The 72089-nt window shown below is 38.2% G+C and overlaps 5 long non-coding RNA genes across 5 annotated transcripts; all 5 read left to right on the forward strand.

Moving 5' to 3' along the window:
- Positions 1 to 7717: 7717 nt before the first annotated feature.
- LOC127151405 (uncharacterized) lies at positions 7718 to 12437 on the forward strand. The gene is made up of 2 exons (XR_007824340.1): positions 7718 to 7948; positions 12183 to 12437. It is a non-coding gene; the product is annotated as an uncharacterized LOC127151405 (long non-coding RNA).
- A 17841-nt stretch (positions 12438 to 30278) lies between these two features.
- LOC127151398 (uncharacterized) lies at positions 30279 to 31465 on the forward strand. The gene is made up of 2 exons (XR_007824329.1): positions 30279 to 30507; positions 31137 to 31465. It is a non-coding gene; the product is annotated as an uncharacterized LOC127151398 (long non-coding RNA).
- A 12352-nt stretch (positions 31466 to 43817) lies between these two features.
- Positions 43818 to 45030, forward strand: LOC127151396 (uncharacterized). The gene is made up of 2 exons (XR_007824326.1): positions 43818 to 44093; positions 44719 to 45030. It is a non-coding gene; the product is annotated as an uncharacterized LOC127151396 (long non-coding RNA).
- A 13362-nt stretch (positions 45031 to 58392) lies between these two features.
- LOC127151400 (uncharacterized) lies at positions 58393 to 59565 on the forward strand. Its single transcript, XR_007824336.1, has 2 exons — positions 58393 to 58614; positions 59240 to 59565. It is a non-coding gene; the product is annotated as an uncharacterized LOC127151400 (long non-coding RNA).
- Positions 59566 to 65732: 6167 nt separating this feature from the next.
- Positions 65733 to 66843, forward strand: LOC127151403 (uncharacterized). Its single transcript, XR_007824338.1, has 2 exons — positions 65733 to 65955; positions 66585 to 66843. It is a non-coding gene; the product is annotated as an uncharacterized LOC127151403 (long non-coding RNA).
- The last annotated feature ends 5246 nt before the right edge of the window (positions 66844 to 72089 follow it).

Below are 72089 nucleotides of genomic sequence, written 5' to 3' on the forward strand. Positions count from 1 at the left end.
AACGAGAAAATTTTACCTCGAATTTTCGGGGCGTTACATTCTTCCCTCCTTAGGGAACTTTCGTCCTCGAAAGTTTTATTCCTCGAACAGTTCGGGATAACGGGACCTCATGTCATCTTCACGCTCCCACGTAGCCTCTTCTACCCGGTGATTCCGCCATAAGACTTTAACCAGAGGGATTTCTTTATTCCTCAACGTTTTCACCTCTCTAGCAAGCACCTCAACAGGTTGTTCAGTATAGCTCAAGTTTTCATCAATCTCTAGTGGCTCGTAATCCACTACATTGGATGCATCTGGCACGTACTTCCTCAACATAGAGACATGAAACACATCGTGAACTGTCGAGAGTGATGGTGGCAACGCCAAGCGATAAGCCACAGGGCCAATCCGCTCCAGAATCTCAAACGGCCCAACAAAACGGGGACTCAGTTTTCTCCTCCTTTCAAATCGTAAGACACCTCTCATAGGTGCTACCTTTAAGAACACCTTGTCCCCTACCTCAAATTCGAGATCCTTCCGCCTCACATCTGCATAACTCTTCTGTCTACTCTGAGCGGTATGCATGCGTGATCTAATCTTCTATATCGCTTCGTTGGTAGACTGAACTAACTCAGGGCCCATCAATCTCTGCTCACCCACCTCACCCTAGCAAACCGGGGATCTACAACATTTGTCGTACAAGGCCTCAAATGGTGCCATGCCAATAGTAGCCTGATAACTGTTATTATAACCAAATTCCATCAAATGTAAGTGGGAGTCCCAGCTACCTGAAAATTCCAATGCACACGCTCCCAACATATCCTCTAAAACTTGGTTCAGACGCTCAGTCTGACCGTCAGTCTGTGGATGGAAAGTTGTACTAAAGTCTAACCTCGTGCCCATAGCAGTCTGCAAACCCTTCCAGAATTTGGAAGTGAAACGGGCATCTCTATCAGAAACAATCGACACTGGCACTCCATGTAATCTCACTATCTCAGACATGTACAGCTGTGCCCACTTACTAGCAGTATAGGTGGATTTATCCGGAACGAAGTGCGCTGATTTGGTAAGTCTGTCCACCACAACCCAAATCACTGTAAAACCCCTCAGAGTTCTCGGCAGCCCTGTAATGAAATCCATGGACACGTTTTCCCACTTCCATTCCGGTATGCTCAAGGGTTGTAATAAACCCGCTGGTTTCTGCCTTGGTGCCTTAACCTGCTGACACACCAAGCATCTACTAACAAATTCTGCTACTTCCCTCTTCATGTTACGCCACCAATAAACCCGCTTCAGGTCCTGATACATCTTCGTACTACCTGGGTGCAAGGAAAATGGGGAACTGTGAGCCTCAGATAATAATTCTGTCTTAACCGCACTATCCGACGGCACACAGAGGCGTCTCTCGAACAAAAGTCCACCATCAGAGGATAATGAGAACTCAACCGCTTGCCCTGCCTCTGCTAGGCCACGTTTCTCAACCAGATAAGGATCGTTACTCTGAGCATCAATGATCCTTTGCCTCAAAGTCGGCTGTACCGTCAACTGGGCTAACTGCATAGTGACTGCCCCCACTGACACTGCAATCTCAGCCCGCTCGAGATCCCGATGCAATGGGGCCTGTCGGGTAATAAGTGCTGCCGAATGTGATACCTTTCTACTAAGAGCATCAGCTACCACATTTGCCTTGCCTGGATGATACAGTATCTCACAATCGTAATCCTTCACTAACTCAAGCCACCTTCGCTGTCTCATATTCAATTCTTTCTGAGTAAAGAAGTATTTCAAGCTCTTATGATCCGTGAATATCTGTATCTTTTCACCATATAAGTAATGCCTCCATATTTTCAAAGCAAAGACCACTGCTGCCAACTCTAAATCATGTGTAGGGTAGTTCTGCTCATGACTCTTCAACTGGCGAGACGCATAAGCGACCACCTTACCCTGCTGCATCAAAACACAACCCAAACCCTTCTTGGAAGCATCACTATAAATCACAAAACTGCCAGAACCATCAGGTACAGTAAGAACTGGTGCGGTAACTAGCTTCTGTTTAAGGTTCTGGAAACTGTCCTCACATGCCTTGCTCCAAACAAAAGGAGCTCCTTTCCTGGTCAACTGAGTGAGAGGAGTAGCTATACGAGAAAAGTTCTCCACAAACCGTCGATAATAACCCACTAAACCCAGAAAGCTACGAACCTCACTAACTGTGGAAGGTCGGGTCCAACCGGTGACTGCCTCTATCTTAGCTGGATCCACAGAGACTCCAGCCTTAGAAACCACGTGGCCCAGAAAAGACACCTGCTTCAGCCAAAACTCGCATTTCGAGAACTTTGCATACAACTTATTATCCCGAAGTGTTTCCAGAACTATACGTAAATGCTCCTCATGTTCGGCCTCCGTCTTGGAGTATATCAAGATATCGTCGATAAACACGATCACAAAAGTATCTAGGAACTCCCTAAACACTCTGTTCATCAAGTCCATAAACACTGCCGGAGCATTCGTCAAACCAAAAGACATCACAATAAACTCGTAGTGTCCATATCCGAAACGAAATGCTGTCTTCGGTACATCCCCATCCTTAATCCTCAGCTGATGGTATCCCGACCAAAGATCAATCTTAGAGAACACTGTGGCTCCCTGTAACTGGTCAAATAGATCGTCGATCCTGGGCAAGGGATATCTGTTCTTTACGGTTACCTTGTTCAACTCCCTATAGTCAATGCATAGATGCATCGATCCATCCTTCTTCTTAACAAATAAAACTGGCGCACCCCAAGGTGACACGCTCGGTCGAATGAATCCCTTATCAAGCAATTCCTGTAACTGTACCTTCAGTTCTTTCAGTTCTGCGGGGGCCATTCTGTAAGGGGCTCTGGATATAGGAACCGTGCCCGGCTCCAACTCTGTGGCAAACTCAACCTCTCTGTGCGGAGGTAACCCCGGAAGTTCTTCAGGAAAGACATCCGGATAGTCCCTCACCACCGGTTCTGACGACAGGGATACATCGACCTCTCTAGTATCCACCACGCTCGCTAAGATACCCCAAGTACCCTGATTGAGCAGTTTACTGGCCCTGATGGCTGAGATTACCTGAGGCAACGACCTTGACTCTCCTCCCTTAAATTTAAAACTGGCCATCGAGGGAGGGCTAAACGTTACCTCCTTACGTGAACAATCTATGCTGGCGTGGTTAGCGGCCAACCAATCCATACCCAGGATTACATCAAAGTCGAGCATATCCAGGACTAACAGCGTTACTTCAACCACATGGCCTGCTATCTCAATCTGGCATGCTTTCACCTTTTCCTTCGACAACATACACTCCCCGGAAGGAGTAGATACTGATAGAACATGGTGTAAGGGCTCTACCTCTAAGCGGGCATGCAACACAAAAGCGGAAGAGATAAAAGAATGTGACGATCCCGAATCAAACAAAACTAAGGCGTAATGCCCCAATACTGGAAGCGTACCTGTCACCACCGTGCCTGCCCTCTCAGCCTCAGTCTTGTTGGTAGGAAATACCCTACCCTGATGTGGAGCACCTGCTCCCTGATTCTGCGCGTTCCCCGTAAGTCTCAACGGGCATCTATCAGCTGTATGACCCTCTTGCCTACACTTAAAGCAAGTCCTGGTCCCGAATAAGCAACGGCCCAGATGGTGCTTTCCACAAGTGGTACACAACGGCTTCCCTCTAGCAGCTTCCCCTACCTCAAAAGGTTTCTGCTGGAAGCGGCGAAACTCGCCACCTGACTTGAAGTTCCGCTGTGGCACTGGAACAGGCTGCTGCTCAGCCTTCCTCTTCTGTCCCGATGTTGAACCTCTACCAGCGGTCTTAGACGAGTTAGCCCTCTCCTGTAAACTAAGATCCACTGCCAGGCGCAGTGCATCGGCATGAGTAGCGGGTCGGAAAGCTCGGACCAAACCCTGAATGTCCAGTCGGAGGCCTCTAACAAACTTATCAGCTCTGGCCGCCTCGGTCGCTATCATCTCGGAAGCGAAGCGGGATAACATGTCAAACTCCGCATCATACTGCTCCATTGTCATGTCACCCTGCTCTAAGTTCAGGAACTCCTGCCGCTTGGCATCTCTCAAACTAGCAGAGAAGAATTTCGCATAGAAACTCTCCTTAAATTGTTGCCACGTGATCTGACTCACATCACCACCTAGCATTCTCTCTGTAGTCTCCCACCATGCAGTACCTCTGTCAGTCAACATAAAAACAGCACACTGAACTTTCTGATCCTCAGGGCATTTCATGTAACGGAATATGGTCTCCAAGGACGATAACCACAGCTGAGCCCTGGTGGGGTCCTCCAAAGACCCATCGAACGTCGTGGGATTATACTTCCTGAAATCCCTCAGGTGCTTAGCCTCTGCTGACAACTGATCCGGCACAAACTGGGGCGCAACTGGTACTGGAGCCGGAACTGGAGCAGGAGCTGGTGCTGGAGCTGGCGCTGGAGCTGGCGAGGCAGGCTTCTGCTGCTCCCGCATCTGCATAATCAAATCTCTAAACCTCTGCTCCATGGCGGCTAGGTCCGCATGAGTAACTGGCGCAGCCGGGTCAGGGGCTTGGGCTACAGGCTGCACCTCAGGCTGAACGCGTTCTGCTCCCCTTCCTCGGCCTCCTCGGCCACCCCTACGTGCACCTCTCCTTGGCGGCATTTCCCTAACAACCACCAACGATCCCTTTAGTCATAAATGGTAATTGAATTTGCAGTTTAACTTAGGTAAGGTAATGCATGTAGAGTTATACGTATACTTTCATGGGAGCGTACCTGACGAGCGGCAAGGATCGTTTCAGCCATAAGGACACAAAACACAGACTCACATTATAAGCCAGTCTACAGAACCTAAAACTTAGGCTCTGATACCAACTGTAACGACCCAACTTTCCGGACTAAGCTGAGGTCACTACCAAATACCAAAACTCGACCATTCAACATAAAATTTAAAACGGACCAGTTACGATTCATTAAAAGCATTAGAAACATTACAAAAAGACAGTTTCGGGCCCTATTTTAAATCAATCATAAAAAGTCTCAAATAAAAACTCAAGTCATCAGTTCAAAATCACAAGTCAAATATTCTGACAAAATACATAGCGGAAGCGATAAGAAAACCAGATGCGTCCATATGGCCTTCACGCGTCCTTCCTGCCTCTCGTCGGTCTGCCCCTCGCTGTGCCCTTACCTGAAAAGTTAAAGAAGAGAAATGGGTGAGTATAAACATACCCAGTAAGGGACCCACTACTGGGCCCGTTAGGGGACAACAGTTAACTTCCTATTCGGGGGTACCCTACATAACAGTCTAGTGGTTCCGTAGAACGCACATATCAGTCTAGTGCTCCCGAAGGATGCACACATCAGTCTAGTGCTCCTGAAGGATGCACAGATCAGTCTAGTGCTCCCGAAGGATGCACGCATCAGTCTAGTGCTCCCGAAGGATGCACGCATCAGTCTAGTGCTCCCGAAGGATGCACATATCAGTCTAGTGCTCCCGAAGGATGCACACATCAGTCTAGTGCTCCCGAAGGATGCACCGATCCGTCTAGTGCTCCCGAAGGATGCACGCATCAGTCTAGTGCTCTCGAAGGATGCACATATCAGTCTAGTGCTCCCGAAGGATGCACATATCAGTCTAGTGCTCCCGAAGGATGCACACATCAGTCTAGTGCTCCCGAAGGATGCACATATCCGTAAGGCACACTACCCCATAGATGAAGCTAACCGTTACCCCTCAGTCCATACTAAACCGTCTACAACAGTCACACCCCAACGGCATTCATATTGCAATTCCGCCATAGGCTTTGTCAGTCAGATAGTATAGGTTTAAACAACTACACCCTCAGTTGCTAAACGCATCACCAATTCGCACACCATTAGGGAAGACCCTAGACCCAATCAACTAACCAACCAAAACCGGACTCACTGTCCTTCCCCGTCCAAACTCCATGATCAACATCCAGACAATGATTACTACATACTGAACCGTGACTTCAAGGTCCATCGCATAAAATCCCAATCTACAATTAGCAGTCACAGTACCTTTACATCAGACAAAATATAATAACAGTGCTTAACAGTCAACACACATACATTTATTCAGTACAGTCACTAACGTGTAATCCCCTGTGGATTTCCACGTTTTCAGCCTCGATCCGAGGTCCAGTAGTAGGAAAACCCTTACCTGAAACTCGGTTATGCCCCTCGATCGAATCCACGCTCAACGGATCAACCTAAACGAAAACACAAAGGTTTTAGTTGATGACTCTAGTAGAAGTCGTTTTAAAAGGTCCGAAACGACACCCGTTGACTTACCCAAGGAAAGGAAAGCTATCTCCAAACAAGCCTGCCGCGGGACCCGAGAACTTAAGCGTCAACTCCTTACTACCTTCAAGGGAGAAAAGTAGGGCCATATCTTATTCCAATATTCAAACTCGAATCGGATGTAGCAACATTAGGGAATTCATCGAAAACAATCCTTACCGAAAACTCACCGTGACCCGGAGTGGAGGAAGGAACGCTTAGGTGGCTCGGTGAACAGGGAGCTCGGCTCGGCTCGGATCACCCTCGGCTCGGCTCGGCTCGGCTCACCCTCGGCTCGGCTCGGCCTGGCCTCGGCTCGACTCACTCTCGGCTCGGTTCGGCTTGGCCTCGGCTCGGCTCAACTCGGCTCGCGGCTCGACTCAACTCAACTCGGCTCGGCTTGGTCTTCGGCTTAATTCGGCTCGTGGCTCAACTCGTGGCGCGGCTTGTGGCGTGGCTCGTGGCGCAGCTTAGCTCGGTCTCCGGTTCGGGTCGGCTTGGATTCGCGATTCGGGTCGGGTTCGATTGAAACCGGAGCAACCACGAGCGACGGATTTCGGCGTTCGACGACCGGGATGATCCGCAGCTTGTCCGACGACTGGCCCTACTTCCACGCGGCGGAGGGCGACGGCGGATATGGTCGGACGAAGGACGCACGGCGACGTTCGGTTGTTTGAACCCGAGAGGAGACCCGAAATGGTAGGAAGCCGCGGCGGTGAGATTCCGACGACGGAGACGAAGGCGGACGACTACCACACGGACGGAGACGGAGAGGAAGAGAGATGGTGGCGGAAACGGTCGGAAGGAGAAGAGAATGAAGAGGAAGAGATGGCGGCGGCGCTTCGTGAAGGCGGTGGAGAAGAAAACGGAAATGAAGGGGAGGGGTCTGTGTCGCGCGCGCCCTCTTAGGGTTTTTTTAAAAAAAAAATTATTATATATATATATATATATATATATATATATATATATATATATATACTTTTAATAAATATAAAATAATAATAATAATATAAGGTAACAATAATAATATATAGTAATATTAATATTAAATAATAAAAATAAATTTAACATTAGATAATAATATTGTTATTGTTTTAAAATAATAATATTACTATAATATTAAATAATAATAATAATTATAATATTAATATTATAATAAATAAAATAAATAATAATAATAATAATAATATAATAAATATTATATTATTATTATATCAATTTACACCAACATTTTAGATTTCCGAAAAAAATTTACATAAAACGAGAAAATTTTACCTCGAATTTTCGGGGCGTTACATTCGTTTTCCGATAGTATCGTCATTAATACCGTTTCTTCCTCAATCCGATTTGTAGGCTCGTGGTTTAAACCAAGAGTTTTTTTTTCTATATATATATAGAGGGTTTTTCAATCTTATTTTCTATAGAACCAAGTGCTCAACGATACATAATTTTGAACAACAAGAAAATTGAAATTAAGAAAAAAATGAAATCAGTTGTAATTTTTTTGATTATTCTTAGCATACTTGGTGCAGAATCCACATCTACATTTAAGGATTCCCCTACGGATACCAACCATGCGGTTGATCTTCATAAATTTTGTAAACTTGGTTGTGTCTTTTCTCTTTGCAGCAATGTTTCCACCCCAGAAAACCTAAGTGAGCTAATTTCTAGTACTCTTGTATTACCTATTTTATTCTTGTACATTTTTGGATGAAGCTAATATATATTTTAATCGTTTAAGTTTTTGGACTTTTGACGCCTCAATCTAAATGCTATTACATATAAGTAACCTCTTGTTTGGTTCTTTTCTTCTTCCGGCTTCTATAATATTGTTCCTTTCACATGGCTCTTTTGATTATACATATCTATGAATGTCACATTCTAGTTGTGATATTCTGGTCCACCTACAGCTAATTCACATCATCTTCTCTTTTGTTCCACAAAAAAAAAAAGAGTTTTACGTTAATGTGTTTTTTGATATTTCTTTTAAATTTTATGCAGTAGTACTCCTGGCAAACATGTTGTAATGAAAATAATTCATAGAGGAAGACAATGTTTGCTATTGAGCATGAAATGTCATTAGAGATGATCCTTGTCATGACTAACATTCAATTAGAGTAGTATTCATATACAAAATTTGTATCTCGAACTCACAATCAACGAGAGATTAGTAGTAGTATTCATACTAAAATTTGGTCCGTTTCTTTAATAAATTTCCCTAGTTTCGATGGACTATTATGTTTTCTTTAATTGTTTCTTTTTCTTTCTAAACCTGACAGATGTGGACAAAGTAGAAAGTTGTGTGAATGGGTGTGATCAAACGTGTAAGAAGAACTCATGCTAAAGAAAAGAAGATGAAGTATACTGAGAGGAGAAGGGAACAAGGATTGGCTTTCCAAGATATACTATATATGAATAAACAAAAATCAAGTGGTGAAAATTAAAACCATTGGTTTAAAAAGATTATTATTTCATATTTAAGCATATGTTTTGTTTTAATATAAATAAAGTTTCAAGTTTTTGCATATCGTTAAAAAAGAGCCCTCTCTCTCTTTTAATGCTATACGAGAATTTAGTGTGTTTTGCCAAAATTTTTGCTTTACTATAGATTGTGTGTGTGTGTGTGCGCGTTTGTGGTTGAATTGGTGAATAAAGGTTAATAATCTCACAAACAAATTTTATTTCGTTGATTTGAAAATATTTCTAAGGCACCAATTATCTGTTTGAAGGTGGACGATCTAATCTTCGTCCACGTTATAATTGTTAAACTAAAAATTAATCTTAATTTGAAATAAGTATTTTGGTTTTAAAAGATAGGATGGGTCAGTTGGATGCATCGAGCATTTTCACTAGGTTGGACACCCCATAACACCCTCTCATTACTCCTAGCTCACTAATTTCCCTTAAAAAATAATCCTAAAAAGTTCTCGAAACCTACACAGCTATATAACAATCAAAATGATACCTCTAAAGTTTGTTTTATTTCTATTTTCAATTTAAAAAGTTGAGTTTCAGTTCCCCCTCCATTTATTGTTAAAAAAGAATGAACTATTTTAATTTCATTTTTTTTGAAGAAAATATTATAGATGAACAGGGAAAGTGTGAAAATAATTAATTTGAATGATTAGAGAATAAGGTAAGGATAGAAATAATTCATTTTAATCCAAAAAAATTCACAGGTTATTTCGATAAGATAACTTTATGTTTCTTCTTTGGTCTCGAGGTGTCATGAACGATTTGTCTTCCAAAACAAAAAAAAAGTTATTTAACATCTCTTGAATGCATTGTGTTTCAACAAGATTACATAACAGAATACTGTAGCGTGTGAGTAATTGTATATAAATGAGAAAAAAATGAAGAGGAAAGAATTAAGGGAGCTATAATTTTTATTTTTTTTTATTGATAAGGAAAAACCATATATTTTTAAATCATCTGTATCCATTCAAATCTTCACATATTTCAAAGAAAAACATATCCTTCAAGTAATTATAGGTTTTAGGGTGTCCTTCACCCTAAGAGAAAAAGAAATTAATAATAATAATAATAATACTCACGAAGGATTATGCATGGCTTTTGATTCCTAGTTTTTTTTTTTTTAAAATAACTTTATTCCTTGTTCCAATTATTTTAACTCTGAATTTTTAAATTCTTTTCTTTAAAAAAGCTATGAGATATTCTTTCTAAAATGAAATATTAAAATGGATGGAAAAATGACGTGAAAAACAATAAATTATTAAAGAACTAAAATATTTGTTTTATTGTTTATGACCCAACATATTTCATATAAAAGAGTGAATATTATTAATTATAGTAAAATGAAAAATGTATTACAAAAATCAAACGTTGAAAGGCTTAAGTACTTGATTTCTAACTTAATCATAATATTAGATCATAAGTACAAGAACTGACTTTTCATTTCGTACATCAATTGAATAATGAAAGAAAGGTAATTGTAACAAATAAAAATGGTTGAAATGCCTTGAATTTAATTTGTTATGTGGTGCTACAAACAACAAAGAACATTTGCACCGTTTGTATTAAGAAAACATTCTCTCTAATAATAGATTTTCTCTCTATCTCGTAAATGTAGCTAACACTTCGTTCGTAAACTACGTATATCAAATGTGTCGATTTCTCCATACGTTTTTTGTAATTCTATAGTTCGTCGTCATTTCTTCAAAAAAGTTGTGACATCTCTCTTTATCTTTTCAATGTGGGTGATTCTCAACTTACTCCAAACTATGTAGTCTATTTGAGTTCACGAGTCCTTGTCCGAATATAATATCTTTTTATACTAATTGTGACATCAACTTTCTATTTTTATACTAATTGATTTAATATTAAATTAGTAATTGGAGAGAAATATGATGCGGATATAGTGATTCAAATCGTAAGCCTCATGATCGCTAACACATATCACATGTCAGTTGACCTATATGTTTTATACTAATAAAATTCTTTATGTCGATTGATAACTCAGCTAATTAGGTGAAGAAATATGTTATGATCCTGAAAAATAAATAAATAAACAATTGGAATAGAGATCACTTCTAGGTTTAATAACTGAAGCGTGTTGTAATATTTTGAAGAAAAATAATTTTAAATGTAACAAATGATACTATGATCTTATTAATTGATATGGTCTAGGTCTATCATTAATGTAGCACTATATATATGTGTGTGTCTATTTGTTATATTTAGAACTAAAAAATCCGTTGGGAGTGTCAAACATAATTTAAGGGCATGTTGAAGTAAATTTTCAAAATAGCAAATTGGTAAACTACAAATGGATCGTCCACATTTGTAGGGTTTTAACGTGTAAGGTGCATTTAGCCACAAGCGGAAATTACATTTGTCCAATAACTTGAGGTGAAGGGAAGCGTGGCAGCGTGTCATCGTAATACGTTCGTTTTCCGATAGTATCGTCATTAATACCGTTTCTTCCTCAATCCGATTTGTAGGCTCGTGGTTTAAACCAAGAGTTTTTTTTTCTATATATATATAGAGGGTTTTTCAATCTTATTTTCTATAGAACCAAGTGCTCAACGATACATAATTTTGAACCACAAGAAAATTGAAATTAAGAAAAAAATGAAATCAGTTGTAATTTTTTTGATTATTCTTAGCATACTTGGTGCAGAATCCACATCTACATTTAAGGATTCCCCTACGGATACCAACCATGCGGTTGATCTTCATAAATTTTGTAAACTTGGTTGTGTCTTTTCTCTTTGCAGCAATGTTTCCACCCCAGAAAACCTGAGTGAGCTAATTTCTAGTACTCTTGTATTACCTATTTTATTCTTGTACATTTTTGGATGAAGCTAATATATATTTTAATCGTTTAAGTTTTTGGACTTTTGACGTCTCAATCTAAATGCTATTACATATAAGTAACCTCTTGTTTGGTTCTTTTCTTCTTCCGGCTTCTATAATATTGTTCCTTTCACATGGCTCTTTTGATTATACATATCTATGAATGTCACATTCTAGTTGTGATATTCTGGTCCACCTACAGCTAATTCACATCATCTTCTCTTTTGTTCCAAAAAAAAAAAAAAAGAGTTTTAGGTTAATGTGTTTTTTGATATTTCTTTTAAATTTTATGCAGTAGTACTCCTGGCAAACATGTTGTAATGAAAATAATTCATAGAGGAAGACAATGTTTGCTATTGAGCATGAAATGTCATTAGAGATGATCCTTGTCATGACTAACATTCAATTAAAGTAGTATTCATATACAAAATTTGTATCTCGAACTCACAATCAACGAGAGATTAGTAGTAGTATTCATACTAAAATTTGGTCCGTTTCTTTAATAACTTTCTCTAGTTTCGATGGACTATTATGTTTTCTTTAATTGTTTCTTTTCCTTTCTAAACCTGACAGATGTGGACAAAGTAGAAAGTTGTGTGAATGGGTGTGATCAAACGTGTAAGAAGAACTGATGCTAAAGAAAAGAAGATGAAGTATACTGAGAGGAGAAGGGAACAGGGATTGGCTTTCCAAGATATACTATATATGAATAAACAAAAATCAAGTGTTGAAAATTAAAACCGTTGGTTTAAAAAGATTATTATTTCATATTTAAGCATATGTTTTGTTTTGATATAAATAAAGTTTCAAGTTTTTGCATGTCGTTAATTATGAGCAATGGGTAAAAAAGAGCCCTTTCTCTCTTTTAATGCTATACGAGAATTAAGTGTGTTTTGCCAGAATTTTTTCTTTACTATAGATTGTGTGTGTGTTTGTGTTTGTGGTTGAATTGGTGAATAAAGGTTAATAATCTCACAAACAAATTTTATTTCGTTGATTTGAAAATATTTCTAAGGCACCAATTATCCGTTTGAAGGTTGACGATCTAATCTCGGTCCACCTTATAATTGTTAAACTAAAAATTAATCTTAATTTGAAATAAGTGTTTTGGTTTTAAAAGATAGGATGGGTCAGTTGGATGCATCGAGCATTTTCACCAGGTGGACACCCCATAACACCCTCTCATTACTCCTAGCTCACTAATTTCTCTTAAAAAATAATCCTAAAAAGTTCTCGAAACCTACACAGCTATATAACAATCAAAATGATACCTCTAAAGTTTGTTTTATTTCTATTTTCAATTTAAAAAGTTGAGTTTCAATTCCCCCTCCATTTATTGTTAAAAAAAATGAACTATTTTAATTTCATTTTTTTTAGGAGATATTATAGATTAACCGGGAAAGTGTGAAAATAATTAATTTGAATGATTAGAGAATAAGGGAACGATAGAAATAATTCATTTTAATCAAAAAAAATTCACAGGTTATTTCGATAAGATAACTTTATGTTTCTTCTTTGGTCTCGATGGGTCATGAACGATTTGTCTTTCAAAACAAAAAAAGTTATTTAGCATCTCTTGAATGCAACGTGTTTCAACAAGATTACTTAATAGAATACTGTAGCGTGTGAGTAATTGTATATAAATGAGAAAAAAATGAAGAGGAAAGAATTAGGGAGCTATAATTTTTTATGTTTTTTTATTGATAAGGAAAAACCATATATTTTTAAATCATCTGTATCCATTCAAATCTTCACATATTTCAAAGAAAAACATATCCTTCAAGTAATTATAGGTTTTAGGGTGTCCTTCACCCAAAGAGAAAAGGAAATAATAATAATAATAATAATAGTAATAATACTCACGAAGGATTATGCATGGCTTTTGATTCTTAGTTTTTTTTTTTTTTTAAATAACTTTATTCCTTGTTCCAATTATTTTAACTCTGAATTTTTAAATTTTTTTCTTTAAAAAAGCTATGAGATACTCTTTCTAAAATAAAATATTAAAATGGATGGAACAATGAAGTGCAAAAACAATAAATTATTAAAGTACTAAAATATTTGTTTTGTTGTTTATGACCCAACATATTTCATATAAAAGAGTGAAAATTATTAATTATAGTAAAATGAAAAATGTATTACAAAAATCAAACGTTGAAAGGCTTAAGTACTTGATTTCTAACTTAATCATAATATTAAATCATAAGTACAAGAACTGACTTTTCATTTCGTACATCAATTGAATAATGAAAGAAAGGTAATTGTAACTAATAAAAATGGTTGAAATGCCTTGAATTTAATTTGTTATGTGGTGCTACAAACAACAAAGAACATTTGCACCGTTTGTATTAAGAAAACATTCTCTCTAATAATAGATTTTCTCTCTATCTCGTAAATGTAGCTAACACTTCGTTCGTAAACTACATATATCAAATGTGTCGATTTCTCCATATGTTTTTGGTAATTCTATAGTTCGTCGTCGATTTCTTCAACAAAAGTTGTGACATCTTTCTTTATCTTTTCAATGTGGGTGATTCTCAACTTACTCCAAACTATGTAGTCTATTTGAGTTCACGAGTCCTTGTCCGAATATAATATCTTTTTATACTAATTGTGACATCAACTTTCTATTTTTATACTAATTGATTTAATATTAAATTAGTAATTGGAGAGAAATATGATGCGGATATAGTGATTCAAATCGTAAGCCTCATGATCGCTAACACATATCACATGTCAGTTGACCTATATGTTTTATACTAATAAAATTCTTTATGTCGATTGATAACTCAGCTAATTAGGTGAAGAAATATGTTATGATCCTGAAAAATAAATAAATAAACAATTGGAATAGAGATCACTTCTAGGTTTAATAACTGAAGCGTGTTGTAATATTTTGAAGAAAAATAATTATAAATGTAACAAATGATACTATGATCTTATTAATTGATATGGTCTAGGTCTATCATTGATGTAGCACTATATATATGTGTGTGTCTATTTGTTATATTTAGAACTAAAAAATCCGTTGGGAGTGTCAAACATAATTTAAGGGCATGTTGAAGTAAATTTTCAAAATAGCAAATTGGTAAACTACTAATGGATCGTCCACATTTGTAGGGTTTTACCGTGTAAGGTGCATTTAGCCACAAGCGGAAATTACATTTGTCCAAAAACTTGAGGTGAAGGGAAGCGTGGCAGCGTGTCATCGTAATACGTTCGTTTTCCGATAGTATCGTCATGAATACCGTTTCTTCCTCAATCCGATTTGTAGGGTCGTGGTTTAAACCAAGAGTTTTTTTTTCTATATATATATAGAGGGTTTTTCAATCTTATTTTCTATAGAACCAAGTGCTCAACGATACATAATTTTGAACCACAAGAAAATTGAAATTAAGAAAAAAATGAAATCAGTTGTAATTTTTTTGATTATTCTTAGCATACTTGGTGCAGAATCCACATCTACATTTAAGGATTCCCCTACGGATACCAACCATGCGGTTGATCTTCATAAATTTTGTAAACTTGGTTGTGTCTTTTCTCTTTGCAGCAATGTTTCCACCCCAGAAAACCTGAGTGAGCTAATTTCTAGTACTCTTGTATTACCTATTTTATTCTTGTACATTTTTGGATGAAGCTAATATATATTTTAATCGTTTAAGTTTTTGGACTTTTGACGTCTCAATCTAAATGCTATTACATATAAGTAACCTTTTGTTTGGTTCTTTTCTTCTTCCTGCTTCTATAATATTGTTCCTTTCACATGGCTCTTTTGATTATACATATCTATGAATGTCACATTCTAGTTGTGATATTCTGGTCCACCTACAGCTAATTCACATCATCTTCTCTTTTGTTCCAAAAAAAAAAAAAAAAAAGAGTTTTAGGTTAATGTGTTTTTTGATATTTCTTTTAAATTTTATGCAGTAGTACTCCTGGCAAACATGTTGTAATGAAAATAATTCATAGAGGAAGACAATGTTTGCTATTGAGCATGAAATGTCATTAGAGATGATCCTTGTCATGACTAACATTCAATTAAAGTAGTATTCATATACAAAATTTGTATCTCGAACTCACAATCAACGAGAGATTAGTAGTAGTATTCATACTAAAATTTGGTCCGTTTCTTTAATAACTTTCTCTAGTTTCGATGGACTATTATGTTTTCTTTAATTGTTTCTTTTTCTTTCTAAACCTGACAGATGTGGACAAAGTAGAAAGTTGTGTGAATGGGTGTGATCAAACGTGTAAGAAGAACTGAAGCTAAAGAAAAGAAGATGAAGTATACTGAGAGGAGAAGGGAACAAGGATTGGCTTTCCAAGATATACTATATATGAATAAACAAAAATCAAGTGGTGAAAATTAAAACCATTGGTTTAAAAAGATTATTATTTCATATTTAAGCATATGTTTTGTTTTGATATAAATAAAGTTTCAAGTTTTTGCATGTAACGCCCCAAAAATTAAGATAATTTATTGGGCGTTATTTTGAATCCATTTAATGAGAATTATTTGATTTATGTGGGAATTGAAATTAATTAAATATTTGTTGGATGAATATTTAATTAATTAGAGGTTTTGGCATGTGTTGTTTGTTGAGATTTTGATTAGATGGTAAGTTAAGAGAATTAAGTAAAGTTGTGGACTTTTAGTGTTGTTGATGTTGAATTTAATTAAATAATTATGGATGTTATTTAATTAAATTGTGGGGTGGAAAGTTTGTTGGAGATTTAATAATTATATGTATATGTGGAAATATATATATAATTATTATGTTAAAGGAAAAGATAATTATTTTTGGAGAAAGATAAATAATAATTAATTATTGTGGAAGATAATTAATTATTTTTGGAGAAAGATAAATAATAATTAATTATTGTGGAAGATAATTAATTATTTTTGGAGAAAGATAAATAATAATTAATTATTGTGGAAGATAATTAATTATTTTTGGAGAAAGATAAATAATAATTAATTATTGTGGAAGATAATTAATTATTTTGGAAGAAAGGTAAATAATAATTAATTATTGTGGAAGATAATTAATTATTCTGCAGAAAGATAAATATTGATTCTGGAGTGAAGTTGTTATGGTTGGGTTAAGATAATTCATGTTGGAAGTTATAAGTGATTTATTGGAAAAAAAATTTGATTGATTAAAAGAATTGAGGATTTAAGTTAATTTGAGATTTTGGAGGGAAAAGTTGGTTTTGGTGGAATTGGATTTAATTGAGTATATATATATGGATATATATATATATATATATAATTATTAATTTGGAAAAGTGAATTAATTATATGATGGAATATAATTATATTTGTTTGGAAAAGAAGATAATCCATGAGGAGAGAGATGGTTGATTTGATTGGACGAAAAAGATATATATTTATAAGAGAGAATAATGGTTTAAATAAATATATATTTATTGTAGATTTTGGTGAGAGAAAAATAATAATAATAAAGAAGTATTATTATTATTATTAATGGTTATAAATGCCTAAGATTAAGGCATTTATTTAGGAAAGATAATGGGAATAAAGATATATGTATATTTGGTATTATATATATATATATATATATCCTAAAAGGAAAAGGAAAAGGAAATAATAATAATAAATATTATTGTTATTATTTGGGTCTATAAATAGCATTAAAATGTTTAAGATGGAAATAAAGGAAAAAGAAAAAGGTTCTTTATCTTCTTCTCTAAGATAACCCTCTGCTGTCGCCGCCTCAGTTGAAGTTAAGAATGGTCTCTTTGGAAGCTTGAGGATTTAAAGTGATGAATTTTTCATCAAGGATAAGAGGATTTTTCAACCTTCATTTGAGTAACCTTGGTAAGCCAAAGAAATTAAATTAATATTTTATTAATTTAATTTTGGATCTATTTGGGGTTTCTGTAAAGGTTCAATTGGCTAAACTTTTTTAAGATCTAAATCTTAGATTTTTTCCAATCAAGGTTGAATTGGTTTCAACCCAATTTTTAGAAAGTTAATTAATTTGGGAGAATTTTTTGGTGTTAGCCAATTGCTAATTTCATTGATTAAAATACTAAGTTTTCCTTTTATGATTAAGATCAAGTTAATTGGAGAATTTTTACTGTCAACTAGGGAGTATCTTGTTTGGCTAAAATCTCAAGGTAAGAGATTCTCCTACTAGACTTTCGAACTGAATTTAAGAGACCGCATGTAATTATGATTATGCATTGATGGTAGCTAAAATGCATAACTTGATGCTACTGATAATGACTGTCATTTTATGGATGATTGATGATGATGACTGAGATTATTATGTTGATGATTGATGATGATGACTGATGTTATGTTAATGACCGGTAGTATGTTGTTGATGACTGTTGATGATTGTTAATGCATGATATATTAATCACATGATTAAGAACGTTAAGATTAATACTCATGCCATGTTATGATGTTATGTTATGCTACATGCTATGGATAGGGTGTTCTGTTAACTTTGTCTATTAGAGTCGTACCTGCATGGGTGTCCTTCGGGATCACCACCTATTTAGAACTGTGTGGTTCGACGGGACGCCAGTCTAGCATGGATATAGATATGATTCGAGTGATTCGACGGGGTCCTCGCATCCCGATTGTCTTAGTGTTACCCCCGGGTTCACTACAGACCAGCATGTCCTAGGTGCTCCCTCGAGACACCGAAGACCAGATTTTCGTTCCTACGGGAGCGCATGTTGCACGTGTTCGGGAACGTGCCAGAGATTGGGTACCATTTTCAGGACTCTAATGGGAAGTTAATAGACACCTAGCGGGACTAGTAGTAGGTCCCTTACTGAGTATATGTTTATACTCACTCTTTCTATGTTTAACATTTCAGGCGAAGGTAAAGGTAGAGGAAAGCTGGCGAGCGACAGAGAAGGATCCGTGACATGCCATATGAGGACTCAGTTTTGCTTCCGCGTTTATGTTTCAGTGTTTTAATATTCCGTTTTTAATGAAAATTTATTCTTCCCTCATTTCAAAAAGGTGTCTCTTGTCATTGTTTCTTTTTAGTAATGACCTCAGCTTAGTATAAAGAGTTGGGTCGTTACATTGCATGTCGTTAAAAAAGAGCCCTTTCTCTCTTTTAATGCTATACGAGAATTAAGTGTGTTTTGCAAAAATTTTTGCTTTACTATAGATTATGTGTGTGTGTGTTTGTGGTTGAATTGGTGAATAAAGGTTAATAATCTCACAAACAAATTTTATTTCGTTGATTTGAAAATATTTCTAAGGCACCAATTATCTGTTTGAAGGTGGACGATCTAATCTCGGTCCACCTTATAATTGTTAAACTAAAAATTAATCTTAATTTGAAATAAGTGTTTTGGTTTTATAGATGAACAGGGAAAGTGTGAAAATAATTAATTTGAATGATTAGAGAATAAGGTAACGATAGAAATAATTCATTTTAATCCAAAAAAATTCACAGGTTATTTCGATAAGATAACTTTATGTTTCTTCTTTGGTCTCGAGGTGTCATGAACGATTTGTCTTCCAAAACAAAAAAAGTTATTTAACATCTCTTGAATGCATTGTGTTTCAACAAGATTACATAACAGAATACTGTAGCGTGTGAGTAATTGTATATAGATGAGAAAAAAATGAAGAGGAAAGAATTAAGGGAGCTATAATTTTTATGTTTTTTTATTGATAAGGAAAAACCATATATTTTTAAATCATCTGTGTAACGCCCAACAAATTCGATTTTTTTTGTTCATTGTCATTAATATTTAAATGTGGTCATGGGAATTTTAAATTTATTGGAAGAACCTTACCATTTTGATTTCTCGAGTAATTAAGGTTGGGAATCCTTATTTTGTTTAAGATAATAAGTATTTTTTTTATTTATTGGAAATAATTGGGGAAGTCTTTATTAAACTAAAGTTGGTTGTTTTGGTGAGATTTGGGGAGAGAGAGGAGGTGGTTGTTTTGGGTTTTTTTTTAAAGGAAAAGAAAAGAGTTATTTTCTTATAAAGCTGCGTTGGGACCCGTGCATAAGAAAAAACAAAAAAAGAGAGAGAAGCAATTAAGTTCTCCTTGAAACCCTAGCCGCCGAAACCCTAGCCGCCGCCTTCGCCGCCAGCGTTCAAGCGCAAGCGCTCGGGAGCCAGCCGCAGTAGAAGCCGAACCACCCTCCCAGCCGCGCCGGACGAGTCAAGCCGTCGTACGCCTAGGAGGAGCTACGCCGCGCCGTGTCTGCAGCCGTCTCTCGCACGCCCGAAGCCGAGTCGCGCGTCCGCAGCCAACCCGTCAGCCAGCCGAGTCGCGCCGCTTCGATCCGACGCAGCGCAGCCGAAACGCTCCTTTGCAGCCGTCGCCGAGCGAAGCCGTGGGTAGCCGACCACCAGCAGCCGTCGCGCCACCCGAAATCCGGAAGTCAGCGCCTCGCGCGCAAGGATCCAACCGAAAACCCGCCCCGCGACCCGAACCGACGCGCGCCATCTTTCAGAACCCGACCCGCGCCCGCGTGCGTCCACGTGTGAGCCGCGTGTGAGCCGCGTCCGCGTGTGAGCCGCGCCGCGCGCTTCTGTGTAGCCGAGTCGCGCCCGCGTGCAAGCCGCGCCGCCTGCACCACAACCTGGGCCGCGTCTCCCTTCTGTCGCAAGCCGAGCCGCACGCGTAAAGTTCCTGTACCGAGCCGAGTCGAGTCGCGCCTGCGCCAAGCCGAGCTGGTCCCTGTCCTTTTCCAGCCGAGCCGCGAAGACTAATTTGGCTCCATCCACCTAAATTTTGGTAATTAAATTAATTATTGTGGCATTACCCTGTAAGACTCAATGTTTCGAACGCTAATTAATTTAATTTGGGACTAAATTAAATTATTTTCCTTAAGGGACGTCTTGGACCAAGTAATTGCTGCAGCGCGGGATTTCTTCGGTAGGGGCTCGAGCACTGCAACCTCTTTCTAGGGTAAGTCATTTCAAATGAGTCTTGAACCGTTAGTCGTTGGTGACCTAATTACGAATTTTGGTATATTAAACAGTTAGGACCTCGTCGCTTGGAAAGCATACTGCCTCGCGGTTAGGACTCATCAAGTAAATCTCCAGATAAGAGATTCTACTACTAGCTCCATGTATAGAATTATGAGATTTTGTATACTTCAATTGTGCGTGTTGGGGGCTAGACCGTACGATGCATGAAAACAATGATAGTATGATGCAAATGATGATATGGTTATATTATAGCATGTTGTGTGATGACGAGAGCTGTTATGTCTGTAAGACGGATGTCGAGATGGAGAGTGTAATGATGATTTATCTGTTATGTTATATGCCGATGCCATGTGTATGTATACTGCGATTAGGGTACCTGTTAGCTTGACCTGTTAGAGTCGTACCTGCATAGGTGTCCTTCGGGATCACCACCTATTGAGGACTGTGTGGTCTGACGGGACACCAGTCTAGCATGGATATAGATATGACTCGAGTGACTCGACGAGGTCCTCGCATCCCGATTGTCCTAGGTGTCCCCCGGGGCACCGAAGACCAGAGTTACGTTCCTACGGGAGCGCATGTTGCACGTGTTCGGGAACGTGTCAGAGATTGGGTACCAGTTACAGGACTCTGACAGGAAGTTAACAGGCACCTAGTGGGACTAGTAGTGGGTCCCTTACTGAGTATTTTATACTCACTCTCTTCATTTCATGTTTTCAGGTAGAGGACGAGGCAAGGGCAAAGACAAGCTGGCGAGCGACCCGAAGTGACCGTGGCGGGCCATAGGGACTACTGCTTCCGCTTATCTTTATTTTAGACTTTCGTACCTGAGTTTGAGTATTCTTCAGTACTTATCATCTTATTATGTAGATAGGGCCCGAGTAGGACTTTAGAACGCATTACATCTTTTTGCATAACTACCTTGTTTGAATTTTCATAAATAAAATTCCCAAACCTTATGCGTTTTTAATAAATTTTATGACTTAAACCACTTGTTCTATATTTAGTAATGACTTCGATTCAGTATAAGGAGTTGGGTCGTTACAGTTGGTGTCAGAGCACAGTGTTTTAGGTTCTGTAGACTGACCTACGATGTAAGTCATTGTTTTGTTTTGGTTTTACCTCACCCTATGGCTATACGGTCCTTCGGCACTCGCCAGGTATGTCTAAAGCCTTGCTAATGTTAAGATTACAATTTTGCCTGAATAGTCTAGACCTAGAGATAGGGTGTTAAGCTCTTGTGGTGAAAAGTTTTGTTGGTGAATTTTAGGGAGAATGCCGCCACGTAGAGGTGCACGCCGAGGAGGTGGTAGGGGAGGCAAAGGAGCCGGTCGTGGCCAGCCGGAGGCGCAACCTGCTGCACCGGCGGTCGACCCTAACGCACCGGTCACCCAGGCGGATCTCTCCGCGATGGAGCAGCGTTATCAGGACATGCTGCAAGCTGCTTTGGCGCCTTTCCTCGCCGCCCAGCAGAACCAGGCCGCCCCTGTTCAGGCCCAGGCCGTCGCTCTTCCAGCTCCTGAGGAAGCTCAACCCGTACCAGTTCAACTGTCCGCCGAGGCTAAACACTTACGGGACTTTAGGAAGTATAATCCTAAGACCTTTGACGGATCCATGGACAACCCCACAAAGGCCCAAATGTGGTTGACATCCATAGAGACTATCTTCCGGTACATGAAGTGCCCAGAAGACCAGAAGGTGCAGTGTGCAGTCTTCTTCTTGGAGGATAGGGGTACTGCCTGGTGGGAGACCGCTGAGAGAATGCTGGGGGGCGACGTCAGCAAGATAACTTGGGAGCAGTTCAAGGAGAACTTCTATGCTAAGTTCTTCTCTGCCAATGTGAAGCACGCCAAGCTGCAAGAGTTCCTAAACTTGGAGCAAGGCGACATGACGGTGGAGCAGTACGACGCCGAGTTCGATATGCTGTCCCGCTTTGCTCCCGATATGGTAAGGGATGAGGCTGCCAGGACGGAGAAATTCGTTAGAGGACTCAGGCTAGATCTTCAGGGCATTGTCCGAGCTCTCCGGCCAGCCACGCATGCTGATGCACTACGTATAGCACTGGATTTGAGCCTGCCTGAGAGAGCCGATTCGTCTAAGGCTGCCGGCAGAGGGTCAGCCTTGGGGCAGAAGAGAAAGGTGGAGACGCAGCCTGACGTAGTACCGCAGCGAACTCTGAGGTCAGGAGGTGTCTTTCAGAGACACCGACGGGAGCTTGCAGCAGCCGGGAGGACTCTGAGAGAGCTACCCGCTTGTACTACCTGTGGGAGAGTCCACGGAGGTCGTTGCTTGGCTGGAAGTGGAGTCTGCTTCAGGTGCAGACAGCCGGGGCACACTGCTGATGTGTGTCCTCGGAAACCCTTTGAGACGATACCGCCCCAGCCTTCTACGTCCCAGCAGGGGAGAGTTTTCGCCACTACCCGGCAGGAGGCCGAGCGAGCTGGTACAGTGGTGACAGGTACGCTCCCAATTTTGGGGCATTATGCTTTTGTGCTATTTGACTCTGGGTCATCCCACTCGTTTATATCCTCTGTTTTCGTTCAGCATGTGGGTTTGGAGGTAGAACCTTTGGGTAGTGTTTTGTCGGTTTCTACTCCATCTGGGGAGGTCCTGTTGTCGAAAGAACAAAGAAAGGCATGTCGGTTAGAGATAGCGAATCGTATGTTAGACGTGACCTTGCTAGTGTTAGACATGCAGGATTTTGACGTGATACTAGGCATGGATTGGCTGTCAGCCAACCATGCAAATATAGACTGTTTTGGCAAGGAAGTTGTCTTTAACCCTCCCTCCGGGGCTAGTTTCAAATTCAGGGGGGTAGGCATGGTATGTATACCCAAGGTCATCTCAGCCATGAAGGCTAGTAAACTACTCAGCCAGGGTACTTGGGGCATCTTGGCAAGCGTAGTGGATATTAGAGAGCCAGAAGTTTCCCTATCTTCCGAACCAGTGGTAAGGGAGTACCCTGACGTTTTCCCAGACGAACTCCCAGGACTTCTGCCTCCCAGAGAGGTAGACTTCGCCATCGAGTTAGAGCCGGGCACTGCCCCTATCTCGAGGGCCCCTTACAGAATGGCTCCAGCCGAGCTAAAAGAGTTGAAGGTCCAGTTACAGGAGTTGCTGGACAAAGGCTTCATCCGGCCCAGTGTGTCGCCTTGGGGAGCCCCAGTATTGTTCGTGAAGAAGAAGGATGGGTCGATGCGCCTTTGTATTGACTACCGAGAGCTGAACAAGGTGACAGTTAAAAACCGCTACCCCTTTCCCAGGATTGATGACCTGTTCGATCAGTTGCAGGGAGCCACTGTCTTTTCCAAGATCGACCTGCGATCAGGTTATCACCAGTTGAGGATTAGGGACGGTGACATTCCCAAGACGGCCTTTCGTTCGAGGTACGGACATTACGAGTTCGTTGTGATGTCTTTCGGCTTGACTAACGCTCCTGCAGTGTTCATGGATTTGATGAACAGGGTGTTTAAGGACTTTCTAGACTCGTTCATCATAGTCTTCATTGATGACATCTTGATTTACTCAAAAACTGAGGCTGAGCACGAGGAGCACTTGCACCAGGTTTTGGAGACTCTTCGACCCAACAAGTTGTATGCCAAGTTCTCCAAGTGTGAATTCTGGTTAAGGAAGGTGACGTTCCTTGGCCACGTGGTTTCCAGTGAGGGAGTTTCAGTGGATCCCGCAAAGATTGAAGCGGTGACCAACTGGCCTCGACCGTCCACGGTTAGTGAAATTCGAAGTTTTTTGGGCTTGGCAGGTTACTACAGGAGGTTCGTGGAAGACTTCTCACGTATAGCCAGCCCGTTGACCCAGTTGACCAGGAAGGGAACCCCTTTTATCTGGAGCCCAGCATGCGAGAGTAGCTTTCAGGACCTCAAACAGAAGCTAGTGACTGCACCAGTCCTGACAGTGCCCGATGGTTCGGGAAACTTTGTGATCTATAGTGATGCCTCCAAGAAGGGACTGGGCTGCGTCCTGATGCAGCAAGGTAAGGTAGTTGCTTATGCCTCCCGCCAGTTGAAGATTCATGAGCAGAACTACCCTACCCACGACTTGGAGTTGGCAGCTGTAGTCTTTGCACTGAAGATATGGAGGCACTATCTGTACGGTGAGAAGATCCAGATTTACACCGACCATAAGAGCCTAAAGTACTTTTTCACTCAGAAGGAGTTGAACATGAGGCAGAGGAGGTGGCTCGAGTTGGTGAAAGACTACGACTGTGAGATCCTGTACCACCCAGGTAAAGCAAATGTAGTGGCTGACGCGCTGAGTAGGAAGGTTGCACATTTAGCAGCGCTAATCACCAAGCAGACCCCCTTACTCAGGGATTTTGAGAGAGCCGAGATTGCAGTCTCAGTAGGTGAGGTTACCGCACAGTTCGCTCAGTTGTCAGTTCAGCCAACCTTGAGGCAAAAGATCATCGCTGCTCAGCTGAATGATCCTTACTTGGCCGAGAAGCGTCGTATGGTAGAGACAGGGCAAGGTGAGGGCTTCTCCATATCCTCTGACGATGGCCTTATGTTTGAGGGACGCCTGTGTGTGCCGGAAGACAGCGCAGTTAAGACGGAGCTTTTGACTGAGGCTCACAGTTCCCCGTTTACCATGCACCCTGGGAGTACGAAGATGTACCAGGACTTAAGGAGTGTCTATTGGTGGAGGGGCATGAAGAGGGAAGTGGCAGACTTTGTCAGCAGGTGCTTGGTGTGCCAGCAGGTGAAGGCACCTAGACAGTGTCCAGCCGGGTTGTTGCAACCCTTGAGTGTGCCAGGGTGGAAATGGGAGAGTGTGTCGATGGATTTTATTACGGGACTGCCCAAGACCCTAAAGGGCTACACGGTGATCTGGGTTGTGGTCGACAGACTCACGAAGTCGGCCCATTTCGTGCCAGGGAAATCCACTTACACTGCCAGTAAGTGGGGGCAGTTATATATGACAGAGATTGTGAGACTACATGGAGTACCCGTATCCATCATTTCAGACAGAGACGCTCGTTTCACATCGAAGTTCTGGAAAGGACTCCAACTTGCATTAGGTACGAGGTTGGACTTCAGCACAGCATTCCACCCTCAGACTGATGGTCAGACAGAGAGATTGAACCAGATTTTGGAAGATATGCTGCGGGCCTGCGTGCTAGAGTTTTCAGGAAGTTGGGACTCTCATCTGCATCTGATGGAGTTTGCCTATAATAACAGCTACCAGGCTACTATCGGTATGGCACCGTTCGAGGCTCTGTATGGCAAGTGCTGTAGATCCCCGGTCTGCTGGGGCGAGGTTGGAGAGCAGAGGATGCTAGGCCCCGAGTTAGTGCAGACTACCAACGTAGCCATACAGAAGATCCGAGCTCGTATGTTGACAGCACAGAGCAGACAGAAGAGTTATGCTGATGTACGACATAAGGACCTCGAGTTTGAAGTGGGAGACATGGTCTTTCTGAAGGTAGCACCTATGAAGGGTGTTCTGAGGTTCGTGAAGAAGGGGAAGCTGAGTCCACGCTTCGTAGGGCCGTTTGAGATACTGGAGCGGATTGGCCCCGTGGCTTATCGCTTGGCGCTACCCCCATCTTTTGCTGCAGTGCACGACGTATTCCATATCTCCATGCTGAGGAAATATGTCGCAGACCCAACACATGTGGTGGACTTCGAGCCACTACAGATTAGCGAGAACTTGAGCTACGAGGAGCAGCCTGTCGAGGTCCTGGCAAGGGAGTTCAAGAAGCTTCGCAGTCGAGAAATTCCACTGGTCAAAATCCTTTGGCAGAACCATGGAGTGGAAGAGGCCACGTGGGAGAAAGAAGAGGACATGAGAGCCCAGTACCCCGAGCTGTTCGAGGATTAAAACTTTCGAGGACGAAAGTTTTCTAAGGAGGGAAGATTGTAACGCCCAACAAATTCGATTTTTTTTGTTCATTGTCATTAATATTTAAGTGTGGTCATGTGAATTTTAAATTTATTGGAAGAACCTTACCATTTTGATTTCTCGAGTAATTAAGGTTGGGAATCCTTATTTTGTTTAAGATAATAAGTATTTTTTTTATTTATTGGAAATAATTGGGGAAGTCTTTATTAAACTAAAGTTGGTTGTTTTGGTGAGATTTGGGGAGAGAGAGGAGGTGGTTGTTTTGGGTTTTTTTTTAAAGGAAAAGAAAAGAGTTATTTTCTTATAAAGCTGCGTTGGGACCCGTGCATAAGAAAAAACAAAAAAAGAGAGAGAAGCAATTAAGTTCTCCTTGAAACCCTAGCCGCCGCCTTCGCCGCCAGCGTTCAAGCGCAAGCGCTCGGGAGCCAGCCGCAGTAGAAGCCGAACCACCCTCCCAGCCGCGCCGGACGAGTCAAGCCGTCGTACGCCTAGGAAGAGCTACGCCGCGCCGTGTCTGCAGCCGTCTCTCGCACGCCCGAAGCTGAGTCGAAGTCACCTTCGCGCGTCCGCAGCCAACCCGTCAGCCAGCCGAGTCGCGCCGCTTCGATCCGACGCAGTGCAGCCGAAACGCTCCTTTGCAGCCGTCGCCGAACGAAGCCGTGGGTAGCCGGACCACCAGCAGCCGCCGCGCCACCCGAAATCCGGAAGCCAGCGCCTCGCGCACAAGGATCCGACCGAAAACCCGCCCCGCGAACCGAACCGACGCGCGCCATCTTCCGGAACCCGACCCGCGCCCGCGTGCGTCCTCGTGTGAGCCGCGCCGCGCGCTTCTGCGTAGCCGAGTCGCGCCCGCGTGCAAGCCGCGCCGCCTGCACCACAACCTGAGCCGCGTCTCCCTTCTGTCGCAAGCCGAGCCGCACGCGTAAAGTTCCTGTACCAAGCCGAGTCGAGCCGCACCTACGCCAAGCCGAGCCGGTCCCTGTCCTTTTCTAGCCGAGCTGCCAAGACTAATTTGGCTTCATCCACCTAAATTTTGGTAATTAAATTAATTATTGTGGCATTGCCCGGTAAGACTCAATGTTTCGGACGCTAATTAATTTAATTTGGGACTAAATTAAATTATTTTCCTTAAGGGACGTCTTGGACCAAGTAATTGCTGCAGCGCGGGATTTCTTCGGTAGGGGCTCGAGCACTGCAACCTCTTTCTAGGGTAAGTCATTTCAAATGAGTCTTGAACCGTTAGTCGTTGGTGACCTAATTACGAATTTTGGTATATTAAACAGTTAGGACCTTGTCGCTTGGAAAGCATACTGCCTCGCGGTTAGAACTCGTCAAGTAAATCTCCAGGTAAGATATTCTACTACTAGCTCCATGTATAGAATTATGAGATTTTGTATACTTCAATTGTGCGTGTTGGGGGCTAGACCGTACGATGCATGAAAACAATGATAGTATGATGCAAATGACGATATGGTTATATTATAGCATGTTGTGTGATAACGAGAGCTGTTATGTCTGTAAGACGGATGTCGAGATGGAGAGTGTAATGATGATTTATCTGTTATGTTATATGCTGATGCCATGTGTATGTATACTGCGATTAGGGTACCTGTTAGCTTGACCTGTTAGAGTCGTACCTGCATGGGTGTCCTTCGGGATCACCACCTATTGAGGACTGTGTGGTCTGACGGGACACCAGTCTAGCATGGATATAGATATGACTCGAGTGACTCGACGGGGTCCTCGCATCCCGATTGTCCTAGGTGTCCCCCGGGGCACCGAAGACCAGAGTTACGTTCCTACGGGAGCGCATGTTGCACGTGTTCGGGAACGTGCCAGAGATTGGGTACCAGTTACAGGACTCTGACAGGAAGTTAACAGACACCTAGTGGGACTAGTAGTGGGTCCCTTACTGTGTATTTTATACTCACTCTCTTCATTTCATGTTTTCAGGTAGAGGACGAGGCAAGGGCAAAGGCAAGCTGGCGAGCGACCCGAAGTGACCGTGGCGGGCCATAGGGACTACTGCTTCCGCTTATCTTTATTTTAGACTTTCGTACCTGAGTTTGAGTATTCTTCAGTACTTATCATCTTATTATGTAGATAGGGCCCGAGTAGGACTTAAGAACGCATTACATCTTTTTGCATAATTACCTTGTTTGAATTTTCATAAATAAAATTCCTCAAACCTTATGCGTTTTTAATAAATTTTATGACTTAAACCACTTGTTCTATATTTAGTAATGACTTCGATTAAGTATAAGGAGTTGGGTCGTTACAATCTGTATCCATTCAAATCTTCACATATTTCAAAGAAAAACATATCCTTCAAGTAATTATAGGTTTTAGGGTATCCTTCACCCAAAGAGAAAAGGAAATTAATAATAATAATAATAATAATAATACTCACGAAGGATTATGCATGGCTTTTGATTCCTAGTTTTTTTTTTTTTTAAATAACTTTATTCCTTGTTCCAATTATTTTAACTCTGAATTTTTAAATTGTTTTCTTTAAAAAAGCTATCAGATATTCTTTCTAAAATGACATATTAAAATGGATGGAAAAATGACGTGAAAAGCAATAAATTATTAAAGAACTAAAATATTTGTTTTATTGTTTATGACCCAACATATTTCATATAAAAGAGTGAATATTATTAATTATAGTAAAATGAAAAATGTATTTCAAAAATCAAACGTTGAAAGGGTTAAGTACTTGATTTCTAACTTAATCATAATTTTAGATCTTAAGTACAGAACTGACTTTTCATTTCGTACATCAATTGAATAATGAAAGAAAGGTAATTGTAACTAATAAAAATGGTTGAAATGCCTTGAATTTAATTTGTTATGTGGTGCTACAAACAACAAAGAACATTTGCACCGTTTGTATTAAGAAAACATTCTCTCTAATAATTGATTTTCTCTCTATCTCGTAAATGTAGCTAACACTTCGTTCGTAAACTACGTATATCAAATGTGTCGATTTCTCCATACGTTTTTGGCAATTCTATAGTTCGTCGTCATTTCTTCAACAAAAGTTGTGACATCTCTCTTTATCTTTTCAATGTGGGTGATTCTCAACTTACTCCAAACTATGTAGTCTATTTGAGTTCACGAGTCCTTGTCCGAATATAATATCTTTTTATACTAATTGTGACATCAACTTTCTATTTTTATACTAATTGATTTAATATTAAATTAGTAATTGGAGAGAAATATGATGCGGATATAGTGATTCAAATCGTAAGCCTCATGATCGCTAACACATATCACATGTCAGTTGACCTATATGATTTATACTAATAAAATTCTTTATGTCGATTGACAACTCAGCTAATTAGGTGAAGAAATATGTTATGATCCTGAAAAATAAATAAATAAACAATTGGAATAGAGATCACTTCTAGGGAGTGTCAAACATGTCAGTTAACAAATGATACTATGATCTTATTAATTGATATGGTCTAGGTCTATCATTGATGTAGCACTATATATATGTGTGTGTCTATTTGTTATATTTAGAACTAAAAAATCCGTTGGGAGTGTCAAACATAATTTAAGGGCATGTTGAAGTAAATTTTCAAAATAGCAAATTGGTAAACTACAAATGGATCGTCCACATTTGTAGGGTTTTAACGTGTAAGGTGCATTTAGCCACAAGCGGAAATTACATTTGTCCAAAAACTTGAGGTGAAGGGAAGCGTGGCAGCGTGTCATCGTAATACGTTCGTTTTCCGATAGTATCGTCATGAATACCATTTCTTCCTCAATCCGATTTGTAGGGTCGTGGTTTAAACCAAGAGTTTTTTTTTCTATATATATATAGAGGGTTTTTCAATCTTATTTTCTATAGAACCAAGTGCTTAACGATACATAATTTTAAACCACAAGAAAATTGAAATTAAGAAAAAAATGAAATCAGTTGTAATTTTTTTTATTATTCTTAGCATACTTGGTGCAGAATCCACATCTACATTTAAGGATTCCCCTACGGATACCAACCATGCGGTTGATCTTCATAAATTTTGTAAACTTGGTTGTGTCTTTTCTCTTTGCAGCAATGTTTCCACCCCAGAAAACCTGAGTAAGCTAATTTCTAGTACTCTTGTATTACCTATTTTATTCTTGTACATTTTTGGATGAAGCTAATATATATTTTAATCGTTTAAGTTTTTGGACTTTTGACGCCTCAATCTAAATGCTATTACATATAAGTAACCTCTTGTTTGGTTCTTTTCTTCTTCCGGCTTCTATAATATTGTTCCTTTCACATGGCTCTTTTGATTATACATATCTATGCATGTCACATTCTAGTTGTGATATTCTGGTCCACCTACAGCTAATTCACATCATCTTCCCTTTTGTTCCACAAAAAAAAAAAAAAAAGAGTTTTAGTTTAATGTGTTTTTTGATATTTCTTTTAAATTTTATGCAGTAGTACTGCTGGCAAACATGTTGTAATGAAAATAATTCATAGAGGAAGACAATGTTTGCTATTGAGCATGAAATGTCATTAGAGATGATCCTTGTCATGACTAACATTCAATTAGAGTAGTATTCATATACAAAATTTGTATCTCGAACTCACAATCAACGAGAGATTAGTAGTAGTATTCATACTAAAATTTGGTCCGTTTCTTTAATAACTTTCCCTAGTTTCGATGGACTATTATGTTTTCTTTAATTGTTTCTTTTTCTTTCTAAACCTGACAGATGTGGACAAAGTAGAAAGTTGTGTGAATGAGTGTGATCAAACGTGTAAGAAGAACTGATGCTAAAGAAAAGAAGATGAAGTATACTGAGAGGAGAAGGGAACAGGGATTGGCTTTCCAAGATATACTATATATGAATAAACAAAAATCAAGTGGTGAAAATTAAAACCATTGGTTTAAAAAGATTATTATTTCATATTTAAGCATATGTTTTGTTTTGATATAAATAAAGTTTCAAGTTTTTGCATGTCGTTAATTATGAGCAATGGGTAAAAAAGAGCCCTTTCTCTCTTTTAATGCTATACGAGAATTAAGTGTGTTTTGCCAGAATTTTTGCTTTACTATAGATTGTGTGTGTGTTTGTGTTTGTGGTTGAATTGGTGAATAAAGGTTAATAATCTCACAAACAAATTTTATTTCGTTGATTTGAAAATATTTCTAAGGCACCAATTATCCGTTTGAAGGTTGACGATCAAATCTCGGTCCACCTTATAATTGTTAAACTAAAAATTAATCTTAATTTGAAATAAGTGTTTTGGTTTTAAAAGATAGGATGGGTCAGTTGGATGCATCGAGCATTTTCACTAGGTGGACACCCCATAACACCCTCTCATTACTCCTAGCTCACTAATTTCTCTTAAAAAATAATCCTAAAAAGTTCTCGAAACCTACACAGCTATATAACAATCAAAATGATACCTCTAAAGTTTGTTTTATTTCTATTTTCAATTTAAAAAGTTTAGTTTTACTTCCCCTTCCATTTATTGTTAAAAAAAATGAACTATTTTAATTTCAATTTTTTTAGGAGATATTATAGATGAACCGGGAAAGTGTGAAAATAATTAATTTGAATGATTAGAGAATAAGGGAACGATAGAAATAATTCATTTTAATCAAAAAAAATTCACAGGTTATTTCGATAAGATAACTTTATGTTTCTTCTTTGGTCTCGATGGGTCATGAACGATTTGTCTTTCAAAACAAAAAAAGTTATTTAGCATCTCTTGAATGCAACGTGTTTCAACAAGATTACTTAATAGAATACTGTAGCGTGTGAGTAATTGTATATAAATGAGAAAAAAATGAAGAGGAAAGAATTAAGGGAGCTATAATTTTTATGTTTCTTTATTGATAAGGAAAAACCATATATTTTTAAATCATCTGTATCCATTCAAATCTTCACACATATTTCAAAGAAAAACATATCCTTCAAGTAATTATAGGTTTTAGGGTGTCCTTCACCCAAAGAGAAAAGGAAATTAATAATAATAATAATAATAATAATACTCACGAAGGATTATGCATGGCTTTTGATTCCTAGTTTTTTTTTTTTTTTAAATAACTTTATTCCTTGTTCCAATTATTTTAACTCTGAATTTTTAAATTGTTTTCTTTAAAAAAGCTACGAGATATTCTTTCTAAAATGAAATATTAAAATGGATGGAAAAATGACGTGAAAAACAATAAATTATTAAAGTACTAAAATATTTGTTTTATTGTTTATGACCCAACATATTTCATATAAAAGAGTGAATATTATTAATTATAGTAAAATGAAAAATGTATTACAAATATCAAACGTTGGAAGGCTTAAGTACTTGATTTCTAACTTAATCATAATATTAGATCATAAGTACAAGAACTGGCTTTTCATTTCGTACATCAATTGAATAATGAAAGAAAGGTAATTGTAACAAATAAAAATGGTTGAAGTGCCTTGAATTTAATTTGTTATGTGGTGCTACAAACAACAAAGAACATTTGCACCGTTTGTATTAAGAAAACATTCTCTCTAATAATAGATTTTCTCTCTATCTAGTAAATGTAGCTAACACTTCGTTCGTAAACTACGTATATCAAATGTGTCGATTTCTCCATACGTTTTTGGTAATTCTATAGTTCGTCGTCATTTCTTCAACAAAAGTTGTGACATCTCTCTTTATCTTTTCAATGTGGGTGATTCTCCACTTACTCCAAACTATGTAGTCTATTTGAGTTCACGTGTAACGACCCAACTTTTCCGGACTAAGCTGAGGTCACTACTAAAAACCAAAACTCGACAATTCAACATAAAATTTAAAACGGACCAGATACGATTCATTAAAACAGTATAATCCTTACAAAAGACAGTTTCGGGCCCTATTTTAAATAATTCAAAAAAAATCACAAAATAAAATGTCAAGTCACCAGTCCAAAAATCACAATCAAAATATTCTGACAAAATACATAGCGGAAGCGAAAGAAAAACAGACGCGTCCATATGGCCTTCACGCACCCTTCCTGCCTCTCGTCGGTCTGCCCCTCGCTGTACCCCTACCTGAAAAGTTAAAGAAAAGAAAGGGTGAGTATAAACATACCCAGTAAGGGACCCACTACTGGGCCCGTTAGGGAACAACAGTTAACTTCCTATTCGGGGGTACCCTACATAACAGTCTAGTGGTTCCGTAGAACACACATATCAGTCTAGTGCTCCCGAAGGATGCACGTATCAGTCTAGTGCTCCCGAAGGATGCACATATCAGTCTAGTGCTCCCGAAGGATGCACATATCAGTCTAGTGCTCCCGAAGGATGCACACATCAGTCTAGTGCTCCCGAAGGATGCACATATCAGTCTAGTGCTCCCGAAGGATGCACATATCAGTCTAGTGCTCCCGAAGGATGCACATATCCGTAAGGCACACTACCCCATAGATGAAGCTAACCGTTACCCCTCAGCCCTTACCAAACTGTCTACATCAGTCACATCTCAACGGCATTCATATTACAGTCCCGCCATAGGCTTTGTCAGTCAGATAGTATAGGTTTAAACATCTACACCCTCAGTTGCTATATGCATTACCGATTCGTACACCAATAGGGAAACCCTAGGTCCAATCGACCAACCAACCAAAACCGGACTCACTGTCCATCCCCGTCCAAACTCCATGAGCTACATTCAGACCAGTGTTTAATACATACTAAACCGTAACTTTAAGGTCCATCAACATATAATTTCAATCCACAGATAGCAGTCACAGTATATTTTCATCCGACAAAATATAATATCAGTACTTAACAGTTAACACGCATACAGATATTCAGTACAGTCACTAACGTGTAATCCCCTGTGGATTACTACGGTTTTAGCCTGGACTCGGGGTCCAGTAGTAGGAAAACCCTTACCTGATAGTCGGTTATGCCCCTCGATCGAAATCTACGCTCGACAGATCCACCTAACGAAACATGAAAGTTTTAGTTGATGACTTTAGTAGAAGTCGTTTAAAAAAGGTCGGAAGCGACATCCGTTGACTTACCCAAGGAATGGAAGTTATCTCCAACCAGGCCTACCGCGAGACCCGAGAACCCAAGTGTCAAATCTGAACAACCGTGAACCGAAGTGGAGGAAGGAAGGCTTAGGTGGCTTGGCTCGGCTCGGCTTGGACTCGGCTCGGCTCGGCTCGGCTCGGCTCGGCTCGGCTCGGCTCGACTCGGCTCGGCTCGGCTCGGCTCGGCTCGGCTTGGCTCGGCTCGGCTCGGCTCGGCTTGGCTCGGCTCGGCTCGGCTCGGCTTGGACTCGGCTCGGCTCGGCTCGGCTTACTCGGCTCGCGGCTCGGCTCGCGGCTCGCTCGGCTTGGGGCTCGGCTCGGACAAGGATGGCGGCTCGGGTACGGCTCGCGGCTCGGCTTGGTCAACTCGGCTCACCCGGATCTGTGTGGCTCGGACTGGAAACGGGTTCGGGTCGGGTCAGCTTGGAACCGGGTCGGGTTGATGAAAACGGCAGCCACGGTGATCGATTTTTCCCGGCGAGCGACGGCGGCGGCGATTCGCGGACGACACACGAGGGATACGGGTGGCTGCTTCGTGGAGCGGCGACGAGCGGCGGTGGCGTTGGCTGGGATTCGACGGACGACGACGAAGAAACGGGTTGCGGCTTGCGGATGGTGGCTGCGGCGAACGTCCGGCGAGGCTACGGCCGACGACGAAGATGGAGATAGGGCAGAGGACGGAGACGGAGATGAAGAGACAGACGGAGACGGAAGAGAAAGAGAAGAACGGAGGTGGACGAGAAGGGAAAACGGAGGCGGCGTCGGGTTGGAAGAAACGGAAGAGAAAGACGAAAATTTTCGAGGGGGGTGGCGGCGCGTTTTAGGGTTTTTGGTTTTTAAAAAAATTTTATTATATATATATATATATATAAATCTTAAATAATATATAATATTAATAATTTAATTTAAATAATAATATATATATAAAAATATAAATAATAATAATAATAAATAAAATATTATTATATATATATATATTAATCTTTAACAATTATAATTAATAATACTAATATATAAAATTTTATTATATACATATATATATGTATTAAGTTTTAAAAACAATTAATAATAATAATACTAATAATAATAATAATAAAAGAAATATTAATATTAAATTTTATATAAAGATAATAATAATTAACAATAATAATAATAATATAATTACTATCATATTATTATTTCATAGATTTACAAGTATTAATTTAGAATTTTCAGAGATTAATCCAAAATTTAACATTTCTCGAAAAATTATATAAAACGAAAAATTTTTACCTCGAAATTTTGGGGCGTTACATTCTTTCCTCCTTAGGGAACTTTCGTCCTCGAAAGTTTCACTCCTCGAACAGATCGGGATAACGGGACCTCATGTCATCTTCACGCTCCCATGTAGCCTCTTCTACCCGGTGATTCCGCCATAAGACTTTAACTAGGGGAATTTGTTTATTTCTCAACGTCTTCACCTCTCTAGCAAGCACCTCAACAGGTTGTTCAACATAGCTCAAGTTTTCATCAATCTCGAGTGGCTCGTAATCCACTACATGGGATGGATCTGACACGTACTTCCTCAACATAGAAACGTGAAACACATCATGAACTGTCGAGAGTGATGGAGGCAACGCCAAGCGATAAGCTACAGGGCCAATCCGCTCCAGAATCTCAAATGGCCCAACAAAACGGGGACTCAACTTTCCCCTCCTTTCAAAACGCACGACACCTCTTATAGGCGCTACCTTTAAGAATACTTTATCCCCTACCTCAAACTCAAGGTCCTTCCGCCTCACATCTGCATAACTCTTCTGCCTACTCTGAGCGGTATGCATGCGTGATCTAATCTTCTGTACCGCTTCGTTAGTAGACTGAACTAACTCAGGACCCATCAATCTCTGTTCACCTACCTCATCCCAGCAAACCGGGGACCTACAACATTTGCCGTACAGGGCCTCAAACGGTGCCATACCAATAGTAGCCTGATAACTGTTATTATAAGCAAATTCCATCAAATGTAAGTGGGAGTCCCAGCTACCTGGAAATTCCAATGCACACGCTCGCAACATATCCTCTAACACCTGGTTCAGACGCTCAGTCTGACCGTCAGTCTGTGGATGGAAAGCCGTACTAAAGTCCAACCTCGTGCCCATAGCAGTCTGCAAACCCTTCCAAAATTTGGAAGTGAAACGGGCATCTCTATCAGAAACAATCGACACTGGCACTCCATGTAATCTCACTATCTCAGACATGTACAACTGCGCCCACTTACTAGCAGTATAGGTGGATTTACCCGGAACGAAGTGCGCTGATTTAGTAAGTCTGTCCACCACAACCCAGATCACTGTAAAACCCCTCAGAGTTCTCGGTAGCCCTGTAATGAAATCCATGGACACGTTCTCCCACTTCCATTCCGGTATGCACAAGGGTTGTAATAAACCCGCTGGTTTCTGCCTTGGTGCCTTAACCTGCTGACACACCAAGCATTTACTAACAAATTCTGCTACTTCCCTCTTCATGTTACGCCACCAATAAACTCGCTTCAGGTCCTGATACATCTTCGTACTACCTGGGTGCATGGAAAATGGGGAACTGTGCGCCTCAGATAATAATTCTGTCTTAATCACACCATCTGACGGAACACAGAGGCGTCCCTCAAACAACAGTCCACCATCGGAGGATAACGAGAACTCAGCCGTTTGCCCTGCCTCTGCTAGGCCACGTTTCTCAACCAGATAAGGATCGTTACTCTGAGCATCAATGATCCTCTGCCTCAAAGTCGGCTGTACCGTCAACTGGGCTAACTGCATAGTAACTGTCCCCACTGACACTGCAATCTCAGCCTGCTCGAGATCCCGATGCAATGGGGCCTACCGGGTAATAAGTGCTGCTGAATGTGACACTTTCCTACTAAGAGCATCGGCTACCACATTTGCCTTGCCTGGATGATACAGTATCTCACAATCGTAATCCTTCACTAACTCAAGCCACCTTCGCTGTCTCATATTCAATTCTTTCTGAGTAAAGAAGTATTTCAAGCTCTTATGATCTGTGAATATCTGTATCTTTTCACCATATAAATAATGCCTCCATATTTTCAAAGCAAAAACCACTACTGCCAACTCTAGATCATGTGTAGGGTAGTTCTGCTCATGACTCTTCAACTGACGAGACGCATAAGCGACCACCTTACCCTGCTGCATCAAAACACAACCCAGACCCTTCTTGGAAGCATCACTATAAATCACGAAACTGCCAGAACCATCGGGTACCGTGAGAACTGGTGCGGTAACTAGCTTCTGTTTAAGGGTCTGGAAACTGTCCTCACATGCCTTGCTCCAAACAAAAGGAACTCCCTTTCTGGTCAACTGAGTAAGAGGAGTAGCTATACGAGAAAAGTTCTCCACAAACCGTCGATAATACCCTGCTATACCCAGAAAGCTACGAACCTCACTGACTGTGGAAGGTCGGGTCCAACCAGTGACTGCCTCTATCTTAGCTGGATCTACAGAGACTCCAGCCTTAGAAACCACGTGGCCCAGAAAGGACACCTGCTTCAGCCAAAACTCGCACTTCGAGAACTTTGCGTATAATTTATTATCCCGAAGTGTCTGCAAAACCATGCGTAAATGCTCCTCATGTTCGGCCTCCGTCTTGGAGTATATCAAGATATCGTCGATAAACACGATCACAAAAGTATCTAGGAACTCCCTAAACACTCTGTTCATCAAGTCCATAAACACTGCCGGAGCATTCGTCAAACCAAAAGACATCACAATAAACTCGTAGTGTCCATATTTGGATCGAAATGCTGTCTTCGGTATATCCTCATCCTTAATCCTCAGCTGATGGTATCCTGACCGAAGATCAATCTTAGAGAACACGGTGGCTCCCTGTAACTGGTCAAATAGATCGTCAATCCTGGGCAAGGGATATCTGTTCTTCACGGTTACCTTATTCAACTCCCTATAGTCAATGCATAGACGCATCGATCCATCCTTCTTCTTAACAAATAAAACTGGCGCACCCCAAGGTGACACGCTCGGTCGAATGAATCCCTTATCAAGCAATTCCTGTAACTGTATCTTCAGTTCCTTCAGTTCTGCGGGGGCCATCCTGTAAGGGGCTCTGGATATAGGAACCGTGCCCGGCTCCAACTCTATGGCAAATTCAACCTCTCTGTGCGGAGGTAACCCTGGAAGTTCCTCAGGAAAAACGTCCGGATAGTCCCTCACTACTGGTTCTGATGACAGGGATACATCCGCCTCTCTAGTATCCACCACACTCGCTAAGATACCCCAAGTACCCTGACTGAGCAGCTTACTGGCCCTGATGGCTGAGATTACCTGAGGCAACGACTTTGATCCTCCTCCCTTAAATTTAAAACTGGCCAACGAGGGAGGGTTAAACGTTACCTCCTTACGTGAACAATCTATGCTGGCGTGGTTAGCGGCCAGCCAATCCATACCCAGGATTACATCAAAGTCCAGCATATCCAGGACTATCAGCGTTACCTCAATCACATGGCCTGCTATCTCAATCTGACATGCCTTCACCTTTTCCTTCGACAACATACATTCCCCGGAAGGAGTAGATACTGACAGAACATGGTGTAAGGGCTCTACCTCTAAGCGGGCATGCGACACAAATGCGGAAGAGATAAAAGAATGTGACGAACCCGAATCAAACAAAACTAAGGCGTAATGCCCCAACACTGGGAGCGTACCTGTCACTACTGTGCCTGCCTTCTCAGCCTCAGTTCTGTTGGTAGCAAAGACTCTACCCTGATGTGGAGCACCTGCTCCCTGATTCTGCGCGATCCCTGTGACTCTCAACGGGCATCTATCAGCTGTATGACCCTCTTGCCTGCACTTAAAGCAGGTCCTGGTCCCGAATAAGCAACGGCCCAGATGGTGCTTCCCACAAGTGGTACACAACGGCTTTCCTCTGGCAGCCTCCCCTGACTCAAAAGGTTTCTGCTGGAAGCTGCGAAACTCACCACCTGGTCTGAAATTCCGCTGTGGTACTGGAACAGGCTGCTGCTCAGCCTTCCTCTTCTGTCCCGACGTCGAACCTCTACCAGCGGTCTTAGACGAGTTGGCCCTCTCCTGTAAACTGAGATCCACTGCCAGGCGCAGTGCATCGGCATGAGTAGCGGGTCTGAAAGCTCGGACCAAACCCTGAATGTCCAGTCTGAGGCCTCTAACAAACTTGTCAGCTCTGGCCGCCTCGGTCGCTATCATCTCGGGAGCGAAGCGGGATAACATGTCAAATTCCGCATCATACTGCTCCACTGTCATGTCACCCTGATCTAGGTTCAGAAACTCCTGCCGCTTGGCATCTCTCAAACTGGCAGAGAAGAATTTCGCATAGAAACTCTCCTTGAACTGCTGCCACGTGATCTGACTCACATCACCACCTAGCATCCTCTCTGTGGTCTCCCACCAGGCAGTACCTCTGTCAGTCAACATAAAAACAGCACACTGCACTTTCTGATCCTCAGGGCATTTCATGTAACGGAATATGGTTTCCAAGGATGATAACCACATCTGAGCTCTGGTGGGGTCCTCCAAAGACCCATCAAACGTCGTGGGATTATACTTCCTGAAATCCCTCAGGTGCTTAGCCTCTGCCGACAACTGATCCGGCACAAACTGGGGTGCAACTGGTACCGGAGCCGGAGCTGGAGCAGGAACTGGTGCTGGAGCTGGCGCTGGAGCTGGCGCCGGAGTTGGCGAGGCAGGCTTCTGCTGCTCCCGCATTTGCATAATCATATCTCTAAACCTCTGCTCCATGGCGGCTAGGTCCGCATGAGTAACTGGCGCAGCCGGGTCAGGGGCTTGGGCTACAGGCTGCACCTCAGGCTGAACGCGTCCTGCTCCCCTTCCTCGGCCTCCTCGGCCACCCCTTCGTGCACCTCTCCTTGGTGGCATTTCCCTAACAACCACCAACGATTTCCTTTAGCCACAAATGGTAATTGAATTTGCAGTTTAACTTAGGTAAGGTAATGCATGTAGAGTTATACTTATACTTTCATGAGAGCGTACCTGACGAGCGGCAAGGATCGTTTCAGCCATAAGGACACAAAACACAGACTCACAGTATAAGTCAGTCTACAGAACCTAAAACTTAGGCTCTGATACCAACTGTAACGACCCAACTTTTCCGGACTAAGCTGAGGTCACTACTAAAAACCAAAACTCGACAATTCAACATAAAATTTAAAACGGACCAGATACGATTCATTAAAACAGTATAATCCTTACAAAAGACAGTTTCGGGCCCTATTTTAAATAATTCAAAAAAAATCACAAAATAAAATGTCAAGTCACCAGTCCAAAAATCACAATCAAAATATTCTGACAAAATACATAGCGGAAGCGAAAGAAAAACAGACGCGTCCATATGGCCTTCACGCACCCTTCCTGCCTCTCGTCGGTCTGCCCCTCGCTGTACCCCTACCTGAAAAGTTAAAGAAAAGAAAGGGTGAGTATAAACATACCCAGTAAGGGACCCACTACTGGGCCCGTTAGGGAACAACAGTTAACTTCCTATTCGGGGGTACCCTACATAACAGTCTAGTGGTTCCGTAGAACACACATATCAGTCTAGTGCTCCCGAAGGATGCACGTATCAGTCTAGTGCTCCCGAAGGATGCACACATCAGTCTAGTGCTCCCGAAGGATGCACATATCAGTCTAGTGCTCCCGAAGGATGCACATATCAGTCTAGTGCTCCCGAAGGATGCACATATCCGTAAGGCACACTACCCCATAGATGAAGCTAACCGTTACCCCTCAGCCCTTACCAAACTGTCTACATCAGTCACATCTCAACGGCATTCATATTACAGTCCCGCCATAGGCTTTGTCAGTCAGATAGGATAGGTTTAAACATCTACACCCTCAGTTGCTATATGCATTACCGATTCGTACACCAATAGGGAAACCCTAGGTCCAATCGACCAACCAACCAAAACCGGACTCACTGTCCATCCCCGTCCAAACTCCATGAGCTACATTCAGACCAGTGTTTAATACATACTAAACCGTAACTTTAAGGTCCATCAACATATAATTTCAATCCACAGATAGCAGTCACAGTATATTTTCATCCGACAAAATATAATATCAGTACTTAACAGTTAACACGCATACAGATATTCAGTACAGTCACTAACGTGTAATCCCCTGTGGATTACTACGGTTTTAGCCTGGACTCGGGGTCCAGTAGTAGGAAAACCCTTACCTGATAGTCGGTTATGCCCCTCGATCGAAATCTACGCTCGACAGATCCACCTAACGAAACATGAAAGTTTTAGTTGATGACTTTAGTAGAAGTCGTTTAAAAAAGGTCAGAAGCGACATCCGTTGACTTACCCAAGGAAAGGAAGTTATCTCCAACCAGGCCTACCGCGAGACCCGAGAACCCAAGTGTCAAATCTGAACAACCGTGAACCGAAGTGGAGGAAGGAAGGCTTAGGTGGCTTGGCGCTCGGCTTGGACTAGGCTCGGCTCGGCTTGGCTCTGCTCGGCTCGGCTCGGCTTGGCTCGGCTCGGCTCGGCTCGGCTCGGCTTGGACTCGGCTCGGCTCGGCTCGGCTTACTCGGCTCGCGGCTCGGCTCGCGGCTCGGCTCGCGGCTCGGCTCGCGGCTCGCTCGGCTTGGGGCTCGGCTCGGACAAGGATGGCGGCTCGGGTACGGCTCGCGGCTCGGCTTGGTCAACTCGGCTCACCCGGATCTGTGTGGCTCGGACTGGAAACGGGTTCGGGTCGGGTCAGCTTGGAACCGGGTCGGGTTGATGAAAACGGCAGCCACGGTGATCGATTTTTCCCGGCGAGCGACGGCGGCGGCGATTCGCGGACGACACACGAGGGATGCGGGTGGCTGCTTCGTGGAGCGGCGACGAGCGGCGGTGGCGTTGGCTGGGATTCGACGGACGACGACGAAGAAACGGGTTGCGGCTTGCGGATGGTGGCTGCGGCGAACGTCCGGCGAGGCTACGGCCGACGACGAAGATGGAGATAGGGCAGAGGACGGAGACGGAGATGAAGAGACAGACGGAGACGGAAGAGAAAGAGAAGAACGGAGGTGGACGATAAGGGAAAACGGAGGCGGCGTCGGGTTGGAAGAAACGGAAGAGAAAGACGAAAATTTTCGAGGGGGGGTGGCGGCGCGTTTTAGGGTTTTTGGTTTTTAAAAAAATTTTATTATATATATATATATATATATATATATAAATCTTAAATAATATATAATATTAATAATTTAATTTAAATAATAATATATATATAAAAATATAAATAATAATAATAATAAATAAAATATTATTATATATATATATATATTAATCTTTAACAATTATAATTAATAATACTAATATATAAAATTTTATTATATACATATATATATGTATTAACTTTTAAAAACAATTAATAATAATAATACTAATAATAATAATAAAAAAAGAAATATTAATATTAAATTTTATATAAAGATAATAATAATTAACAATAATAATAATAATATAATTACTATCATATTATTATTTCATAGATTTACAAGTATTAATTTAGAATTTTCAGAGATTAATCCAAAATTTAACATTTCTCGAAAAATTATATAAAACGAAAAATTTTTACGTCGACATTTTGGGGCGTTACATCACGAGTCCTTGTCTGATGATAATATCTTTTTATACTAATTGTGACATCAACTTTCTATTTTTATACTAATTGATTTAATATTAAATTAGTAATCGGAGAGAAATATGATGCGGATATAGTGATTCAAATCGTAAGCCTCATGATCGCTAACACATATCACATGTCAGTTGACCTATATGTTTTATACTAATAAAATTCTTTATGTCGATTGATAACTCAGCTAATTAGGTGAAGAAATATGTTATGATCCTGAAAAATAAATAAATAAACAATTGGAATAGAGATCACTTCTAGGTTTAATAACTTAAGCGTGTTGTAATATTTTGAAGAAAAATAATTATAAATGTAACAAATGATACTATGATCTTATTAATTGATATGGTCTAGGTCTATCATTGATGTAGCACTATATATATGTGTGTGTCTATTTGTTATATTTAGAACTAAAAAATCCGTTGGGAGTGTCAAACATAATTTAAGGGCATGTTGAAGTAAATTTTCAAAATAGCAAATTGGTAAACTACAAATGGATCGTCCACATTTGTAGGGTTTTAACGTGTAAGGTGGATTTAGCCACAAGCGGAAATTACATTTGTCCAAAAACTTGAGGTGAAGGGAAGCGTGGCAGCGTGTCATCGTAATACGTTCGTTTTCCGATAGTATCGTCATGAATACCGTTTCTTCCTCAATCCGATTTGTAGGGTCGTGGTTTAAACCAAGAGTTTTTTTTTCTATATATATATAGAGGGTTTTTCAATCTTATTTTCTATAGAACCAAGTGCTCAACGATACATAATTTTGAACCACAAGAAAATTGAAATTAAGAAAAAAATGAAATCAGTTGTAATTTTTTTGATTATTCTTAGCATACTTGGTGCAGAATCCACATCTACATTTAAGGATTCCCTTACGGATACCAACCATGTGGTTGATCTTCATAAATTTTGTAAACTTGGTTGTGTCTTTTCTCTTTGCAGCAATGTTTCCACCCCAGAAAACCTGAGTGAGCTAATTTCTAGTACTCTTGTATTACCTATTTTATTCTTGTACATTTTTGGATGAAGCTAATATATATTTTAATCGTTTAAGTTTTTGGACTTTTGACGTCTCAATCTAAATGCTATTACATATAAGTAACCTCTTGTTTGGTTCTTTTCTTCTTCCGGCTTCTATAATATTGTTCCTTTCACATGGCTCTTTTGATTATACATATCTATGAATGTCACATTCTAGTTGTGATATTCTGGTCCACCTACAGCTAATTCACATCATCTTCTCTTTTGTTCCAAAAAAAAAAAAAAGAGTTTTAGGTTAATGTGTTTTTTGATATTTCTTTTAAATTTTATGCAGTAGTACTGTTGGCAAACATGTTGTAATGAAAATAATTCATAGAGGAAGACAATGTTTGCTATTGAGCATGAAATGTCATTAGAGATGATCCTTGTCATGACTAACATTCAATTAGAGTAGTATTCATATACAAAATTTGTATCTCGAACTCACAATCAACGAGAGATTAGTAGTAGTATTCATACTAAAATTTGGTCCGTTTCTTTAATAACTTTCTCTAGTTTCGATGGACTATTATGTTTTCTTTAATTGTTTCTTTTTCTTTCTAAACCTGACAGATGTGGACAAAGTAGAAAGTTGTGTGAATGGGTGTGATCAAACGTGTAAGAAGAACTGATGCTAAAGAAAAGAAGATGAAGTATACTGAGAGGAGAAGGGAACAGGGATTGGCTTTCCAAGATATACTATATATGAATAAACAAAAAGCAAGTGGTGAAAATTAAAACCATTGGTTTAAAAAGATTATTATTTCATATTTAAGCATATGTTTTGTTTTGATATAAATAAAGTTTCAAGTTTTTGCATGTCGTTAAAAAAGAGCCCTTTCTCTCTTTTAATGCTATACGAGAATTAAGTGTGTTTTGCCAGAATTTTTGCTTTACTATAGATTGTGTGTGTGTTTGTGTTTGTCGTTGAATTGGTGAATAAACGTTAATAATCTCACAAACAAATTTTATTTCGTTGATTTGAAAATATTTCTAAGGCACCAATTATCTGTTTGAAGGTTGACGATCTAATCTCGGTCCACCTTATAATTGTTAAACTAAAAATTAATCTTAATTTGAAATAAGTGTTTTGGTTTTAAAAGATAGGATGAGTCAGTTGGATGCATCGAGCATTTTCACGAGGTGGACACCCCATAACACCCTCTCATTACTCCTAGCTCACTAATTTCTCTTAAAAAATAATCCTAAAAAGTTCTCGAAACCTACACAGCTATATAACAATCAAAATGATACCTCTAAAGTTTGTTTTATTTCTATTTTCAATTTAAAAAGTTGAGTTTCAATTCCCCCTCCATTTATTGTTAAAAAAATAAACTATTTTAATTTCATTTTTTGAGAAGATATTATAGATGAATCGGGAAAGTGTGAAAATAATTAATTTGAATGATTAGAGAATAAGGGAACGATAGAAATAATTCATTTTAATCAAAAAAAATTCACAGGTTATTTCGATAAGATAACTTTATGTTTCTTCTTTGGTCTCGATGGGTCATGAACGATTTGTCTTCCAAAACAAAAAAAGTTATAGCATCTCTTGAATGAAACTTTTTTCAACAAGATTACTTAATAGAATACTGTAGCGTGTGAGTAATTGTATATAAATGAGAAAAAAATGAAGAGGAAAGAATTAAGGGAGCTATAATTTTTTATGTTTTTTTATTGATAAGGAAAAACCATATATTTATAAATCATCTGTATCCATTCAAATTTTCACATATTTCAAAGAAAAACATATCCTTCAAGTAATTATAGGTTTTAGGGTGTCCTTCACCCAAAGAGAAAAGGAAATAATAATAATAATAATAATAATAATAAAAGTAATAATACTCACGAAGGATTATGCATGGCTTTTGATTCTTAGTTTATTATTTTTAATAACTTTATTCCTTGTTCCAATTATTTTAACTCTGAATTTTTAAATTGTTTTCTTTAAAAAAGCTATGAGATACTCTTTCTAAAACGAAATATTAAAATGGACGGAAAAATGAAGTGCAAAAACAATAAATTATTAAAGTACTAAAATATTTGTTTTATTGTTTATGACCCAACATATTTCATATAAAAGAGTGAAAATTATTAATTATAGTAAACTGAAAAATGTATTACAAAAATCAAACGTTGAAAGGCTTAAGTACTTGATTTCTAACTTAATCATAATATTAGATCATAAGTACAAGAACTGACTTTTCATTTCGTACATCAATTGAATAATGAAAGAAAGGTAATTGTAACTAATAAAAATGGTTGAAATGCCTTGAATTTAATTTGTCATGTGGTGCTACAAACAACAAAGAACATATGCACCGTTTGTATTAAGAAAACATTCTCTCTAATAATAGATTTTCTCTCTATCTCGTAAATGTAGCTAACACTTCGTTCGTAAACTACGTATATCAAATGTGTCGATTTCTCCATATGTTTTTGGTAATTCTATAGTTCGTCGTCGATTTCTTCAACAAAAGTTGTGACATCTTTCTTTATCTTCTCAATGTGGGTGATTCTCAACTTACTCCAAACTATGTAGTCTATTTGAGTTCACGAGTCCTTGTCCGAATATAATATCTTTTTATACTAATTGTGACATCAACTTTCTATTTTTATACTAATTGATTTAATATTAAATTAGTAATTGGAGAGAAATATGATGCGGATATAGTGATTCAAATCGTAAGCCTCATGATCGCTAACACATATCACATGTCAGTTGACCTATATGTTTTATACTAATAAAATTCTTTATGTCGATTGATAACTCAGCTAATTAGGTGAAGAAATATGTTATGATCCTGAAAAAATAATAAATAAACAACTGGAATAGAGATCACTTCTAGGTTTAATAACTTAAGCGTGTTGTAATATTTTGAAGAAAAATAATTATAAATGTAACAAATGATACTATGATCTTATTAATTGATATGGTCTAGGTCTATCATTGATGTAGCACTATATATATGTGTGTGTCTATTTGTTATATTTAGAACTAAAAAATCCGTTGGGAGTGTCAAACATAATTTAAGGGCATGTTGAAGTAAATTTTCAAAATAGCAAATTGGTAAACTACTAATGGATCGTCCACATTTGTAGGGTTTTACCGTGTAAGGTGCATTTAGCCACAAGCGGAAATTACATTTGTCCAAAAACTTGAGGTGAAGGGAAGCGTGGCAGCGTGTCATCGTAATACGTTCGTTTTCCGATAGTATCGTCATGAATACCGTTTCTTCCTCAATCCGATTTGTAGGGTTGTGGTTTAAACCAAGAGTTTTTTTTTCTATATATATATAGAGGGTTTTTCAATCTTATTTTCTATAGAACCAAGTGCTCAACGATACATAATTTTGAACCACAAGAAAATTGAAATTAAGAAAAAAATGAAATCAGTTGTAATTTTTTTGATTATTCTTAGCATACTTGGTGCAGAATCCACATCTACATTTAAGGATTCCCCTACGGATACCAACCATGCGGTTGATCTTCATAAATTTTGTAAACTTGGTTGTGTCTTTTCTCTTTGCAGCAATGTTTCCACCCCAGAAAACCTGAGTGAGCTAATTTCTAGTACTCTTGTAGTACCTATTTTATTCTTGTACATTTTTGGATGAAGCTAATATATATTTTAATCATTTAAGTTTTTGGACTTTTGACGTCTCAATCTAAATGCTATTGTAACGACCCAACCCCTTATACTGAGCCGAAGTCATTACTAAATGTAGAACAAGTGGTTTAAGTCATACAATTTAGCAAAAACGCATAAGGTTTGAGAAATTTATTTATGAAAATCCAATAAAATAATATGCAAAGATGAAATTTCGTTCTAAAGTTCTACTCGGGCCCTATCTACTAATAAAATGGTAAATAGTGAAAAATACTCAAACTCAGGTTCCAAAGTCAAAACAAGAATAAGCGGAAACAAAAAGTCCCTAAGGCTCGACACGGTCACTTCGGGTCGCTCGCCAGCTTGCCTTTGCCCTTGCCTCGTCCTCTACCTGAAAACATGACATGAAGAGAGTGAGTATAAAATACTCAGTAAGGGACCCACTACTAGTCCCACTAGGTGCCTGTTAGCTTCCTATAAGAGTCCTGTAACTGGTACCCAATCTCTGGCACGTTCCCGAACACGTGCAATCATGCACTCCCGTAGGAATGTAACTCTGGCCTTCGGTGTCCCGGGGGACACCTAGGACAATCGGATGCGAGGACCCCGTCGAGTCACTTGAGTCATATCTATATACATGTTAGACTGGTGTCCCGTCGGACCACACATTCCTAAATAGGTGGTGATCCCGAAGGACACCCATGCAGGTAAGACCCTAATAGGTTAAGCTAACAGGTACCCTAATCACAGCATAAATACACATGGCATCATCATATAATTATAACAGATTAATCATCATTTCACTCTCCATCTCAACATCCATCGTACAGCCATAGCGGTTCTCGACATCACAACATCATGTTATAATATAATTGTATCATCAATGGCATCATACTATCATAAATTTTATGCATCGTACAGTCTAGCCCTCAACATGCACCATTGGAGGTGACCTCATAACTCTAAACGTGGAGCTAGTAGTAGAAATCTCTTACCTGGAGATTTACTTGACGAGTCCTAACTGCGAGGCAAGTATGCTTTCCAAGCGACGAGGTCCTAACTGTTTAATACGCCAAAATTCGTAATTAGGTCACCAACGACTAACGGTTCAAAACTCAGTTGAAATGACTTACCCTAGAAAGAGGTTGCAATGGTTGAGCCCCTACTGAAGAAATCTCACGCTGCAGCGGTTACTTGGTCCAAGACGTCCCTTAAGGAAATTATCTAATTTAATTCCAAATTAAATTATTTAGTGCCCAAAACATTGAATCTTACTGGGTAATGCTAAAATAATTAATTTAATTACCAAAAATTAGGTGGAAGGAGCCAAATTAGTCTTGGCGGCTTGGCTGGAAAAAGGATAGGGATCGGCTCGGCTTGGAGGTTGAAGACCGGCTCGGCTCGCGGCGCAGACAGGCGCGGCTCGTGGTGCAGACAGGCGTGGCTCGGCTCGGCTCAGTGCAGAGGCTACGCACGTGCGGCTCGCACGCGGGCGCTGCTCGGCTCACGGGTGTACGCGACGCGGGCGGGGCTTCGGGTCGGAGGCACGCGTTGGATCGGGTCGCGGAGCGTGGTTTCGGCCGGGTCGGATCTTTGCGCGCGAGGCGCTGGGTTCTGGGTTTTGGACGGCGTGACGGCGCGACGGCTTCAGACGGACGTTCCGGCTGCGCTGCGTCGGATCAAAGCGGCGTGACGTGGCTGGACGTGTGAACGTCGGCTATGCGGCACGGCTGGCTGACGGATCGGCTGCGGCTCCTCAGCGCCTGATTGGAGCGACGCGACGCGGCTCGGCTTGGCTGCTCTGCCTTGGATCGAAGCGGCGCGACGAGTTTCGGCTGGCAGACACGGCGCGGCGTGCGTTGCTGTTCCTAGGCGTGCGGTGGCTCGACTCGGTTTAAGTTCTCCGGCGCGGCTGGAAGGGTGGCGTCGGCTCGATGGCGTGCGTTGGTCGTTCGACGGCGGCGGCTATGGTGGGAGCAACTTGGGGTTAGGGTTTTCTTGGGAAGGTGATGAGTTTCACGCCTCCCAATGCCCCATTTTTAAAAGAATAAAAGAATAAAAAAAAGATAAAATAAAACCCACACAAAATTACTTTCCTTTCTTCTTTTATTATTAATTTCTTTTCTACTTTAATCCAATGGCAACTCTCCTCTCTCTCTCTTCATTAAAGCCACCTTTGACCCTTTCCAAGGCATTAATTAATTTGTTGCTTCACAATTAATTAATTTATTTCACCCTCAAACCTCAACAATTAAAATAACCAACCAAGGAAAATTTTAACCTTAATTAAGTGTAAGTCAAAATAATCTCATTCCATAACCACTTTTAAAAATAAAAAAAAATACTCTTGATATGAACAATGGAACTCTAATCTACTGGGGCGTTACAACTATTACATATAAGTAACCTCTTGTTTGGTTCTTTTCTTCTTCCGGCTTCTATAATATTGTTCCTTTCACATGGCTCTTTTGATTATACATATCTATGAATGTCACATTTTAGTTGTGATATTCTGGTCCACCTACAGCTAATTCACATCATCTTCTCTTTTGTTCCAAAAAAAAAAAAAGTTTCAGGTTAATGTGTTTTTTGATATTTCTTTTAAATTTTAAGCAGTAGTACTGCTGGCAAACATGTTGTAATGAAAATAATTCATAGAGGAAGACAATGTTTGCTATTGAGCATGAAGTGTCATATACAAAATTTGTATGTCGAACTCACAATCAACGTGTAACGCCCCGAATTTTCGAGGTAAACTTTTATCGTTTTGCGTAAAATTTTTCGGAAATTTTAAATTTTTGAGTAAATTCTGAAATTTCTAAATTAATATTTGTAAATTTATATAATAATAATATAATATTAATTATATTATTATTATTATTATTATTTATTTTAATCTTTATATATAATTTAATATTAATGTTAGTTTTTATTATTATTATTAGTATTATTATTATTATTATTATTATTTATAATTATTATAAGTTAATATATATATATATATATATATATATATAATAATTTTTTTTAAAAAAATAAACCCAAAGGCGCGCGCGAGACACGCCCCCCCCCCTTTTCATCCATTTTCGTTTTCTCTTCCTTGCGCCGCCGCCCCTCCCTTCTCTTTCGATTTCTCCTTCTTCTTCTTCCTTCATCGTCCGCCGCCGCTGTTTTCTTTTCTTTTTCCTTCCGTTCGCGCGCGTCCCCATCCTCTCCATCTCCGTCCTCTGTCCCCGTCTTCATCTCCGTCGGCGTTCTTAGCTTCACCGGTTGTTCGCCGCAGCCACCATCCGCGCGTTGCGCCGTCTGTCGTCCATCTACAGCCGACGTCTCCCTCTCTCTTCGTTTCTGCCACCGCCGGCGGCCTCTCCCTTCTCATCTCGTGTTCCCGATGCAAACAGAACACCGAGGGGAGCGCCGTCGTTGCCGGAAGGAGGAAGGAATACACCGAGCCGCGAAGTGAAGCCGACTCGAGCCACGAATCCGAGTTGAGCCGAGCCGCGAGCCGAATTGAGCCGAGCCGCGAGCTGAGCCGTGAGCCGAGCCGAGCCAAGCCGAGCCGAGGACCGAGCCGAGCCGAGCCGTAAACTGATCCAAGCCGAGCCAAGCCACGAACTGGCCAACCTAAGCCACGAGCCAAGCCGAGTCGAGCCGAACACCTACAAGCCAAGCCGAGCTCCCTGTTCACCGAGCCACCTAAGCCTTCCTCCCTCCACTTCGGGTCACGGTGAGTCTTCAGTAAGGATTATTTTGATGAACTTCCTAATGTTGCTACGTCCGATTCGAATTTGAATATTGGAATAAGATTTGATCCCACCTTTTCTCCCTTGAAGGTATTAAGGAGTTGACGTTTAAGTTCTCGGGTTCCGCGACACGCTTGTTTGGAGATAGCTTTCCTTTCCTTGGGTAAGTCAACGGATGTTGCTTAGGACCATTTAAAATGACTTCTACTAGTATCATCGATTAAAACCTTCGTGTTTTCGTTTAGGTGGATCCGTTGAGCGTGGACTCGATAGAGGGGCATAACCAAGTTTCAGGTAAGGGTTTTCCTACTACTGGACCTCGGAGCGAGGCTGGAAACGTAGTAGTCCACAGGGGATTACACGTTAGTAACTGTACCGAATAAATATATGTGTGCTTGACTTTTAAGCATTGTTATTATTACTCTTGTCTGATGTAAAGGTAACGCGACCGCTAGTTGTAGCTTGTGTGCTATCGGGTATAAGGAGTTACTTGCTAATAGACCCCGATGCTGGATGTTCGGTATAGGGTGGTTATGTTAATGGGCTACGTTGTAGATTGGAATTGTATGTTGATGGACCTTGAAGTTACGGTTAGGTACGTGGTAGTCATGGGTCTGGACACTGATCATGGAGTTTGGACGGGAAGGACAGCGAGTCCGATTTTGATTGATTAGTTGATTGGGTCTAGGGGTTACCATAATGGTGTGCGAATTGGAAACGCGTATAGCAACTGAGGGTGTAGTTGTTTAAACCTATACTATTTGACTGGCAAAGCCTATGGCGAAAGTGTAATATGAGTGTTGATGGGGTATGACTGTGGTAGACGGTTAGTATGGACTGAGGGTAACGGTTAGCTTCATCTATGGGGTAGTGTACCTTACGGATATGTGCATCCTGCGGGAGCACTAGACTGATACGTGCATCCTTCGGGGGCACTAGACTGATATGTGCATCCTTCGGGAGCACTAGACTGATATGTGCATCTTTCGGGATCACTAGACTGATAGGTGTATCCTTCGGGATCACGAGACTGATATGTGCGTTCTACGGAACCACTAGACTGTTATCTAGGGTACCCCTGAATAGGAAGTTAACAGTTGTTCCCTAACGGGCCCAGTAGTGGGTCCCTTACTGGGTATGTTTATACTCACCCTTTTCTCTTCTTAAACTTTTCAGGTAAGGGCACAGCTAGGGGCAGACCGACGAGAGGCAGGAAGGATGCGTGAAGGTCATATGGACGCGTCTGATTTTCTTATTGCTTCCGTCGATGTATTTTGTTAGAATATTTGGTTTTGTGATTTTGAGTTGATGACCTGAGTTTTTATTTGAAACTTTTGTGACTGTGATTTAAAATAGGGCCCGATACTGTTTTTTTGTAATATTTCTAACGTTTTAAGAAATCGTAACCGGTCCGTTATGAATTTTGTTTTGTGTGGTCGAGTCTTAGTACTGAGTATTGACCTTAGCTTAGTCCGGAAAGTTGGGTCGTTACACAACGAGAGATTAGTAGTAGTATTCATACTAAAATTTGGTCCGTTTCTTTAATAACTTTCTCTAGTTTCGATGGACTATTATGTTTTCTTTAATTGTTTCTTTTTCTTTCTAAACCTGACAGATGTGGACAAAGTAGAAAGTTGGGTGAATGGGTGTGATCAAACGTGTAAGAAGAACTGATGCTAAAGAAAAGAAGATGAAGTATACTGAGAGGAGAAGGGAACAGGGATTGGCTTTCCAAGATATACTATATATGAATAAACAAAAATCAAGTGGTGAAAATTAAAACCATTGGTTTAAAAAGATTATTATTTCATATTTAAGCATATGTTTTGTTTTGATATAAATAAAGTTTCAAGTTTTTGCATGTCGTTAATTATGAGCAATGGGTAAAAAAGAGCCCTTTCTCTCTTTTAATGCTATACGAGAATTAAGTGTGTTTTGCCAAAATTTTTGCTTTACTATAGATTGTGTGTGTGTGTGTGTGTTTGTGGTTGAATTGGTGAATAAAGGTTAATAATCTCACAAACAAATTTTATTTCGTTGATTTGAAAATATTTCTAAGGCACCAATTATCTGTTTGAAGGTGGACGATCTAATCTCGGTCCACCTTATAATTGTTAAACTAAAAATTAATCTTAATTTGAAATAAGTGTTTTGGTTTTAAAAGATAGGATGGGTCAGTTGGATGCATCGAGCATTTTCACTAGGTTGGACATCCCATAACACCCTCTCATTACTCCTTGCTCACTAATTTCTCTTAAAAAATAATCCTAAAAAGTTCTCGAAACCTACACAGCTATATAACAATCAAAATGATACCTCTAAAGTTTGTTTTATTTCTATTTTCAATTTAAAAAGTTGAGTTTCAGTTCCCCCTCCATTTATTGTTAAAAAAAAATGAACTATTTTAATTTCAATTTTTTTGAAGAAAATATTATAGATGAACAGGGAAAGTGTGAAAATAATTAATTTGAATGATTAGACAATAAGGTAAGGATAGAAATAATTCATTTTAATCCAAAAAAATTCACAGGTTATTTCGATAAGATAACTTTATGTTTCTTTTTTGGTCTCGAGGTATCATGAACGATTTGTCTTCCAAAACAAAAAAAGTTATTTAACATCTCTTGAATGCATTGTGTTTGAACAAGATTACATAACAAAATACTGTAGCGTGTGAGTAATTGTATATAAAAGAGAAAAAAATGAAGAGGAAAGAATTAAGGGAGCTATAATTTTTATGTTTTTTTATTGATAAGGAAAAACCATATATTTTTAAATCATCTGTATCCATTCAAATCTTCACATATTTCAAAGAAAAACATATCCTTCAAGTAATTATAGGTTTTAGGGTGTCCTTCACCCAAAGAGAAAAGGAAATTAATAATAATAATAATAATAATAATAATAATAATAATAATAATAATAATAATACTCACGAAGGATTATGCATGGCTTTTGATTCCTAGTTTTTTTTTTTTTTTAAATAACTTTATTCCTTGTTCCAATTATTTTAACTCTGAATTTTTAAATTGTTTTCTTTAAAAAAGCTATGAGATATTCTTTCTAAAATGAAATATTAAAATGGATGGAAAAATGACGTGAAAAACAATAAATTATTAAAGAACTAAAATATTTGTTTTATTGTTTATGACCCAACATATTTCATATAAAAGAATGAATATTATTAATTATAGTAAAATGAAAAATGTATTACAAAAATCAAACGTTGAAAGGGTTAAGTACTTGATTTCTAACTTAATCATAATATTAGATCATAAGTACAAGAACTGGCTTTTCATTTCGTACATCAATTGAATAATGAAAGAAAGGTAATTGTAACAAATAAAAATGGTTGAAATGCCTTGAATTTAATTTGTTATGTGGTGCTACAAGCAACAAAGAACATTTGCACCGTTTGTATTAAGAAAACATTCTCTCTAATAATAGATTTTCTCTCTATCTCGTAAATGTAGCTAACACTTCGTTCGTAAACTACGTATATCAAATGTGTCGATTTCTCCATACGTTTTTGGTAATTCTATAGTTCGTCGTCATTTCTTTAACAAAAGTTGTGACATCTCTCTTTATCTTTTCAATGTGGGTGATTCTCAACTTACTCCAAACTATGTAATCTATTTGAGTTCACGAGTCCTTGTCCGAATATAATATCTTTTTATACTTGTAACGACCCAACTTTCCGGACTAAGCTGAGGTCACCACCAAATACCAAAACTCGACCATTCAACATAAAATTTAAAACGGACCAGTTACGATTCATTAAAGCATTAGAAACCTTACAAAAAGACAGTTTCGGGCCCTATTTTAAATCAATCAAAAAGTCACAAATAAAAACTCAAGTCACCAGTTCAAAATCACAAGTCAAAATATTCTGACAAAATACATAGCGAAAGCGATAAGAAAACCAGACGCGTCCATATGGCCTTCACGCGTCCTTCTTGCCTCTCGTCGGTCTGCCCCTCGCTGTGCCCTTACCTGAAAAGTTAAAGAAGAGAAAAGGGTGAGTATAAACATACCCAGTAAGGGACCCACTACTGGGCCCGTTAGGGAACAACTGTTAACTTCCTATTCAGGGGTACCCTAGATAACAGTCTAGTGGTTCCGTAGAACGCACATATCAGTCTCGTGATCCCGAAGGATGCACACGTCTGTCTAGTGCTCTCGAAGGATGCACCTATCAGTCTAGTGCTCCCGAAGGATGCACCTATCCGTGAGGCACACTACCCCATAGATGAAGCTAACCGTTACCCCTCAGTCCATACTAAACCGTCTACATCAGTCATACCCCAACGGCATTCATATTACAGTTCCGCCATAGGCTTTGTCAGTCAGATAGTATAGGTTTAAACAACTACGCCCTCAGTTGCTATACGCATCACCAATTCGCACACCATTAGGGAAAACCCTAGACCCAATCAACTAACCAACCAAAACCGGACTCACTGTCCTTCCCCGTCCAAACTCCATGATCAACATCCAGACCAATGCTTTACTACATACTGAACCGTAACTTCAAGGTCCATCAACATAAAATCTCAATCTACAATTAGCAGTCACAGTATCTTTACATCAGACAAAATATAATAACAGTGCTTAACAGTCAACACGCATACAGTTATTCAGTACAGTCACTAACGTGTAATCCCTTGTGGATTACTACGTTTTCAGCCTGGATTCGGGGTCCAGTAGTAAGAAAACCCTTACCTGATACTCGGTTATGCCCCTCGATTGAATCCACGCTCAACGGATCAACCTAAACGAAAACACAAAGGTTTTAGTTGATGACTCTAGTAGAAGTTGTTTTAAAAGGTCCGAAACGACACCCGTTGACTTACCCAAGGAAAGGAAGCTATCTCCAACCAAGCCTGCCGCAGAACCCGAGGGCTTAAACGTCAACTCCTTACTACCTTTAAGGGGTGAAAGATAGGATCAAAACTTATTCCAATAATCAACTCGAATCGGATATGGCAACATTAGGGAATTCATCAAACAAAACCTTACCGAAGACTCACCGTGAACCGAAGTGGAGGAAGGAAGGCTTAGGTGGCTCGGCTCGGCTCGGCTTGGACTCGGCTCAGCTCGGCTCGGCTCGGCTCGGCTTAACTCGGCTTGGTTCTCGGCTCGGCTCGGCTCGGCTCGGATTGGTTCTCGGCTCGGCTCGGCTCGGCTCAGTTTTCGGCTCGGCTCGGGTACGGCTCGCGGCTCGGCTGAGATTCACGACTCGGCTTGGCTTCGCGCGGTGCCTGCAATACTCGAGCTCCACGATCGTTGAAGGCTCGCCGCCGGCCGCTTGGCGAACGGTGCAACTCGCTTCAATGCGGCGGACGGCCAACGGAGGAGGCGTTCGGCGGTGGAAACAAATGGACAGGCGGCGGTGGCGTTGGCTGGCTGCGAAACGGAGATCCGGTAAGCTTCACGACTGCGACTGTGGGCTCGGGTTGACCGGAGAAGAAGGAGAAGAAGGGCTGAGATCGCGTCGGCTGAAGAACAACCAAGCTGGAGACGAAGGAGCCGGCGGTGATGCAGAAACGAAGAAGAAAGAGATGGAGGCGGTGGATGGCGGCGTCGGTGGAGGATGGAGGAAGAAGAGAAAACGGATGGGGCTCGCGGCGCGGTGGAGAAGAAGAGAGCGGAAACGAAAAAGAAGGGGGGGTCTGTGTCGTGCGCGGGTTAGGGTTCCGTTTTATAAAAATAAATTATTATTATTATTATTATTATATATATATATATATATATATATAACTTTTAATAATAAAATAAATAGGATATTATTATTATATATATATATATATATATATATATATCAATTTTTTAATTATCATAATTAATAATAAACAAATCTATAAAGTATTATTATTATATACATATATATATTAACGTTAAAATTTTTTATTAATAACAATAATACTAATAATAATAATAATAATAGAAAATATTAATATTAAATTTTATATAAGGATAAAAATAAATACTAATAAAAATAATGATATAATTACTATTATATTATTATTATATAAATTTAAAAATATAAATTTCAGAATTCCAGAAATAAATCCAAATTTAAAATTCCCGAAAAATTACATAAAACGGTAAAAGTTTACCTCGAAAATTCGGGGCGTTACAATACTAATTGTGACATCAACTTTCTATTTTTATACTAATTGATTTAATATTAAATTAGTAATTGGAGAGAAATATGATGCAGATGTAGTGATTCAAATCGTAAGCCTCATGATCGCTAACACATATCACATGTCAGTTGACCTATATGTTTTATACTAATAAAATTCTTTATGTCGATTGATAACTCAGCTAATTAGGTGAAGAAATATGTTATGATCCTGAAAAATAAATAAATAAACAATTGGTATAGAGATCACTTCTAGGTTTAATAACTTAAGCGTGTTGTAATATTTTGAAGAAAAATAATTATAAATGTAACAAATGATACTATGATCTTATTAATTGATATGGTCTAGGTCTATCATTGATGTAGCACTATATATGTGTGTGTGTCTATTTGTTATATTTAGAACTAAAGAATCCGTTGGGAGTGTCAAACATAATTTAAGGGCATGTTGAAGTAAATTTTCAAAATAGCAAATTGGTAAACTACAAATGGATCGTCGACATTTGTAGGGTTTTAACGTGTAAGGTGGATTTAGCCACAAGCGGAAATTACATTTGTCCAAAAACTTGAGGTGAAGGGAAGCGTGGCAGCGTGTCATCGTAATACGTTCGTTTTCCGATAGTATCGTCATGAATACCGTTTCTTCCTCAATCCGATTTGTAGGGTCGTTGTTTAAACCAAGAGTTTTTTTTTCTATATATATATAGAGGGTTTTTCAATCTTATTTTCTATAGAACCAAGTGCTCAACGATACATAATTTTGAACCACAAGAAAATTGAAATTAAGAAAAAAATGAAATCAGTTGTAATTTTTTTGATTATTCTTAGCATACTTGGTGCAGAATCCACATCTACATTTAAGGATTCCCCTACGGATACCAACCATGCGGTTGATCTTCATAAATTTTGTAAACTTGGTTGTGCCTTTTCTCTTTGCAGCAATGTTTCCACCCCAGAAAACCTGAGTGAGCTAATTTCTAGTACTCTTGTACTACCTATTTTATTCTTGTACATTTTTGGATGAAGCTAATATATATTTTAATCGTTTAAGTTTTTGGACTTTTGACGTCTCAATCTAAATGCTATTACATATAAGTAACCTCTTGTTTGGTTCTTTTCTTCTTCCGGCTTCTATAATATTGTTCCTTTCACATGGCTCTTTTGATTATACATATCTATGAATGTCACATTCTAGTTGTGATATTCTGGTCCACCTACAGCTAATTCGCATCATCTTCTCTTTTGTTCCAAAAAAAAAAAAAAGAGTTTTAGGTTAATGTGTTTTTTGATATTTCTTTTAAATTTTAAGCAGTAGTACTGCTGGCAAACATGTTGTAATGAAAATAATTCATAGAGGAAGACAATGTTTGCTATTGAGCATGAAATGTCATTAGAGATGATCCTTGTCATGACTAACATTCAATTAGAGTAGTATTCATATACAAAATTTGTATCTCGAACTCACAATCAACGAGAGATTTGTAGTAGTATTCATACTAAAATTTGGTCCGTTTCTTTAATAACTTTCTCTAGTTTTGATGGACTATTATGTTTTCTTTAATTGTTTCTTTTTCTTTCTAAACCTGACAGATGTGGACAAAGTAGAAAGTTGTGTGAATGGGTGTGATCAAACGTGTAAGAAGAACTGATGCTAAAGAAAAGAAGATGAAGTATACTGAGAGGAGAAGGGAACGCGGATTGGCTTTCCAAGATATACTATATATGAATAAACAAAAATCAAGTGATGAAAATTAAAACCATTGGTTTAAAAAGATTATTATTTCATATTTAAGCATATGTTTTGTTTTGATATAAATAAAGTTTCAAGTTTTTGCATGTCGTTAATTATGAGCAATGGGTAAAAAGGAGCCCTTTCTCTCTTTTAATGCTATACGAGAATTAAGTGTGTTTTGCCAGAATTTTTGCTTTACTATAGATTGTGTGTGTGTGTGTGTGTTTGTGGTTGAATTGGTGAATAAAGGTTAATAATCTCACAAACAAATTTTATTTCGTTGATTTGAAAATATTTCTAAGGCACCAATTATCCGTTTGAAGGTTGACGATCTAATCTCGGTCCACCTTATAATTGTTAAACTAAAAATTAATCTTAATTTGAAATAAGTGTTTTGGTTTTAAAAGATAGGATGGGTCAGTTGGATGCATCGAGCATTTTCACTAGGTGGACACCCCATAACACCCTCTCATTACTCCTAGCTCACTAATTTCTCTTAAAAAATAATCCTAAAAAGTTCTCGAAACCTACACAGCTATATAACAATCAAAATGACACCTCTAAAGTTTGTTTTATTTCTATTTTCAATTTAAAAAGTTGAGTTTCAATTCCCCCTCCATTTATTGTTAACAAAAATGAACTATTTTAATTTCATTTTTTTTTAGAAGATATTATAGATGAACCGGGAAAGTGTGAAAATAATTAATTTGAATGATTAGAAAATAAGGGAACGATAGAAATAATTCATTTTAATCAAAAAAAAAATTCACAGGTTATTTCGATAAGATAACTTTATGTTTCTTCTTTGGTCTCGATGGGTCATGAACGATTTGTCTTCCTAAACAAAAAAAGTTATTTAGCATCTCTTGAATGCAACGTGTTTCAACAAGATTACTTAATAGAATACTGTAGCGTGTGAGTAATTGTATATAAATGAGAAAAAAATGAAGAGGAAAGAATTAAGGGAGCTATAATTTTTTATGTTTTTTTATTGATAAGGAAAAACCATATATTTTTAAATCATCTGTATCCATTCAAATCTTCACATATTTCAAAGAAAAACATATCCTTCAAGTAATTATAGGTTTTAGGGTGTCCTTCACCCAAAGAGAAAAGGAAATAATAATAATAATAATAATAGTAATAATACTCACGAAGGATTATGCATGGCTTTTGATTCTTAGTTTTTTTTTTTAAATAACTTTATTCCTTGTTCCAATTATTTTAACTCTGAATTTTTAAATTGTTTTCTTTAAAAAAGCTATGAGATACTCTTTCTAAAATGAAATATTAAAATGGATGGAAAAATGAAGTGCAAAAACAATAAATTATTAAAGTACTAAAATATTTGTTTTATTGTTTATGACCCAACATATTTCATATAAAAGAGTGAATATTATTAATTATAGTAAAATGAAAAATGTATTACAAAAATCAAACGTTGAAAGGCTTAAGTACTTGATTTCTAACTTAATCATAATATTAGATCATAAGTACAAGAACTGACTTTTCATTTCGTACATCAATTGAATAATGAAAGAAAGGTAATTGTAACTAAAAAAAATGGATGAAATGCCTTGAATTTAATTTGTCATGTGGTGCTACAAACAACAAAGAACATTTGCACCGTTTGTATTAAGAAAACATTCTCTCTAATAATAGATTTTCTCTCTATCTCGTAAATGTAGCTAACACTTCGTTCGTAAACTACGTATATCAAATGTGTCGATTTCTCCATACGTTTTTGGTAATTCTATAGTTCGTCGTCGATTTCTTCAACAAAAGTTGTGACATCTTTCTTTATCTTTTCAATGTGGGTGATTCTCAACTTACTCCAAACTATGTAGTCTATTTGAGTTCACGAGTCCTTGTCCGAATATAATATCTTTTTATACTAATTGTGACATCAACTTTCTATTTTTATACTAATTGATTTAATATTAAATTAGTAATTGGAGAGAAATATGATGCGGATATAGTGATTCAAATCGTAAGCCTCATGATCGCTAACACATATCACATGTCAGTTGACCTATATGTTTTATACTAATAAAATTCTTTATGTCGATTGATAACTCAGCTAATTAGGTGAAGAAATATGTTATGATCCTGAAAAATAAATAAATAAACAATTGGAATAGAGATCACTTCTAGGTTTAATAACTTAAGCGTGTTGTAATATTTTGAAGAAAAATAATTATAAATGTAACAAATGATACTATGATTTTATTAATTGATATGGTCTAGGTCTATCATTGATGTAGCACTATATATATGTGTGTGTCTATTTGTTATATTTAGAACTAAAAAATCCGTTGGTAGTGTCAAACATAATTTAAGGGCATGTAGGGTCGTTGTTTAAACCAAGAGTTTTTTTTTCTATATATATATAGAGGGTTTTTCAATCTTATTTTCTATAGAACCAAGTGCTCAACGATACATAATTTTGAACCACAAGAAAATTGAAATTAAGAAAAAAATGAAATCAGTTGTAATTTTTTTGATTATTCTTAGCATACTTGGTGCAGAATCCACATCTACATTTAAGGATTCCCCTACGGATACCAACCATGCGGTTGATCTTCAAAAATTTTGTAAACTTGGTTGTGTCTTTTCTCTTTGCAGCAATGTTTCCACCCCAGAAAACCTGAGTGAGCTAATTTCTAGTACTCTTGTATTACCTATTTTATTCTTGTACATTTTTGGATGAAGCTAATATATATTTTAATCGTTTAAGTTTTTGGACTTTTGACGTCTCAATCTAAATGCTATTACATATAAGTAACCTCTTGTTTGGTTCTTTTCTTCTTCCGGCTTCTATAATATTGTTCCTTTCACATGGCTCTTTTGATTATACTTATCTATGAATGTCACATTCTAGTTGTGATATTCTGGTCCACCTACAGCTAATTCACATCATCTTCTCTTTTGTTCCAAAAAAGAAAAAAAAGAGTTTTAGGTTAATGTGTTTTTTGATATTTCTTTTAAATTTTAAGCAGTAGTACTGCTGGCAAACATGTTGTAATGAAAATAATTCATAGAGGAAGACAATGTTTGCTATTGAGCATGAAATGTCATTAGAGATGATCCTTGTCATGACTAACATTCAATTAGAGTAGTATTCATATACAAAATTTGTATCTCGAACTCACAATCAACGAGAGATTTGTAGTAGTATTCATACTAAAATTTGGTCCGTTTCTTTAATAACTTTCTCTAGTTTTGATGGACTATTATGTTTTCTTTAATTGTTTCTTTTTCTTTCTAAACCTGACAGATGTGGACAAAGTAGAAAGTTGTGTGAATGGGTGTGATCAAACGTGTAAGAAGAACTGATGCTAAAGAAAAGAAGATGAAGTATACTGAGAGGAGAAGGGAACAGGGATTGGCTTTCCAAGATATACTATATATGAATAAACAAAAATCAAGTGATGAAAATTAAAACCATTGGTTTAAAAAGATTATTATTTCATATTTAAGCATATGTTTTGTTTTGATATAAATAAAGTTTCAAGTTTTTGCATGTCGTAATACGTTCGTTGTAACGACCCAACTTTCCGGACTAAGCTGAGGTCACTACCAAATACCAAAACTCGACCATTCAACATAAATTTTAAAACGGACCAGTTACGATTCATTAAAAGCATTAGAAACATTACAAAAAGACAGTTTCGAGCCCTATTTTAAATCAATCATAAAAAGTCTCAAATAAAAACTCAAGTCATCAGTTCAAAATCACAAGTCAAATATTCTGACAAAATACATAGCGGAAGCGATAAGAAAACCAGATGCGTCCATATGGCCTTCACGCGTCCTTCCTGCCTCTCGTCGGTCTGCCCCTCGCTGTGCCCTTACCTGAAAAGTTAAAGAAGAGAAAAGGGTGAGTATAAACATACCCAGTATGGGACCCACTACTGGGCCCGTTAGGGGACAACAGTTAACTTCCTATTCGGGGGTACCCTACATAACAGTCTAGTGGTTCCGTAGAACGCACATATCAGTCTAGTGCTCCCGAAGGATGCACACATCAGTCTAGTGCTCCCGAAAGATGCACAGATCAGTCTAGTGCTCCCGAAGGATGCACGCATAAGTCTAGTGCTGCCGAAGGATGCACATATCAGTCTAGTGCTCCCGAAGGATGCACACATCAGTCTAGTGCTCCCGAAGGATGCACATATCCGTCTAGTGCTTCCGAAGGATGCACGCATCAGTCTAGTGCTCTCGAAGGATGCACATATCAGTCTAGTGCTCCCGAAGGATGCACATATCAGTCTAGTGCTCCCGAAGGATGCACATATCAGTCTAGTGCTCCCGAAGGATGCACATATCCGTAAGGCACACTACCCCATAGATGAAGCTAACCGTTACCCCTCAGTCCATACTAAACCGTCTACAACAGTCACACCCCAACGGCATTCATATTGCAATTCCGCCATAGGCTTTGTCAGTCAGATAGTATAGGTTTAAACAACTACACCCTCAGTTGCTAAACGCATCACCAATTCGCACACCATTAGGGAAGACCGTAGACCCAATCAACTAACCAACCAAAACCGGACTCACTGTCCTTCCCCGTCCAAACTCCATGATCAACATCCAGACCAATGATTACTACATACTGAACCGTGACTTCAAGGTCCATCACATAAAATCCCAATCTACAATTAGCAGTCACAGTACCTTTACATCAGACAAAATATAATAACAGTGCTTAACAGTCAACACACATACATTTATTCAGTACAGTCACTAACGTGTAATCCCCTGTGGATTTCCACGTTTTCAGCCTCGATCCGAGGTCCAGTAGTAGGAAAACCCTAACCTGAAACTCGGTTATGCCCCTCGATCGAATCCACGCTCAACGGATCAACCTAAACGAAAACACAAAGGTTTTAGTTGATGACTCTAGTAGAAGTCGTTTTAAAAGGTCCGAAACGACACCCGTTGACTTACCCAAGGAAAGGAAAGCTATCTCCAAACAAGCCTGCCGCGGGACCCGACAACTTAAGCGTCAACTCCTTACTACCTTCAAGGGAGAAAAGTAGGGCCATATCTTATTCCAATATTCAAACTCGAATCGGATGTAGCAACATTAGGGAATTCATCAAAAACAATCCTTACCGAAAACTCACCGTGACCCGGAGTGGAGGAAGGAACGCTTAGGTGGCTCGGTGAACAGGGAGCTCGGCTCGGCTCGGATCACCCTCGGCTCAGCTCAGCTCGGCTCACCCTCGGCTCGGCTCGGTTTGGCCTCGGCTCGACTCACTCTCGGCTCGGCTCAACTCGGCTCGCGGCTCGGCTCAACTCAACTCGCGGCTCGACTCAACTCAACTCGGTTCGGCTTGGTCTTCGGCTTAATTTGGCTCGTGGCTCAACTCGTGGCGCGGCTTGTGGCGCGGCTCGTGGCGCAGCTTAGCTCGGTCTCCGGTTCGGGTCGGCTTGGATTCGCGATTCGGGTCGGGTTCGATTGAAACCGGAGCAACCACGACCGACGGATTTCGGCGTTCGACGACCGGGATGATCCGCAGCTTGTCCGACGACTGGCCCTACTTCTACGCGGCGGAGGGCGACGGCGGATATGGTCGGACGAAGGACGCACGGCGACGTTCGGTTGTTTGAACCCGAGAGGAGACCCGAAATGGTAGGAAGCCGCGGCGGTGAGATTCCGACGACGGAGACGAAGGCGGACGACTACCACACGGACGGAGACGGAGAGGAAGAGAGATGGTGGCGGAAACGGTCGGAAGGAGAAGAGAATGAAGAGGAAGAGATGGCGGCGGCGCTTCGTGAAGGCGGTGGAGAAGAAAACGGAAATGAAGGGGAGGGGTCTGTGTCGCGCGCGCCCTCTTAGGGTTTTTAAAAAAAAAAATTTATTATATATATATATATATATATACTTTTAATAAATATAAAATAATAATAATAATATAAGGTAACAATAATAATATATAGTAATATTAATATTTAATAATAAAAATAAATTTAACATTAGATAATAATATTGTTATTGTTTTAAAATAATAATATTACTATAATATTAAATAATAATAATAATTATAATATTAATATTATAATAAATAAAATAAATAATAATAATAATAATAATATAATAAATATTATATTATTATTATATCAATTTACACCAACATTTTAGATTTCCGAAAAAAGTTTACATAAAACGAGAAAATTTTACCTCGAATTTTCGGGGCGTTACATTCGTTTTCCGATAGTATCGTCATTAATACCGTTTCTTCCTCAATCCGATTTGTAGGGTCATCGTTTAAACCAAGAGTTTTTTTTTTCTATATATATATAGAGGGTTTTTCCATCTTATTTTCTATAGAACCAAGTGCTCAACGATACATAATTTTGAACCACAAGAAAATTGAAATTAAGAAAAAAATGAAATCAGTTGTAATTTTTTTGATTATTCTTAGCATACTTGGTGCATAATCCACATCTACATTTAAGGATTCCCCTACGGATACCAACCATGCGGTTGATCTTCATAAATTTTGTAAACTTGGTTGTGTCTTTTCTCTTTGCAGCAATGTTTCCACCCCAGAAAACCTAAGTGAGCTAATTTCTAGTACTCTTGTATTACCTATTTTATTCTTGTACATTTTTGGATGAAGCTAATATATATTTTAATCGTTTAAGTTTTTGGACTTTTGACGCCTCAATCTAAATGCTATTACATATAAGTAACCTCTTGTTTGGTTCTTTTCTTTTTCCGGCTTCTATAATATTGTTCCTTTCACATGGCTCTTTTGATTATACATATCTATGAATGTCACATTCTAGTTGTGATATTCTGGTCCACCTACAGCTAATTCACATCATCTTCTCTTTTGTTCCAAAAAAAAAAAAAAAAAAGAGTTTTAGGTTAATGTGTTTTTTGATATTTCTTTTAAATTTTATGCAGTAGTACTCCTGGCAAACATGTTGTAATGAAAATAATTCATAGAGGAAGACAATGTTTGCTATTGAGCATGAAATGTCATTAGAGATGATCCTTGTCATGACTAACATTCAATTAGAGTAGTATTCATATACAAAATTTGTATCTCGAACTCACAATCAACGAGAGATTAGTAGTAGTATTCATACTAAAATTTGGTCCGTTTCTTTAATAACTTTCCCTAGTTTCGATGGACTATTATGTTTTCTTTAATTGTTTCTTTTTCTTTCTAAACCTGACAGATGTGGACAAAGTAGAAAGTTGTGTGAATGGGTGTGATCAAACGTGTAAGAAGAACTGATGCTAAAGAAAAGAAGATGAAGTATACCGAGAGGAGAAGGGAACAAGGGTTGGCTTTCCAAGATATACTATATATGAATAAACAAAAATCAAGTGGTGAAAATTAAAACCATTGGTTTAAAAAGATTATTATTTCATATTTAAGCATATGTTTTGTTTTGATATAAATAAAGTTTCAAGTTTTTGCATATCGTTAAAAAAGAGCCCTCTCTCTCTTTTAATGCTATACGAGAATTTAGTGTGTTTTGCCAAAATTTTTGCTTTACTATAGATTGTGTGTGTGTGTGTGCGCGTTTGTGGTTGAATTGGTGAATAAAGGTTAATAATCTCACAAACAAATTTTATTTCGTTGATTTGAAAATATTTCTAAGGCACCAATTATCTGTTTGAAGGTGGACGATCTAATCTTCGTCCACCTTATAATTGTTAAACTAAAAATTAATCTTAATTTGAAATAAGTATTTTGGTTTTAAAAGATAGGATGGGTCAGTTGGATGCATCGAGCATTTTCACTAGGTTGGACACCCCATAACACCCTCTCATTACTCCTAGCTCACTAATTTCCCTTAAAAAATAATCCTAAAAAGTTCTCGAAACCTACACAGCTATATAACAATCAAAATGATACCTCTAAAGTTTGTTTTATTTCTATTTTCAATTTAAAAAGTTGAGTTTCAGTTCCCCCTCCATTTATTGTTAAAAAAGAATGAACTATTTTAATTTCATTTTTTTTGAAGAAAATATTATAGATGAACAGGGAAAGTGTGAAAATAATTAATTTGAATGATTAGAGAATAAGGTAAGGATAGAAATAATTCATTTTAATCCAAAAAAATTCACAGGTTATTTCGATAAGATAACTTTATGTTTCTTCTTTGGTCTCGAGGTGTCATGAACGATTTGTCTTCCAAAACAAAAAAAAGTTATTTAACATCTCTTGAATGCATTGTGTTTCAACAAGATTACATAACAGAATACTGTAGCGTGTGAGTAATTGTATATAAATGAGAAAAAAATGAAGAGGTAAGAATTAAGGGAGCTATAATTTTTATGTTTTTTTATTGATAAGGAAAAACCATATATTTTTAAATCATCTGTATCCATTCAAATCTTCACATATTTCAAAGAAAAACATATCCTTCAAGTAATTATAGGTTTTAGGGTGTCCTTCACCCTAAGAGAAAAGGAAATTAATAATAATAATAATAATACTCACGAAGGATTATGCATGGCTTTTGATTCCTAGTTTTTTTTTTTTAAAATAACTTTATTCCTTGTTCCAATTATTTTATCTCTGAATTTTTAAATTGTTTTCTTTAAAAAAGCTATGAGATATTCTTTCTAAAATGAAATATTAAAATGGATGGAAAAATGACGTGAAAAACAATAAATTATTAAAGAACTAAAATATTTGTTTTATTGTTTATGACCCAACATATTTCATATAAAAGAGTGAATATTATTAATTATAGTAAAATGAAAAATGTATTACAAAAATCAAACGTTGAAAGGCTTAAGTACTTGATTTCTAACTTAATCATAATATTAGATCATAAGTACAAGAACTGACTTTTCATTTCGTACATCAATTGAATAATGAAAGAAAGGTAATTGTAACAAATAAAAATGGTTGAAATGCCTTGAATTTAATTTGTTATGTGGTGCTACAAACAACAAAGAACATTTGCACCGTTTGTATTAAGAAAACATTCTCTCTAATAATAGATTTTCTCTCTATCTCGTAAATGTAGCTAACACTTCGTTCGTAAACTACGTATATCAAATGTGTCGATTTCTCCATACGTTTTTGGTAATTCTATAGTTCGTCGTCATTTCTTCAAAAAAGTTGTGACATCTCTCTTTATCTTTTCAATGTGGGTGATTCTCAACTTACTCCAAACTATATAGTCTATTTGAGTTCACGAGTCCTTGTCCGAATATAATATCTTTTTATACTAATTGTGACATCAACTTTCTATTTTTATACTAATTGATTTAATATTAAATTAGTAATTGGAGAGAAATATGATGCGGATATAGTGATTCAAATCGTAAGCCTCATGATCGCTAACACATATCACATGTCAGTTGACCTATATGTTTTATACTAATAAAATTCTTTATGTCGATTGATAACTCAGCTAATTAGGTGAAGAAATATGTTATGATCCTGAAAAATAAATAAATAAACAATTGGAATAGAGATCACTTCTAGGTTTAATAACTGAAGCGTGTTGTAATATTTTGAAGAAAAATAATTTTAAATGTAACAAATGATACTATGATCTTATTAATTGATATGGTCTAGGTCTATCATTAATGTAGCAATATATATATGTGTGTGTCTATTTGTGATATTTAGAACTAAAAAATCTGTTGGGAGTGTCAAACATAATTTAAGGGCATGTTGAAGTAAATTTTCAAAATAGCAAATTGGTAAACTACTAATGGATCGTCCACATTTGTAGGGTTTTAACGTGTAAGGTGCATTTAGCCACAAGCGGAAATTACATTTGTCCAAAAACTTGAGGTGAAGGGAAGCGTGGCAGCGTGTCATCGTAATACGTTCGTTTTCCGATAGTATCGTCATGAATACCGTTTCTTCCTCAATCCGATTTGTAGGGTCGTGGTTTAAACCAAGAGTTTTTTTTTTCTATATATATATAGAGGGTTTTTCAATCTTATTTTCTATAGAACCAAGTGCTCAACGATATATAATTTTGAACCACAAGAAAATTGAAATTAAGAAAAAAATGAAATCAGTTGTAATTTTTTTTATTATTCTTAGCATACTTGGTGCAGAATCCACATCTACATTTAAGGATTCCCCTACGGATACCAACCATGCGGTTGATCTTCATAAATTTTGTAAACTTGGTTGTGTCTTTTCTCTTTGCAGCAATGTTTCCACCCCAGAAAACCTGAGTGAGCTAATTTCTAGTACTCTTGTATTACCTATTTTATTCTTGTACATTTTTGGATGAAGCTAATATATATTTTAATCGTTTAAGTTTTTGGACTTTTGACGTCTCAATCTAAATGCTATTACATATAAGTAACCTTTTGTTTGGTTCTTTTCTTCTTCCTGCTTCTATAATATTGTTCCTTTCACATGGCTCTTTTGATTATACATATCTATGAATGTCACATTCTAGTTGTGATATTCTGGTCCACCTACAGCTAATTCACATCATCTTCTCTTTTGTTCCAAAAAAAAAAAAAAAGAGTTTTAGGTTAATGTGTTTTTTGATATTTCTTTTAAATTTTATGCAGTAGTACTCCTGGCAAACATGTTGTAATGAAAATAATTCATAGAGGAAGACAATGTTTGCTATTGAGCATGAAATGTCATTAGAGATGATCCTTGTCATGACTAACATTCAATTAAAGTAGTATTCATATACAAAATTTGTATCTCGAACTCACAATCAACGAGAGATTAGTAGTAGTATTCATACTAAAATTTGGTCCGTTTCTTTAATAACTTTCTCTAGTTTCGATGGACTATTATGTTTTCTTTAATTGTTTCTTTTTCTTTCTAAACCTGACAGATGTGGACAAAGTAGAAAGTTGTGTGAATGGGTGTGATCAAACGTGTAAGAAGAACTGAAGCTAAAGAAAAGAAGATGAAGTATACGGAGAGGAGAAGGGAACAAGGATTGGCTTTCCAAGATATACTATATATGAATAAACAAAAATCAAGTGGTGAAAATTAAAACCATTGGTTTAAAAAGATTATTATTTCATATTTAAGCATATGTTTTGTTTTGATATAAATAAAGTTTCAAGTTTTTGCATGTAACGCCCCAAAAATTAAGATAATTTATTGGGCGTTATTTTGAATCCATTTAATGAGAATTATTTGATTTATGTGGGAATTGAAATTAATTAAATATTTGTTGGATGAATATTTAATTAATTAGAGGTTTTGGCATGTGTTGTTTGTTGAGATTTTGATTAGATGGTAAGTTAAGAGAATTAAGTAAAGTTGTGGACTTTTAGTGTTGTTGATGTTGAATTTAATTAAATAATTATGGATGTTATTTAATTAAATTGTGGGGTGGAAAGTTTGTTGGAGATTTAATAATTATATGTATATGTGGAAATATATATATAATTATTATGTTAAAGGAAAAGATAATTATTTTTGGAGAAAGATAAATAATAATTAATTATTGTGGAAGATAATTAATTATTTTTGGAGAAAGATAAATAATAATTAATTATTGTGGAAGATAATTAATTATTTTTGGAGAAAGATAAATAATAATTAATTATTGTGGAAGATAATTAATTATTTTTGGAGAAAGATAAATAATAATTAATTATTGTGGAAGATAATTAATTATTTTGGAAGAAAGGTAAATAATAATTAATTATTGTAGAAGATAATTAATTATTCTGCAGAAAGATAAATATTGATTCTGGAGTGAAGTTGTTATGGTTGGGTTAAGATAATTCATGTTGGAAGTTATAAGTGATTTATTGGAAAAAAAATTTGATTGATTAAAAGAATTGAGGATTTAAGTTAATTTGAGATTTTGGAGGGAAAAGTTGGTTTTGGTGGAATTGGCTTTAATTGAGTATATATATATGGATATATATATATATCCATATATATATATATATATATATATATATATATATATATATATATATATATATATAATTATTAATTTGGAAAAGTGAATTAATTATATGATGGAATATAATTATATTTGTTTGGAAAAGAAGATAATCCATGAGGAGAGAGATGGTTGATTTGATTGGACGAAAAAGATATATATTTATAAGAGAGAATAATGGTTTAAATAAATATATATTTATTGTAGATTTTGGTGAGAGAAAAATAATAATAATAAAGAAGTATTATTATTATTATTAATGGTTATAAATGCCTAAGATTAAGGCATTTATTTAGGAAAAATAATGGGAATAAAGATATATGTATATTTTTTGGTATTATATATATATATATATATATATATATATATATATATATATATATCCTAAAAGGAAAAGGAAAAGGAAATAATAATAATAAATATTATTGTTATTATTTGGGTCTATAAATATCATTAAAATGTTTAAGATGGAAATAAAGGAAAAAGAAAAAGGTTCTTTATCTTCTTCTCTAAGATAACCCTCTGCTGTCGCCGCCTCAGTTGAAGTTAAGAATGGTCTCTTTGGAAGCTTGAGGATTTAAAGTGATGAATTTTTCATCAAGGATAAGAGGATTTTTCAACCTTCATTTGAGTAACCTTGGTAAGCCAAAGAAATTAAATTAATATTTTATTAATTTAATTTTGGATCTATTTGGGGTTTCTGTAAAGGTTCAATTGGCTAAACTTTTTTAAGATCTAAATCTTAGATTTTTTCCAATCAAGGTTGAATTGGTTTCAACCCAATTTTTAGAAAGTTAATTAATTTGGGAGAATTTTTTGGTG

Source organism: Cucumis melo, chromosome 1 (genome assembly GCF_025177605.1).
Source record: "Cucumis melo cultivar AY chromosome 1, USDA_Cmelo_AY_1.0, whole genome shotgun sequence".
NCBI classification, from domain to species: Eukaryota; Viridiplantae; Streptophyta; class Magnoliopsida; order Cucurbitales; family Cucurbitaceae; genus Cucumis; species Cucumis melo.